Below are 60,948 nucleotides of genomic sequence, written 5' to 3'. Positions count from 1 at the left end.
TAAAAATACCATAGAAATGAATGGAGAGAGGCGATATTTCTCTCTAGCGGACTGTGGTGATCTCTAACTTCACTTTCTGATAAATACACCCCATAGAGAGATGGCCAGTTAGAATATAATATGCTGGTATTACAGGGCTCATTTTCTATTTCAAGGAGCTGTTTTTGGTTGCTAACATGGGTGCACAAACATGTTCATTAGATTCCCTACACAAGGCACCTACACCTGATTATGCTTATTTGTTCATGGGCTGTGCACCAGTACAATGGCTTTACCTTCTATTGTGCATGAGATGAAGGTGCAATGTGCTTAGGTGTGAAGAAATACCTTTTAGAAAGACCTGACTTAGCTGAGCAGTAAGTAAAGGGACCCCTTGGTGCACCCATATGTACTCAATTTTCAGCCAGTATAATGCCATGGAAGCAAAGGGTTTGTCTGCATCATTTGGGGAAAACTTTTACTATGCTGTGAAAAAAGTTACATTTTCAGTAGAAAACATGTTTCATGAGTCCCATGTCCATTAAGCCTGGAGACTGGCATTGAGCAGCATCACTGCACTCAGGTAGGCATCCCAGCATTTAGCTACGCTTTCCCTTCTTGCCATCTGCATACTTTATCCTTCATTGCTGATCTGATCCTCCTAGCGCTGTAATTATGGGACACCAGAGAAAAATGGAAAATGTCAGGGAATACAGGTATGGGACCTGTTATCCAGAATGCTGGAGACCTGATCCGGATAATGGATCTTTCTGTCATTTGGATCTTCATACCTTAAATCTACAAAAAAATCATGCAAACATTAAGGGGCAGATTTATCAAATGTCGAGTTTCAAGCTATTTTCTGTGCACCTAGTCCAAATTCGATTCGAATTTTAAAAAAAATAAAAAATTCTAATATTGAAATTTATCATGTACTGTCGCTTTAAAAATTAAACCTGCCAAATTGCTGTTTTAGCCTACGGGGGACCTCCTAGAACCTATTTGGAGTCAATTAGATAAGTTTTTTTGGGTTGTAAACTTTTAATTGAATTCCATCTGATGTGCTATTCCTTCGATTTGAACAATTCAAATTCGGCCGAATATTAACCTATTTGATCGAAAACGTACCTATTCGACCAAAAAAAACTTCGACTTAATTTCTGTTTGTCTTTTTGAATTCGAAATTCTACGTTTTTTCAATCTGAAATTAGACCCTTGATAAATCTGCCCCTAAGATTTATCAACGGTCGAGGTGACGTTTCGAATCAAACAAAATTCGAATATCGAGCTATTTTTTGTGTACTTTGACTAGGGAATAGTCCAAATTCGATTCGCATTTGAAAAAATTAAAAAAATTTGAATATTGAAATGTATCGTGTACTGTCTCTTTAAAAATCGACTTCGGCCATTCGCCATCTAAAACCTGCCGAATTGCTGTTTTAGCCTATGGAGGACCTCCCAGATCTGGAGTCAATTGGTGGACTTTGAAAAATAGAAGGTTTTTTTGGGAAAAACTTTGAATCGAATTAGATCGAATGCGATATTCCTTCGATTCGTATGATTCTAATTCAGCTGAATACAGACAGACCTATTCGATTGAAAATGGACCTATTCCACCAAAAAAAAACTTCAACTTAATTTCAGTTGGTCTTTTTGAATTCGAAATTTTGAAGTTGATAGTTGATAAATATGCCCCTTAATAACCCCAATAGGCTGGTTTTGCTTCCAATAAGGATTATTCTATCTTAGTTTGGATCAAGTAAAAGGTACTGTTTTATTATTACAGAGAAAAAGTGAAATAATTTTTCAATACTTGGATAAAGTGGGGTCCATGGGAGATGGCCTTCCTCTAATTTTGAGCTTTCTGGATAACGGGTTTTGAAAAAACGGATCCCATACCTATATGATTTGTATGCCAAACAGTAACATCTCTTGGTAGAGCTGTTTTAAAATCCGGCTCCAATCCTCACACCCACCCAACAGCCTACAATCGGTGCATTCACAGAGCAGCCTACTGCATTGCACAATCATGGAGGATAAAGGTGCCCATACCTTGGCAGGGGTCCAAGTAACATCAGTTGATAAATAGGGCGGGAGGGCCCTGCTAACTTAGTAGTATGGGGCCCTGTGATTCACTGATGGCGCCAGTGGATGTGGATGTCCATTAGTGCTGCCTCTGGAATATGTGCAGAGAAAATATATCGTTTCATTTCCCACTGACTAGGACACGTTGTGAGCTATATGTAGGGTTCATGGGAGCTGGCCCAGAAGCCTGTCAAGCAAAGCTAGCAGATCATACCTTCTTTTTCAGGCTTGAATAGTAACCTTCATTACTGCGTGGATTGAAGGGGAAGCAATGACACCTTATTGTGGGGGAAAGTGTGCTTCTGTCCCACCTGAACTGGATTTGGACTAGTTGTCCAACTTTCTACTAGTTGGGACTTTAAAAAACATCCAAATGTTCATAGCAGATGTTCTGTTTTCCTGGCCCAATATTTCAAGTCCTGGGGAGAACACTGATTGGGCTTCACTGGACGGTGGGTGCTGGGTGCATTATGTGATCCCAGGTATGAGAGAGTGTATTTTCATTATTGCTATGATAATTCTATCACCAGTGGCGTAACTAGTCACCGGCGGGCCCTGGTACAGGATAATCATTAGGGCCCCCCTGTCGGGCCCTCCCTATGAATCGCATGCCGAAGTGCTGCTGGTGTGCTGCCCCCCTGTGCCCCGGTGCCCACTGCTGCAGAAGATCTTGGAATGTAAACTACACCCTTGTTGCTATGGTCAGTGGCCATAGCAACATATGATGTATACACATGTTGCATCAGAAAAGTGCTGTTGTCTTGGTTACTGTTTTTCTGATAGTACCACTTAATACACAGCACTATACATTCCCCCAGGCCCATTAACCCTTTACTGGCTAGGGAATTTACAACTATCTGGACACAGACTCACCAGCACCAATTCACTTTGCTTCATGCTATGTATTAATGGGCAGTCTGGCACACAAGGGGTTAACCGCACAGCCGAGAGGAGAAGGCGACACGGTGGTATTTGACTGCACATGACGCGGTTACAGGCTCATGGAGTCTCATGCAGTTTTGCCCCAAGAGGTCCTGCAGCAGATGCGCCTGAGACGCAAGACAGGACAGCAAGGTGCTAATTCCATCCTGGGCAGCACGGGTTAAAGCCAAGTAACAGCCAACTTCCAGGGTGGAGCTGCCATGTTGCCCTTGTGCTGGAGACTCGCGGGGCTTCTCTTCAATCTTGTACCCACCAACCCATAATTAATGCACGCTAGCGCCACCTGTCTACCGAGCCCTGTTGCACAGCCTTCCCTTCGATTCCCAATGCAGAGCACTGGCCACACCTACCGACCAGCTTCTACTGTGCAACCGAGTTTTTCCTATTCCCAAATATTGCGGCCCCGGGTGCAGTCACACCCACTACACCCCTGGTAGTTACGCCACTGTCTATCACCATGCAAATTGGGCTGTATTTGAAATGGCTTGTTGTAAATTAGACTTGGCAGGTGTGCATTGCAAATACATGGCTGCTATTTTTCCAGCCCATCATGTCCACTCTGGACAATTTATTAAATGAAATTTTCAAAATTTTCTCCACATCTCATGCATTAGTCGTAGGGGCAGATTTATCAAGGGTCGAATAGTCAAATCGAATTCGAATTTTCGAGTTTAAAAATTCACACATTCTAATTTTAATCCCCCTATTCAAATGTAAATTCGAATGTGAGATTTATCACACCTTGAAAGATAAGTAAAGTGGTGGTGCTGCCAGGGTTGTATTTAGGTCTCTAGGCATCAGACCTAAACACGCCCCTACGTCAGCGTGCCGTCACTTTCGTGGTCTTACTCGGATCACCTACCTCTCACCGGATTTCCATGGCGGAGGGTGGGGAGGCACAGGCCCGCAGGGGCCTATATATAAATATGGCCCTGGGTGCTGCCCTCTTTCTTCCCTAGACCAGTGCATGTTCTTCCTAAAAGGAGCAGCAGCCCAGGGAAAAGCTACTGGCGTCGAAACATTTGCTCTGTGTTTAAGCGTTACATTTATTTTGCAGGATCCGTGTGGCATGTCACACAAGTTTATCAGCAAATCCTTTAGGACAACAGGTGCATCTCATTCTAAGGGCCGTCTAGCTGATATGAATGAAGGTACCCTAAAATTTCAAATATAACTTTGTCATAAATAGATGTTTTTTTAAGCAGGGTAAAAATTTCAAATACACTGAATCCGAGAGTTTAACAAATCTCAGCTCTCTTTGTGGGATTCACCAAAATCTTCAGCTGACTGAATCAGAACCCATAAAAGAGAATGAATTGTTAAAACCCTGAGGTTTCAGATTTCTTGCCCCCCCCCCTTTTTTCATAACCTTGCCACCAGCCCTAACACTTTCTTCTACAGCACTGCCTATCTTTTTATCTTTTTTCAAGTATCCCCCAGCACCAAATTAAGCTGGGTGTATCATGTGCAGTACAGTAAATTTACTATACATAGATAATACATGGGAAGAACATTAAACATTGCTACAGGGCCAGTGCAAGTTTAATGGAGGTTACCAGTTTGCCACAGAAACCTCTAGTTTGGACAAATTCCATTGTTTTACTTGCTGGCTGACATAAGGATGCCGACACACGCACAGGGGTCGATTTATCAAAGAGTGAAGTTAGAAATCACCACAGTCCGCTAGAGAGAAATATCGCCTCTCTCCATTCATTTCTATGGGATTTTTAAAGACATATTTATCAAACGGTGAAAGTTCACCCTTTGATAAATAAGCCTTTAAAAATACCATAGAAATGAATGGAGAGAGGCGGTATTTCTCTCTAGCGGACTGTGGTGATCTCTAACTTCACTTTCTGATAAATACACCCCATAGAGAGATGGCCAGTTAGAATAAAATATGCTGGTATTACAGGGCTCATTTTCTATTTCAAGGAGCAGTTTTTGGTTGCTAACATGGGTGCACAAACATGTTCATTAGATTCCCTACACAAGGCACCTACACCTGATTATGCTTATTTGTTCATGGGCTGTGCACCAGTACAATGGCTTTACCTTCTATTGTGCATGAGATGAAGGTGCAATGTGCTTAGGTGTGAAGAAATACCTTTTAGAAAGACCTGACTTAGCTGAGCAGTAAGTAAAGGGACTCCTTGGTGCACCCATATGTACTCAATTTTCAGCCAGTATAATGCCATGGAAGCAAAGGGTTCGTCTGCATTATTTGGGGAAAACTTTTACTATGCTGTGAAAAAAGTTGCATTTTCAGTAGAAAACAGTAGTCAGTAGTCCCATGTCCACTAAGCCTGGAGACTGGCATTGAGCAGCATCACTGCACTCAGGTAGGGTTCCCAGGCAGGGCCGGAACTAGGGGTCGGCACAAGAGGCACGTGCCTAGGGCACAAAGCTTGGGGGCGCCAGGAACTTACCTTATATGCAGCCCTACCCCTAGTCCGGCAAGTGTTACCACATTTAAAATTGGGTGCGCTCTGTGACGTCGAAGTGCTTTGCGCACGACCATGCGCGCACGACGTTGCGCACGGTTACGCACAGTTACGTGCGCGTGCCCTCTGTTGCGCGCGGTTACACACAATTACGCATGCGCGTCCTCATTTACGCACAATTACGCACGCGCCCTCGATTATGCACGTGCGTCCTTGGTTACGCACACGAGTTCACGAAGTTGCCAACGGCCAGCTTTGTTGCCTGGGGCAACTGACAGACCTGGCCTGGCACTGATCCCAGGAGAGGAAACACCTGTTGTACTTCCTGGGTCCTGTTATCACTTTGCACCCACATACACAATTGATTTGAACCTAGCTAATAGCAGCTAATATAATGCATTATGGGTTAAAAAAAAGGATTTCCTGCGTACAATGTAGCACTTTGCGAATTGCGATTGGCTTCCTAAATAAGTCTTCTCATAAGACTGGTTCTGCTGTGGTCAATAAATTGCTGTATAATTGTTTAAAAATAAATCATAAATTGGTTTTTGGGTGAGTATTGGTAATTGCAGTCAGTTAATAATGTTTCACTAGTGCTTTGTGATATTGCACTGAGCTTCAGTTTATGACTTGAACCACATTTATTTCAATTCTCCTTTCCTTTACAGGGAATACATTTATCCATGTTAATGACGGTGTGTGGTAATATGGGGCATGTTCTCAGCATTTAGCTACACTTTCCCTTCTTGCCATCTGCATACTTTATCCTTCATTGCTGATCTGATCCTCCTAGCGCTGTAATTATGGGACACCAGAGAAAAATGGAAAATGTCAGGGAATACAGGTATGGGACCTGTTATCCAGAATGCTGGAGACCTGATCCGGATAATGGATCTTTCTGTCATTTGGATCTTCATACCTTAAGTCTACAAAAAAATCCAAGTTTCAAGCTATTTTCATTGTACTTCGACTAGGGAATAGTCCAAATTCGATTCGAATTTGAAAGAAATTAAAAAATTCAAAATTGAAATTTATCATGTACTGTCTCTTTAAAAATTCGACGTCGACCATTCGCCATCTAAAATCTGCCGAATTGCCGTTTTAGCCTATGGGGGACCTCCTAGAACCCATTTGGAGTCAATTGGTGGTAAAAAACTTTGAATTGAATTCGATCTAATGCGCTAATCCTTCGATTTGAACAATCCGAATTCAGCTGAAAACTGACCTATTCGATTGAAAATGGACCTATTACACTGAAAAATAAACTTCAACTTAATTTTGGTTGGTCTTTTGATTTATCAAGGGTCGAATAGTCAAATCGAATTCGAATTTTCGATTCACACATTTGAATTTTAATCCCCCTATTCAAATGTAAATTCGAATGTGAGATTTATCACAACTTGACCATGGAAACAGTCCTAATTATGGGCCTTCCAGTCTGCTCTAGGAGTGCGTGGGAAAGATTGGTAAAATGGTGGTGCTGCCAGGGTTGTATTTAGGTCCGATGCCGCCCTAGGCGCCAGTGTGCACCCCTACGTCATGCACTGATGTTGCGCACCGACATCAGCGCGTCGTCACTTCCGTAGTCTTCCTCAGACCCCCTACCCCTCACCAGATTTCCTATGAAAATCCATGGTGGAGGGTGGAGAGGCACAGGCCCTTGGGGGTCTATATAAAATACGGCCCTGGGTGCTGCCCTCTTTCTTCCCTAGACCAGTGCATGTTCTTCCTAAAAGGAGCACCGGCCCAGGGAAAAGGCTAATATATATTTTGGATCTTTACTATAAACACAAGCTATAGTACCAGTACAGTATAGTATAAATTATTTTCATTATGTAAAATGCCTGTTTGTGTATCAGTATACAATAGAAGCACTAGGAGATACTTTGTACATGATCATTATTGCCCGTTATTTATATAGCTCTGACATATTCTGCAGAGCTTATGATCCACATCAGTCCCTGCCCCAGTGGAGCTTACAATCAAAGCTCCCTATCACATTCACACACTAGGGGGCACATTTACCTAGGGTCGAATATCGAGGGTTAATTAACCCTCGATATTCGACTGTCGAAGTAAAATCCTTCGACTTCGAATATCGAAGTATATTAGTAGTGTACAAGTAGTCTAGTGGGCAAAGTCTGCAGAAAGGGGCAGACTAAGGGAGTGCTTTTATTCATTTTAGCATCACTGCATGCACACTCCAATTGAGTTAGAAAACAGCACAACAATGGATTAAATGCATAAGGGCCCGGGGCACACTTTAAGTGTGTTGTCCATTTTCCTCCACAGGCCTTTTTTCTGGAGACGGAGGAAAGCAGATCTACTTTATATTATGTGAACACCTCCATAGCTCAAATAACAGGCCCAGAGTTGGACTGGTGTGGAGCTACATGGAGTGGATATTAAACTAAAATGTATGCATTTGTGTTTTTGCTCTGATATGCACTCCATGTAACTCCACACAGGCAGACAACGGCCTACCATTGGAGCTATGAGGTGTGTGCATAAGAGTGGATCCACTTTCTTCCACCTCTAGAATAAATGCCTGCGGAAGAAAACAGACAATCCATTTAGTGTAACCTTGGCCTTAGATTATTAGTTAATATTGTTAATGATATTATCATGCTCCAGAACACTAATCTCTACAAGTCACAATAAAGCCAGCAATCCGCCCAATTAGTGTAGTACTATTCCTTCCACTTCTCCTAATTGGTATTGTGAGATTTAAATATATATTACTGATCATCTAGGGCACCTATTGGTCAGAAGAGTGCTGCTTTGATATGTTCTGAATCTGAAAGGCCTGGTAATACAATATGTGTAGGACAGTGATCCCCAACCAGTGGCTCGCGAGCGCCGAGCACCATGTTGCTCACCAACCGCTTTGATGTTGATTCTAGTGGCCTTGAAGCAGGTGATTATTTTAGAATTTTGTGGCATCAAAACCTTGTGTACTGCCAAAAAGAGCCTACTGTAGGCAGCCAGTCCATATAGGGGCTAACCAATAGCCAATCACAGGTCTAATTTGGCATCCCCAGGAACTTTTTGCATGATCATGTTGCTCCCCAACTTTTTTTTACTTTTGAATTTGACTCATGGGTAAAAATCTTTGGGGACCCCTGGTGTAGACTATGCAGTACTACCCCAAGCCTCGCGTTATGGATGGACGTCAAGTGTCTCATGAAGCATGGCTGAAATCCAACCCTAAAACATTGTTTATTTTCACTATGCTATTGATTGAGTTAAACCACTACTTATTGGAATGATTGTACGATCTTGTCTTAATAGTTACTGCTGTTAGCCTAACATGTCCTTTCCTGGCTAATTGATGCACGCTTCAATGCATAGGTGCACACATGGGTGCTGCCACTCTGATTAGTACATGTGATGCCGAGTGCAGTGCCCTAGGGAACACGCAGCAGTACAAACACTGAGGGGCAGATTCATTAAGGGTCGAATTTCGAAGTTAAAAATACTTCGAAATTCGACCCTCGAATTGAAATCCTTCGACTTCGAATATCGAAGTCGAAGGATTTAGCGCTAAACGTTCGTTCGATCGATCGAAGGATTTTTCGATTAAATCCTTCGAATCGAACGATTCGAAGGATTTTAATCCAACGATCGAAGGAAAATCCTTCGATCAAAAAAAGGTTAGCAAACCTATGGGGACCTTCCCCATAGGCTAACATTGACTTCGGTAGGTTTTATCTGCCGAAGTAGATTCCTTCGATTTCGTTCGTATTCGAACGAATTTAACCAATTCGATGGTCGAAGTACCCAAAAAATACTTCGAAATTCGAATTTTTTTCATTCGAATCCTTCACTCGAGCTTAGTGAATCGGCCCCTGAGTGTGGGGATGGAGAGTTGCCATTATTTACATGCATTCAAGACCTAAGGCTGGAGCAGAGAAGCCTTACCCTCATCAAGTGAAGAAGAGTAGTTACCCATGGTTAAGAGATTTAATTGAGGAGAGCTTGATGGGAAAATGAATAGAAAAGTGTCACTTAATAAGGTACATCAGTCATGGCACTCTAAAGAGACACAGAGAGAACAGCATGAAACAAATAAAAACATGGAAAATAAAGGAAATGCAGGATCTGCAGATATTTTCAACTGCAAACCAAACTGTGGGGATTGTCCTACTGGCAGAGGAAAATACAGATGAGACAGATTTGGGGTATGTGAATGGGTACTTGAATCCATCAATCTGTTTAAATGTTTTGAATAGTGGAGCACCATATAAATATAGTTAAAATACACCTACATTTTGTTCAAATATTATGATATAGACTAATAAGAATGTTGACGGCCTGATGTACCAAACCATGTCCATATACACCCCAAACCCCTTCTACTTCACTGTAAGTTGTAAGGACCACAACTGTCACATGGAAGATTTGCTTTGCAAACAACACCAGAATGATCACAGCTCACAAATACCATTACACTGACGTATAGTATGTTTTGTATTTGTTTCACAAGCATGTAAGCCTGTTATCAGGGCCGGCCTTAGGCCAATTGGGCCCAATTGGGCCCCGCACCTCTGGGGGGCCCCGCACCACAGGGCAGCACAGATAATATTTCCCTCAGCACATGATGCTGCCTGGCCTGCCCCCAACTTTGAGAGTCCAGCCCATCCCCAAATCCATAGGTCTAGCCTGCCCCCAACTCTCATAGGCCCAGCTTTCCTCCAACCTTGATAGGCCCTGCCTGCCCCCAATCCAACCAAGCCTGCTCCCAAGCTGAATCGGCCCAGCTCCAAACTAATTGGCCCAGTCCACTCTCCTATTTCCTCCCTCTCTCTCTTACCCTGTGTGCCCCTATTATGTTACCTTGTCTGCCCCTTTCCTTTCTATTTTGTGCCTGTATGCCCTTATTTTCCTAAATACTTGGTGTGTCAGTAGCCAGCAACACTTTGTCTAGGGGCCCCGCCAACATGGTCCCAATTGGGCCCCACATTTGATAGGACCAGCCCTGCCTGTTATGCATTGGTGTCTAGTCTATTATCGAGCAGCGTGTATGAAACAATGAAACTCAACTGACCTGTAGGGAGTGGCCCAAGGGACTAGAGGACTAGAGCAACTGGTATTGCAAATTCCACTCCTGTGCAGAATGGCCCGTGCCTATAGGTTTAATACTATAAGAAATTAAAGAGAAAGTACAACGTACTTATACATTGTGAAAGTAAACACAAATACAAATCAGACCAGTCAGGCTAATTGCTTAGCACAGTTGAAGTACGAATATTTATCTTGCACAGGGACAGGTAACTTTCTTTTATTTACACTGTATATAAAAATTGACACTATACATGTAAGTTATATCTATAAAGAAGTTGCTCATGTGACACTTGCCTGTGTATGCTGGCCCTAGAGTTGTACACTGGCTAAGAGTCATGAGAAAGTAAGTGATCGTAGCCTTCAGGAATATTTATATGTTGGACATATACAGTATCTCTTCTGTCTATAAACGTTCAGTAAAACATCCAGACACTGGTTTTTCTCCCCAGTATTTATCTATCCTTGTGTATTGCCTATTGGGAGCTGCCAAATTATATCTCACCATAATAATAATGGTTGGTCAGATCAAATCTGATCCAGAGATTTCAGAGGAATTAATCCAATGTATTCTGCATTGATTTATGACACACAAAACTCTCCGCTAAGAGAAAACAAATTGCTCAGACTGTGCATTCTGTCTTTATATGAAGTTTGTGCTGCTCTCAGCAGACGTTACAGAAGGGGAGGATAATGTCACTTTATACTGTTCCTGTATAAGTCTGTCCTGACCTTTCTGTAATTCTTTCCTCAGATATTCCACAGACACCTGTCCCTTATGTGTCACACGACAACCCCACAGACCAAGAACTTGTTAATTGGCTGAGGGAACTTGGAGCTACTGACGATGCAGTAAACCAGGTAAAAACGACGTGCGTGATTTTCCCAAGTTCAGTCTTATTGGCAAGCAGCTCTCTTATTTCTTGTTACCATGCATAACAAATAAAGGTATCCATGGAACAGCTGGATAAGACTAGGGGGCAGATTTATTAAGGGTCAAATTGAAAATTTTAATTTTCTAATTTTCTTATTGTCTAAATTGTCAAGTGAATTATTCAAACTTGAATAGAATTTTTTTAAAAAACTCAAATTTGATTTTCGAGATCTGGCCCATTAAGAATTCGATTTAGACTATTCGCCACCTAAAACCTGCCAAGTTCATGTATAAGTCAATGGGAGAGATCCAGAGACCAATTTGATGATGTTTGCAGCCTTCCTGACATTCGAGTTTTTTTCCAGAGAAAAAACGTGATTTGAGTTTGGTCAGATTCAAATCGAATTCAATTCGAGTTTTTGGGTGGATAAAAGTCGTCCGAATTTACATATTCAATTTTTTTTTAACAAATAAACTCACAATCGAATTCCGAGTAAAATCAAACACATGAATTAGAAATTTGACCCTTGATAAATGTGCCTCTAGCTGTCATCTAGAAACTTGTTTATGTATATACTCTAAGATGTGTATGAAGTACAGTGTGTAGTTCATATTAAAGGATGAAATGAAGTCATTAATGATATTTAATTATTTCTCTAACCAATTCTAAATCCCCAGTTTGTGGAAGAAGAATACACCCTGTATAATGTACTGCATGATATCACCAAAGATGATCTGAAATCACTCAGACTCAGGTATGTAGGATGATGACAAGTGAATTCCTTTAGACCAAACACTATATAGTTTGGTTACTTCTTGCCCTTTGCTTCCCAAAGTACAGCTTGTGCCTATGGCTGAATTGTGTGTGGCTAAACTATACAGACACTGACTAATATTTACTGACTAGTTTACATATTGTACTGCAAACATTATACACCAAAATGAGTGTACAGCAGTTTATCTCACTTTATTTGTGCCGCAGGCCTAAGTTCTCCAAAGAACCACAGAATTCCACTAATAATAACAGGGGCTGACAGAAATCAAAGGACAGTGGCTGAAAGAAAAGTCTAATTCAAGACTGCGGGACAAGGTGTTAAAGCCAAATATGAAACATGATTCACTCAGTGAATAGGACAAGCACAAACCTTGGCTATAATCACCCTTTTATACATTCTGTCTCATTATGTTATAATATTATAAGATAATTCTAAGGGCACATATACCAGAAGATTTTGTGCTGTTTCAGACTCCATGTGCTCATTTATTTGGGGCTCCTGCACAGTAACCTCTCCCCATCTGCACTAAACATTCCTCACAATCCCCTAAATCTCAGCTGAAAAGGACGAGTGTTGTTAGACACCTCGTCTGGTCATTTCACTTTCTGATCCTGGTGCTGATCAACAAACAAGAGCTTGAGCACTTGGAACCAGTCTATTCTTTGCTTCCAGTCCCAGTACAAGGGTTCCTGGTCAGAAATTGCAGTTAGAGAACCAGTGACATGAAACGAAGCAGCCACCAACCCTGCTGCCCAGCTCTGCCTTTTCAATTGAAGTAGGGGGAGCAGAACAGTTCTGGGGTGTCTCTTTGGTGCAGTTTAGAGGAGGGGTGACTGTGCTGGGGTCCCATTAAAATTACCAGTAAAGCCAAATGTGACTCCACTCTTTCAAATATATATGTGCCATTAATTATAGGCACATAGTCTGAAAGTATGAGAAGACAACCCTATATTTACTCCTGCCTGACTTATGGCTTCTTTGTCTGTATGACACCACAGTATTTAGGTGCGGCTCTTGTAGGGTATTGGAGCCTATTAATGTCCACAGGTATTTGTACAGGTATGGGATCTATTATCCAGAATGCTCGGGACCTGGGGTTTTCCAGATAAGTGATCTTTCCATAATTTTGATCTTCATACTTTAAGTCTACTAGAAAATCATGTAAACATTAACTAAACCCAATAGGCTGGTTTTGCTTCCAATGAGGATTAATTATATCTTAGTATCAAGTACACGTTACTGTTTTATTATTACAGAGAAAATGGGAAAAAAAAATTTGGATTATTTGATTATTATGGAGTCTATGGGAGACGACCTTTCTGTAATTCTGAGTTTTCTGGATAACGGAAGAGAGCTGAGAATCAAGTCATTGAAGAAATTATATGTGGCAACGTTTGTGTTGAGCTTCATGCCCACAGCTTGTTCCTAACAGGAAAGAGCAACTGAACTATTAATATGTGTCAGTGTAAGAGGAATGTGCAATATCTTACAAAACCCTCACAAACAAATAAACAGATGTGCATCTTGCAATGTAATATTCTTTATTAGACAATTCATACACATAACAACATGGCTCTTTTATATTCTGTTTCTTACTATTTTCATTGACACCCTAATGGCCTCCCAGAGGGCACCTATACCACACAGTCATGTGCTTGTTTTGTACACAAATAACAGTCACGGTCGTTTTTTCCACTGGTGGTTGGGGGGTCACTGAATCCTTTCACAACTTTCAAAGCTAACTGTGCCACTCCATCATTTTCATTTCATTTCTAGGAGTCCCTTGTGCTACACAATAGAGAAAAATCTGGAAATGTGACTTTACTTACACCCCAGGCCGTGCTCCTATCAGCAGAAAACTGCACCAGGCCGGGAATTCTTCCAGTGAGCACCACGGAGTGATCCGCTTTCAGCTTTCTGAGCGGCTGAGCATGTGCAGTAGCGGGAAAAGCCGAACTTTAATGAAGAAGTCGGCTATTTCCTTCTACTGGGCATGTGTCTGCCCTGGGAAATTTGAAGAAAGAAGAAGGAAGATGATCGATCTCGGAATGTCGGATCTCGGAATGTCGAATGTCGGATCTGGAAAGCCGTACAGGCCCGGATTTGTGGAAAGACCACCTAGGCCCGGGCCTAGGGCGGCAGGATTTTAGGGGGGCGGCATGCTGCCCAACCACACCCACATTGGTTCAAAAACACTGGGGATGGAGATACAATAATTTCCCATGCACCAATCCCCATTGCTCCTGTCCCCCTGGAGGGGACAGGGGCGATGAATTGTAGTGGGCCTAGGGGCACCCACTATGTAAATCTGGCCCTGAAGCCGTAACCAAACACAGGAAAGATAACAATCAAGCCGGCGTCAACAATTAATGAAACCAAATGCATCGACTCGCCGTGAATGTGAAAGGTTTCACGTGAAAGAAACATTCCAACTTTTAAATTATTTAACTTTTGTACATCTCTGTATAGAATCTCTTTTCTGTGAAAGTCTTTATATGTGTAGATGTTTTTAAAGTTCTCTTTGCTAAAGTTTTCTTTTCATCAATGTATTGCACAGCTGTAAGCGCAGTCCTGATACACAATTCCACGGATTATTCATGTACTAATGCTTAGTTTTCATTCCCAGCCTCTTTAAAATAATTCATTATAAACTTGTGGCTTGCAACCCACAATGCTGCCGCTCTTCTTGTGTTTCTTCTAAAGGTTTTGGGGGTTCTCGGAGCTGTTATCAGAAGCATTCTCATTGGTTAATTCTTTTGCATCTGAATTGAAATCTTTGGTCGCAGCTTTCTCATTGGTGAATACTGAATTGAAATTTTTGGTCAGAAGCATTCTCATTGGTTAATTCTTTTGCATCTATATGTAAATCTTTGGTCAGCAGCATGGTTGCCAAAAACCAAACAGGAGCCTCAGTGGCCATTTCCCCCCCATACCAAGAATAAATACAGACACACATTTGAAAGAAAAATGACCACAATTTGCTTTATTAAAAAGCCAATAACGTTACACAATATGCCAACTTTTGTTAAAAGGAGCAACAGGCAGGAAAACATAACTTGAAGCAGGAGTCATAAGTTGCCGGGAGTTTCACTGAAGCCATAGGCTACTGGTGGCCCAGTAACCAAACTCACCAGATTGTGGATCTACCATATAAAGACCTGGACATGTTCAAAAACCCCAAGTAAAGCTGTGCCAATAAAATCAAGCCTATACTACAGGAATATAGAACAAATGAAATACAACAAAGATACAAATAGAACAAAAGGTGGGTGGACGGGAGTTGCAATTACTGGACCTCCCAGAGGTAAACAGGTTCAAACCAGTCTGTACTGCACATACCTGTTAGCTTACAACAGCCAATTAGAACATGCCATGTGACCTAACCTAGGGGCAAATTTACTAAAGGGCGAGGTGACATTAGCGAAAATTCGCCAGCGTGAGGTCATTTCGTTACTTCACCGATTTAACAGGCGCTGGCGTAACTTCACTAGCGGAGGAGATAGACTCTAGCGCTACTTCACATTCTTACGCCAGGAGACGAAAGAGCGTTACTTTGCAAATTCACTAAGATGCGCATTTTACTGAATGTTACCTGTTCCGCCAGACTTGCCTTTGCCAGCTCAGACCAGACGAAGTGAAATGGAATGTATAGGGCTTCTTAAAACACTGGTGTCTTTTAGTTTTTCAGGGTTATAGGCCGGGCTTCCCCATACATTTGCTAACATATGGCACATAAACTATACACTGGGCTCATGTGTAGGACAATATAATAACTCTATTTTATTTTATTAAGGTTCCCTGGGCTTGTGTAGTGTAATGTATTTGGTGCAACATATACGTCCATTCTACTTTAAAGGGGAAACCTAGTTGGCGCAAAAACCCTCCCCCCCTCCCATGTGATGCCCACCCTCCCTCCTCCCCCCTGTCCTACCCGTCCCGCTGGGCAAATGCCCCTAACTTGTTACTTACCCTTCTGCGCAGGTCCAGTCCAGGGAGTTCACAGACGACATCTTCCACGCGATCTTCTTCCAACTGATTTTTTTTTTCTGTTTTGCTATTTTTGCTACTTACCTTGAACGATGCAGATTCCATTTGAGTAACCTAATTCATTCTGGAAATGTACATGGCCGCTTCTAACAATCTGCCAGGGGGTGCTAGAAATAAGCTCTCTATAACTAAAGCTTCATATGATTTCTGCCAGATACTGTTACAGGACTCAGAGAAGTTAAAAAATGACAATCATGTTAATTAACAAACTCACATATAAATTGCTTTGAAATTAACCATAATAATATATATATATATATATGTGTGTTATTCCTCTTACACTCTACATATTAACATTGAAACGTCATTTGTTTCTAAGCTTAAACACGTTTACTTTCCAATTCTCTCAGCAGCCTATATATATATATATAATATATATATATATATATATATATTCTTAATGAATCAAATGAAAATTGAGCATAGGAACTGGCCAGATATGGGATGATTTGACGTAGTTGGCCAGCTTAAATATATTGCAATATATGGACAAACAATCCCTGTTTTGTTTAAAGGGTAAGGCATTTTCAGTAGCAGATGCACAAAAGTCTCTGTCTTAAAATATTGAATGGGTTGAGTGCAGAGGAATCTTGTATTTGTCTATATGTATTTTTCTGGTCACACCCTCATTGCCCCCGCCTAAGATTTTAAAAACTAGTGGTGACACAACTTTCCCTTGTTTGTTATAGTTCTACAAGAGCAGTGACCAGCTCTATGTGTAGCTCCCCCCCTCCAACTATAGTCAGGTGATCCCCTGGGTCTAATAAAAGGGCAGCAAGTTGGAGTTTTACTTTGAAAGCAGCTAGTAAGTTGCAGGTAAACTATCGTCCTTTTATAAAATGTATAGAAACCATAGATTCTAATGAATAAATGAAAATTGGAAGGACTGGCCAGATTAGGGATGACCGTAGTTGGCCAGCTTAAATATATTGCAATATATGGACAAACTCCCTGTTTGTTTAAAGGGTAAGGCATCTTCAGTAGCAGGATGCACAAAATGTCTCTGTCTAAATATATTGATAATGGGTTGAGGCAGAGGAATCTTGTATTTTGCTATAGTATTTTGTGGTCACACCTCATTGCACCCCCGCCTATGATTTTAAAACCTAGTGGTGAGCACAACTTTCTCTTGTTTGTTATAGTTCTACAAGAGCAGTGACCAGCTCTATGTTGTAGCTCCCACCCCCTCCAACTATAGTCAGGTGATCCCACTGGTGTCTAATAAAAGGGCAGCCAAGTTTGGGAGTTTTACTTGAAAGCAGCTAGTAAGTGCAGGTAAAACGTATTCGTCCCTTTTATAAAATGTATAATGAAACCATAGAATTTTTAATGAATCAAATGAAAATTGAGCATAGGACTGGCCAGATATGGGATGACTTTGACGTAGTTGGCCAGCTTAAATATATTGCAATATATTGAAAACAATGAAAGCTGACGCACACTGGGATTTATCAAAAATAAAACTTATTTTATTGGATCGAGATATATATATACACAGAATATATACACACAGTATGGCACTGACAGACAGTAACAGACAGTTCTATAGTTTATTAAAGGGATTGAGTGATATTCTGAGACAATTTATAACTGGATTTCATTTTTTATTATTTGTGGGTCTTGGGTTATTTAGCAGATTTCCAGTTTTGCATGTGCAGATCCAGTTGCTACGCTCCAAAGTACCCTAGCAACCATGCATTGCTTTGAATAAGAGACTGGAATATGAATAGGAAAAGTTGCTTAGAATTGAACATTCTAAATAACTAGTTGCAGTGCGTGATTATTATGCCAACACCAGAAATGAGGCCGACTGGACAGCATGTGTACTAAATCATTACACACAAAGAAATCCATTTCAAGGTTCTCATATATTTTCATATCTCTTCTGACCCCATAATTGAACTTGGCTTTATGGCAGGGAATTTCACATTCAGACTAATAGTCAGTATCCCATATAACAAAGCAGGAGCAATAAACCTTGTTTTAAAGGAACAGAATACCTTCTTCTTCAGTGAATTAGGCTTGTGCTGAACATACTTTATGCCTATTGTATTAATCACAAAAAAAATCAGAAATTGTGTAACAATCTTGAATGGCTTTGCAATATTTATTCTGTTTAATGTAGTGACAATATATATATATATATATACAGTATGTTTGGCCCAAAGATATCAAGCCTGCCACCACGTCAAGGTAGACTCTCTGAGCAGGACCCTAACCTACTCTATCCTAATTATTAGATAATATTCTATTTAACTCTGTCAGTTTCTACACTGACCTACACAAACAAATCCCCAAACAATTAAATATTAGAGGAAGGCAAAAAAAAAACCCCATTCTGTGTCCAACATGGATCAGATTGGGAAAAAAAATCCTTCCTCACTCAGGGACTAATCCTCACAGGATAGTCCCAGGTTTAATATTCTCTATCTATCCTATTTTATCTGTCTATGTGTCTTGTCCATCCAGTCTGTCAGTCTGTCTCCTCTGTCCATCCTTCCGTCTGTCTGTCTATACTTGTTTTATGCTGTTCCTCCTATACTGCCCTTACATTTTAATCACTTTAGTACCTCTGTTATTATATTGATGTGAACTTGTGCTTTATGACTCCTACATCCTGCCATCTTATTCTGTTTATAAATCTTTCCTCCCATTTTGGATTTATTACCACAGATGATAAGGTTGAAAAAGTTCAACCCTTCCCTCGTACAAGTATTATAAACAGAGGAAGGCAAAGCCATCTACCTCCAATATGGCTCAGATGGGGAAAATCCTTCCTGGCTCCAATTATGGCAACTGGTATTGCCCATAGATGAAAAATGTAGAAACCTATTTTCAGTCTGGCACCATATCCCCTTGTCATCAGTTTTATGTGTCAGTGTCTGTTTATATTGCCTGCAACTATCCTTTACGAATATAATCTGATTGTATTCATGTATATTCATTAAGTGAGAGCCCTTTAGTTATATCCCTTGGCCAAACATATTAGATGTACCTGATGGAAATTGAGTTGGATCCAAGGAGAGGTGAGATGTAGAACCTGTTATGGACTAAAAGAAAGCAGGAGTTGCTCAATGTTGTGTCCTGAAATATTGATATTAAAGGAGAACCAAATCCATGCTAATAAAAACCCCTACCCCCTTACCCCACATAGACCCCCTCCCCTGCTCCCCCCAGCCTAGGTGGCACCTTTGGTAAATGCCCCTAACTCTTTACTTACCCCTTGGTGCAGATTCAGGGCATCAGAGTTCACAGGCGTCATCTTCTTCTCTTCGGTAAACTATGGGAATAGAGCGTCATAATGGTGCATTCGCAGTTGGAGCAATCTGCTGTTTCGCGACAACTGCGCATGCGACGAAAGTCACAGAATTTACCGTAGCGCCAGAATAAGATCCAAATATTACTGAAGAGAAGAAGATGGCACCTGTGAACTCTCATGCCCTAAATCTGCACCTAGGGGTAAGTAAAGAGTGAGGGCATTTACCAAAGGTAACATCTAGGCCGGGGGAGCAGGGAGAGGGGTCTATGTAGGGTAGGGGTAGGGTTTTTTATTAGCACTGGTTTGGTTCTTTTTTAATTGTGACAGTGGGATGTATGAGATGTGTGGCTGAAGGTGAGGGCCACACTGGATCTAGGGGTAGGCAGAAGCAAGTGCCTGAGGTGCCACAGTTGGATGTGAGACTGAAGAGGGAGCAGATTACTTGCAGAGAGAACTGCCAACAAGTGGTAAGAGTTGTAGCAGGTGAAAGTGAGCAGCAGTGGTGCACACTGAGAGGCAACAGATAAGGGCCAATGTTTTAGGCCAAAAATATATATATATAATATATAAGATAGGGCAAGTCATGAGTGCTAAAGATGGAGGCTAGTGGAGGAGCTGATTGTCTGCTGAGAGCACTCAGGATTGCCAGCAAGTGGAGAGTGGCGGCAGGGAGGAGTAAACAGAGGCGGTGCACAAAGAGCAGGGGAAGGGGGGTCTAAGAACTTAAGAAACTTAACTGATCTCAATTGAACTCTGGGCTCACTCAAAACTAGGGCAAGAAATGGAGACTGTTGGTAAGAGTCAGAGATGGACAAGGGCCAAAGATGGAGGCGTGGTGATAAGGACCAGATCTAGGTCTAATAGACAGGGCCAAAGATGGGTGCCGATGGAGAAAACCAGAGATGGGGCAATCATAGGGACTGATGTTATGGACATGAAATGGAGACCAAAAGATGATGGGCAAGGGCTAGAGGTAGGGGCAATGATGGTGGCTGGCTCTAAGAGGTAAAAATGGCTGTCTGTAGAAATGTACCCATACGAAGCCGTGACAGGTGGTCCTCGGTGCCGGATTTTTCAAATGCTCAGATGTTTTCATCTTCACTGTTCTTCAATGGAGACTGGATAGAATAAAATGACAGGGTTAAATGATGTTAATGGTTGGTAAATATAGCTAAAGAAACCTGACTTTCTTGAAGTGGCTCAGCTCTTCCAACTGTCATTCAGATATGATAACTCCATGCTTTTCTCAGATGAAGAATCGCTGCCCGCCTCTTCCATGAGCATCCTCGGCTGCTTGAAATATTTCTTGTCTAGTGTTAACTGTAGTAAAGAAAACATTTATCTGTTATTATTTTATGCACATTTTTATATTAAAGATCAGTTTAAAGATTTTATCACATTAGATTCAATTCACATGATTTCATATTGCTGAGTATTACACTCAAATATCATATATAGATATTACTGCCAAATGGATTTTATTAGTTCTAATTCCATTACTATATATTTTTGGTTTTGAAAAGTTTTGGGAACCAGTAATATTGTAGTCCAGTTTATTCTTCACTTTATATGCCGGGAGGAACACAGTCTGTACCTGGGCAAAGAGATTGCTGCCTTGCCACACACACACACATATATATATAATACAAATTGGGGAGTTGTTGGTGTTTATCTCTTGCTACCAATCTTCAATTTATTGAGCCCAGTTTTGACAAATATTTGGAGCAAATTACTTAGGGGAATTATATTCTTATTTTTAACTCCAAAAACGTTTCATTATTTTCTGAAAAAAGATTCACAGCAAAATATACTGATACTTTACCCAAGATTACTTTTACACAGTACATGCATTGTCTTTGCATATTGCAGTCAGGTACTTACTTCTGCAGGATAGAGAGGTGGTGGTACTTCCTGGCGTTCCAGCTGCTCCCAGTTGATGGAATTAAAAACTGGATGTGCTCGAATGTTTCCAATAAAGCCAAGACGCTTCTCTGGGTCCTTCTCTAGGAGCTGAAGAAAAAGAATATTTATATATTTACTCATTTCTACTGAAGTGAAGCTCTGTACTTGCTATTACTCAGTGACATACAGTATTTTGTCCAGTGCACAGGACCTCATCCCACCCACTGGCCCAATGCACATGCGCAGGAAGTGTGACATAGTATACGTGGAAGGAAGTGATGTCATATGCATGCACGTTATGTCACTTTCCACCATGCATGGGCTCTGCAGCCCTCTAGGTCCCCCCTTGTGGCCTTGTGGCAGCGGGAAAACTGTTTCAAAATTAATTTTTTTACCATATATGCAGTGTTGGACTGGGACCTTATCTTGGGGGGAAAGTGTGCTTCTGTCCCACCTGAACTGGATTTGGACTAGTTGTCCAACGTTTTCTACTAGTTGGGACTATAAAAACCAGTCCAAATGTTCATAGCAATATTCGTCTTCCTGGACCCAAATTTTCAAAGTCCTGGGAAGAAACACTATTGGGCTTCACTGGGAGCGTGGGCTGGGGCATATGTGATCCCAGTATGAGTGAGAGTGTATTTTCATTTATTGCCTATGATAATTCTATCACCAGTGCGTAATAGTCACCGGCGGCCCTGGTACAGGATAATTCATTGGGCCCCCCTTGTCGGGCCTTCCCTATGAATCGCATGCCGCAAGTGCTGCTGGTGTGCTGCCCGCTGTGCCCCGGCGCCCACTGCTGGCAGAAGATCTTGGATGTAAACTACACCCTTGTGCTATGGTTCATGGCCATAGCAACATATGATGTATACACCATTTGCCATCAGAAAGTGGTTGTTGTCTTGTTACTGTTTTTCTGATAGTACCACTTAAATACACAGCACTATACATTCCCCCAGGCCCAATTAACCCTTACTGCCTAGGCGAATTTACAACTATCTGGACACAGACTCGACCCAAGCACCAATTCCACTTTGCTCATGCCATGTATTAATGGGCAGTCTGGCACACAAGGGTAACCGCAACAGCCGAGAGGAGAAGGCGACACGGGTGGCACTTGACTGCCACATACGCCCGTTAACAGGCTCATGGAAGTTCTCATGCAGTTTGCCCCCAAGAGTCCTGCAGCAGATGCGCCTGAGACGCAAGACAGGACAGCAGGTGCTAATTCCATCCGGGCAGCACGGGATTAAAGCCCAAGAACAGCCAACTTATCCAGGGTGGAGCTGCCATGTGCCCTTGTGTGGAGACTCGCGGGCTCTACTTAACCTTGTACCCACCCAACCCATAATTAACTGCACGCTAAGCGCCACCTGTCTACCGAGCCCTGTGCACAGCCTTCCCTTCGATTCCCATTGCAGACATGGGCCACACCTACCGACAGCTTCTACTGTGCAACGAGTTTTTCCTATCCCAAATATTGCCGGCCCCGGTGCAGTCACACCACATCTATCACCCATGCAAAATTGGCTGTATTTGAAATGGCTTTTTTGTTAAATTAGACTTGGCAGGTGTGCATTGCAAATACATGGCTGCTGTTTTCCAGCCCATCATTTCCACTCTGGACATTTATTAAATGAATTTTCAAAAAATCTTCTCCACATCTTCTCATGCATGAGTCGTAGGGGCAGATTTATCAAGGGTCGATAGTCAAAATCGAATTCGAATTTTCGAGTTTAAAATTCACACCATTCTAATTTTTAATCCCCCTACTTCAAATGTAAATTCGAATGTGAGATTTATCACACCTTGGAAAGAAAGTAAAATGGTGTGCTGCCAGGTTGTATAGGTCTCTAAGCATCAGACCCTAAACACACCCCTCGTCAGTGTGCCGTCACTTCCGTAGTCTTCCTCGATCACCTACCAATGGAATCCATGCGGTAGGGTGGGAGCAACAGGCCCGCAGGGGCCTAATAAGTATAATAAGGCCCGGGGTGCTTGCTCCTTTTTCTTCCTTAGATCAATTAAGGTACGGCTTAACGAACACAGTCTTAATATACGTACTTACCAGCCCCTGCCTCTTGATGCCTATAAACAGATGGCAGCAAAAGAACAGACTAGGTGATAAATTTAAGAAAGAAAACTTTGTTTAGCAAAACATTTTTTTTAGTCACGCCACAGGACCTCACAGGTTCGGATGGAGATACGGAGAAAGTTAGTAATACGAAACCAGGATGTGATATTAAAAATAAATGTTTATTACAACGCGAATGTTATTGATTGGCTACCTGCAGACGACGGTAAACCCTAAAGGGTTAAAATGAGGTGACTTTAGTATGTCCTGCTACTTATGATTTTACATGTATGTTTTATCTTTCCAGATAATCAAGACCAAGCTGTTCCCATGAATCCCCTGCAGGCGTCAGATTTTCCTTTTTGCATTCCCTTCCCTGTAGGGTAGAGAAAAATGAAAAGCAACAAAGTAATTGTCCAGTTATAATTAATATTGGGACATTGTGGCGATGCTTTGCCTGCTATCTTCGTAATAATCCTTACTTGTAAGATTGTTAAGAAACTAGTGCAATAGATACATTTTGTTCTTGTTTTGATTTTTTATGAGGATTTGCTGAAATGATTCTATGTGATTATATGTTTTATGTGAATTTCTGATCTCACTTCACCTTTACTTGTATTCATGCATTTACACGCTTGTATTTATGCGTCCTGTTTTGAAATTTTTGTGACTTTTAAACTGTTTTGCCTTATTTAATTGTGATGTCACATGATTAATTATTCAAATTTTGTAAACTGACCAATCACTGTCATCGTGTGGGTTAAAAGCTTTTCACTGTTTCACTGAATATGCTTGACCAAAGGACCTTCCCCCGAAACGTTGCATACAGTGTGCAAGAATAAATATACGCAAGGGTTTCCCTGCTTGAACATGCTGTAGTGCATTTGCTTTCTTCTTCGTTGTATGAGGAGGTGCCCGATCCTTCCAAAGCAATGAGCACTGGCTTGATCTTTAGAAGGCCGGGTGTGCGACCCATACTTCTCTCTTCTTCCTAGACCAGTGCATGTTCTCCGAAAAAGGAGCACCGCCCAGGGAAAAGCTACTGGCGTCTTAAACATTCGGCTCTGGATTTACAGCGTTACATTATTTTGCAGGAATCCTTGTGGCAGGTTCACACAACTCATTTATCAGCAGATCCTTTAGGACAACAGGTGCATCTCATTCTAAGGCCGTCTAGCTGATATGAATGAAGGTACCTCAAATTTCAAATATAACTTGTCATAAAAATAGATGTTTTTTTAAGCAGGGTAAAAATTTCAAATACAACTGAATCCGAGAGTTTAACAAATCTCAAGCTCTCTTGTGGGATTCACCAAAATTCCTTCAGCTGACTGAATTCAGACCCATAAAAAGATTGAATGTTAAACCCTGAGGTTTACCAGATTTCTTGCCCCCCCTTTTTCATTAACCTTGCCCACCAGCCCTAACACTTTCTTCACAGCACTGCCTGCCCGGTTTTATCTTTTCAAGTATCCCCCAGCACCAATTAAGCTGGGTCATCATGTGCCATACAGTAAATGTACTATACATAGATTAATACATTGGAAGAAATTAAACATTGCTACAGGGCCAGTGCCAAGTTTAATGGAGGTTACCAGTTTGCCACAGAAACCTCTAGTTTTGGACAATTGCCATTGTTTTACCTGCTGGCTGACATAAGATGCAACACACACACAGGGGTAACATTTACAAAGAGTAAGTGAGAAATCATACAGTCCGCTAGAGTGAAATACGCCTCTCTCCATTCATTTCTATGATTTAAAAATTATTTATCAAACGGTGAAAGTTCACCCTTTGATAAATAAGCCTTTAAAAATACCATAGAAATTAATGGAGAAGGGTATGTTCCTCTAGCGGACTGTGGGATCTCTAAACTTCACTTTCTGATAAATACACCCCATAGAGAGGATGCCAGTTAGAAATAAAATATGTGGGTATTACAGGGCTCATTTTCTATTCAAGATGCAGTTTTTTTGGGTTGCAACATGGAGTGCACAAAACATGTTCATTAGATTCCCCTACACAAGGCACCTACACCTGATATGCTTATTTGTTCATGGCTGGGCACCAGTACCAAATTGGCTTTACCTTCTATGTGCATTGAGCATGAAGGTGCCAATGTGCTTTAGGTGTGAAGAAATACCTGTAGAAAAGACCTGACTTAGCTGAGCAGTAAGTAAAGGGACCCCTTGGTGCACCCATATGTACTCAATTTTCAGCCAGTATAATGCCATGGAAGCAAAGGTTCGTCTGCATTATTTGGGGAAAACTTTTTACTATGCTGTGAAAAAAGTTGCATTTTCAGTAGAAAACAGTAGTCAGTAGTCCCATGTCCACTAAGCCTGGAGACTGGCATTGAGGCAGCATCACTGCACTCAGGTAGGAGTTCCCAGGGCAGGGCCGGAACTAGGGGTCGGCACAAGAGGCACGTGCCTAGGGCCACAAAGCTTGGGGCGCCAGGAACTTACCTTATATGCAGCCCTACCCCTAGTCCGGCAAGTGTTACCACATTTAAAATTGGGTGCGCTCTGTGACGTCGAAGTGCTTTGCGCACGACCATGCGCGCACGACGTTGCGCCACGGTTACGCACAGTTACGTGCGCGTGCCCTCTGTTTGCGCGCGTTACACACAATTACGCATGCGCGTCCTCATTACGCACAATTACGCACGCGCCCTCGATTACGCACGTGCGTCCTTGGTTACGCACACAAGTTCACGAAGTTGCCAACGGCCAGCTTTGTTGCCTGGGGCAACTGACAGACTGGCCCGGCACTGATCCCAGGAGAGGAAACACCTGTTGTACTTCCTGGGTCCTGTTATCACTTTGCACCCACATACACAATTGATTTGAACCTAGCTAATAGCAGCTAATATAATGCATTATGGCGTTAAAAAAAGGATTCCTGCGTACAATGTAGCACTTTGCGAATTGCGGCTTGGCTTCCTAAATAAGTCTTCTCATAAGACTGGTTCTGGCTGTGGTCAATAAATTGCTGTATAATTGTTTAAAAATAAATCATAAATTGGTTTTGGGTGAGTATTGGTAATTGCCAGTCAGTTAATAATGTTTCACTAGTGCTTTGTGATATTGCACTGAGCTTCAGTTTATGGACTTGAACCACATTTATTTCAATTCTCCTTTCCTTTACAGGGAATACATTTATCCATGTTAATGACGGTGTGTGGTAATATGGGGCATGTTCTCAGCATTTAGCTACACTTTCCCTTCTTGCCATCTGCATACTTTATCCTTCATTGCTGATCTGATCCTCCTAGCGCTGTAATTATGGGACACCAGAGAAAAATGGAAAATGTCAGGGAATACAGGTATGGGACCTGTTATCCAGAATGCTGGAGACCTGATCCGGATAATGGATCTTTCTGTCATTTGGATCTTCATACCTTAAGTCTACAAAAAAATCCAAGTTTCAAGCTATTTTCATTGTACTTCGACTAGGGAATAGTCCAAATTCGATTCGAATTTGAAAAAAATTAAAAAATTCAAATTGAAATTTATCATGTACTGTGTCTTTAAAAATTCGACGTCGACCATTCGCCATCTAAAATCTGCCGAATTGCCGTTTTAGCCTATGGGGGACCTCCTAGAACCCATTTGGAGTCAATTGGTGGTAAAAACTTTGAATTGAATTCGATCTAATGCGCTAATCCTTCGATTTGAACAATCCGAATTCAGCTGAACACTGACCTATTCGATTGAAAATGGACCTATTACACTGAAAAATAAACTTCAACTTAATTTTGGTTGGTCTTTTGATTTAATCAAGGGTCGAATAGTCAAATCGAATTTCGAATTTTCGATTCACACATTCGAATTTTAATCCCCCTATTCAAAGTGTAAATTCGAATGTGAGATTTATCACAACTTGACCATGGAAACAGTCCTAATTATGGGCCTTCCAGTCTGCTCTAGGAGTGCGTGGGGAAAGATGGTAAAATGGTGTGCTGCCAGGGTTGTATTTAGGTCCGATGCCGCCCTAGGCACCAGTGTGCACCCCTACGTCATGCCACTGATGTTGCGCACCGACATCAGCGCGTCGTCACTTTCCGTAGTCTTCCTCAGACCCCCTACCCCTCACCAGATTTCCTATGAAAATCCATGGTGGAGGGTGGGGAGCACAGGCCCTTGGGGGTCTATATAAATACGGCCCTGGGTGCTGCCCTCTTTCTTCCCTAGACCAGTGCATGTTCTTCCTAAAAGGAGCACCGGCCCAGGGAAAAGGCTAATATATTGTTTGGATCTTTACTGTAAACACAAGCTATAGTACCAGTACAGTATAGTATAAATTATTTTCATTATGTAAAATGCCTGTTTGTGTATCAGTATACAATAGAAGCACTAGAGATACTTTGTACATGATCATTATTGCCCTTTATTTATATAGCTCTGACATATCTGCAGAGCTTATGATCCACATCAGTCCCTGCCCCAGTGGAGCTTACAATCAAAGCTCCCTATCACATTCACACACTAGGGGCACATTTACCTAGGGTCGAATATCGAGGGTTAATTAACCCTCGATATTCGACTGTCGAAGTAAAATCCTTCGTCTTCGAATATCGAAGTATATTAGTAGTGTACAAGTAGTCTAGTGGGCAAAGTCTGCAGAAAGGGGCAGACTAAGGGAGTGCTTTTATTCATTTTAGCATCACTGCATGCACACTCCAATTGAGTTAGAAAACAACACAACAATGGATTAAATGCATAAGGGCCCGGGGGCACACTAAGGGGCAGATTCACTAAGCTCGAGTGAAGGATTCGAATGAAAAAAAATTCGAATTTCGAAGTATTTTTTGGGTACTTCGACCATCGAATTTGTTAAATTCGTTCGAATTCGAATGAAATCACACGATTCGAAGTAAAAAATCGTTCGACTATTCGACCATTCGATAGTCGACAGTACTTTCCATTTAAAAAAAACTTCGACCCCCTACTTCGGCAGATAAACCTACCGAAGTCAATGTTAGCCTTATGGGGAAGGTCCCCATAGGCTTGCCTGTGATTTTTTGATCGAAGGATTTTCCTTCGATCGTTGGATTAAAATCCTTCGAATCGTTCGATTCGAAGGATTAATCGTTCGATCGAAACGAATAATCCTTTGATCGATCGATCGCAGGATTTGCGCAAAATCGTTCGACTTCGATATTCGAAGTCGAATGATTTTAGTTCCCAGTCGAATATCGAGGGTTAATTAACCCTCGATATTCGACTCTTGATGAATCGGCCCCTAAGTGTGTTGTCCAAAATCCTCCACAGGCCTTTTTTCTGGAGACGGAGGAAAGCAGATCTACTATTATGTGAACACCTCCATAGCTCAAATAACAGGCCCAGAGTTGGACTGGTGTGGAGCTACATGTAGTGGATATTAGCACTAAATGTATGCATTTGCGTTTTTGCTCTGATATGCACTCCATGTAACTCCACACAGGCAGACAACGGCCTACCATTGGAGCTATGAGGTGTGTGCATAAGAGTGGATCCACTTTCTTCCACCTCTAGAATAAATGCCTGCGGAAGAAAACAGACAATCCATTTAGTGTAACCTTGGCCTTAGATTATTAGTTACCGTAATATTGTTAATGATATTGTCATGCTCCAGAACACTAATCTCTACAAGTCACAATAAAGCCAGAAATCCGCCCACTTAGTGCAGTACTATTCCTTCCACGTCTCCTAATTGGTATTGTGAGATTTAAATATATATTACTGATCATCTGGGGCACCTATTGGTCGCAAGAGTGCTGCTTTGATATGTTCTGAATCTGAAAGGCCTGGTAATACAATATGTGTAGGACAGTGATCCCCAACCAGTGGCTCGCGACCATGTTGCTCACCAACCGCTTTGATGTTGATTCTAGTGGCCTTGAAGCAGGTGATTATTTTAGAATTTTGTGGCATCAAAACCTTGTGTACTGCCAAAAAGAGCCTACTGTAGGCAGCCAGTCCATATAGGGGCTAACCAATAGCCAATCACAGGTCTAATTTGGCATCCCCAGGAACTTTTTGCATGATCATGTTGCTCCCCAACTTTTTTTTACTTTTGAATTTGACTCATGGGTAAAAATCTTTGGGGACCCCTGGTGTAGACTATGCAGTACTACCCCAAGCCTCGCGTTATGGATGGACGTCAAGTGTCTCATGAAGCATGACTGAAATCCAACCCTAAAACATTGTTTATTTTCACTATGCTATTGATTGAGTTAAACCACTACTTATTGGAATGATTGTACGATCTTGTCTTAATAGTTACTGCTGTTAGCCTAACATGTCCTTTCCTGGCTAATTGATGCACGCTTCAATGTATAGGTGCACACATAGGTGCTGCCACTCTGATTGGTACATGTGATGCCGAGTGCAGTGCCCAAGGGAACACGCAGCAGTACAAACACTGAGTGTGGGGATGGAGAGTTGCCATTATTTACATGCATTCAAGACCTAAGGCTGGAGCAGAGAAGCCTTACCCTCATCAAGTGAAGAAGAGTAGTTACCCATGGTTAAGAGATTTAATTGAGGAGAGCTTGATGGGAAAATGAATAGAAAGTGTCACTTAATAAGGTACATCAGTCATGGCACTCTAAAGAGACACAGAGAGAACAGCATGAAACAAATAAAAACATGGAAAATAAAGGAAACGCAGGATCTGCAGATATTTCAACTGCCAAACCAAACTGTGGGGATTGTCCTACTGGCAGAGGAAAATACAGATGAGACAGATTTGGGGTATGTGAATGGGTACTTGAATCCATCAATCTGTTTAAATGTTTTGAATAGTGGAGCACCATATAAATATAGTTAAAATACACCTACATTTTGTTCAAATATTATGATATAGACTAATAAGAATGTTGACGGCCTGATGTACCAAACCATGTCCATATACACCCCAAACCCCTTCCACTTCACTGTAAGTTGTAAGGACCACAACTGTCAGATGGAAGATTTGCTTTGCAAACAACACCAGAATGATCACAGCTCACAAATACCATTACACTGACGTATAGTATGTTTTGTATTTGTTTCACAAGCATGTAAGCCTGTTATGCATTGGTGTCTAGTCTATTATCGAGCAGCGCGTATGAAACAATGAAACCCAACTGACCTGTAGGGAGTGGCCCAAGGGACTAGAGGACTAGAGCAACTGGTATTGCAAATCCCACTCCTGTGCAGAATGGCCCGTGCCTATAGGTTTAATACTATAGAAATTAAAGAGAAAGTACAAGGTACTTATACATTGTGAAAGTAAACACAAATATAAATACAAATCAGACCAGTCAGGCTAATTGCTTAGCACAGTGAAGTACGAATATTTATCTTGCACAGGGACAGGGTAACTTTCTTTTATTTACACTGTATATAAAAATTGACAATATACATGTAAGTTATATCTATAAAGAAGTTGCTCATGTGACCACTTGCCTGTGTATGGTGGCCCTAGAGTCGTACACTGGCTAAGAGTCATGAGAAAGTAAGTGATCGTAGCCTTCAGGATATTTATATGTTGGACATATACAGTATCTCTTCTGTCTATAAATGTTCAGTAAAACATCCAAGACACTGGTTTTTCTGCCCAGTATTTATCTATCCTTGTGTATTGCCCTATTGGGAGCTGCCAAATTATATCTCACCATAATAATAATGGTTGGTCAGATCAAATCTGATCCAGAGATTTCAGAGGAATAAATCCAATGTATTCTGCATTGATTTATTACACACAAACAACTCTCCGCTAAGAGAAAACAAATTGCTCAGACTGTGCATTCTGTCTTTATATGAAGTTTGTGCTGCTCTCAGCAGACGTTATCAGAAGGGGAGGATAATGTCACTTTATACTGTTCCTGTATAAGTCTGTCCTGACCTTTCTGTAATTCTTTCCTCAGATATTCCACAGACACCTGTCCCTTATGTGTCACACGACAACCCCACAGACCAAGAACTTGTTAATTGGCTGAGGGAACTTGGAGCTACTGACGATGCAGTAAACCAGGTAAAAACGACGTGTGGGATTTTCCCAAGTTCAGTCTTATTGGCAAGCAGCTCTCTTATTTCTTGTTACCATGCATAACAAATAAAGGTATCCATGGAACAAGCTGGATAAGACTAGGGGGGCAGATTATTAAGGGTCAAATTGAAATTTTAATTTTCTAATTTTCTTATTGTCAAATTGTCAAGTGAATTATTCAAACTTGAATAGAATTTTTAAAAAAACTCAAATTTGATTTTCGAGATCTGGCCCATTAAGAATTAGATTTAGACTATTCGCCACCTAAAACCTGCCAAGTTCATGTATAAGTCAATGGGAGAGATCCAGAGACCAATTTGATGATGTTGCAGCCTTCCAGAGAAAAAAATGTGATTTGAGTTTGGTCAGATTCAAATCGAATTCAATTCGAGTTTTTGGGTGGATAAAAGTCGTCCGAATTTACATATTCAATTTTTTTTAACAAATAAACTCACAATCGAATTCCGAGTAAAATCAAACACATGAATTAGAAATTTGACCCTTGATAAATGTGCCTCTAGCTGTCATCTAGAAACTTGTTTATGTATATACTCTAAGATGTGTATGAAGTACAGTGTGTAGTTCATATTAAAGGATGAAATGAAGTCTTTAATGATATTTAATTATTTCTCTAACCAATTCTAAATCCCCAGTTTGTGGAAGAAGAATACACCCTGTATAATGTACTGCATGATATCACCAAAGATGATCTGAAATCACTCAGACTCAGGTATGTAGGATGATGACAAGTGAATTCCTTTAGACCAAACACTATATAGTTTGGTTACTTCTTGCCCTTTGCTTCCCAAAGTACAGCTTGTGGCCTATGGCTGAATTGTGTGTGGCCTAAACATATACAGACACTGACTAATATTTACTTACTAGTTACATTATACAGCAAAAATGAGTGTACAGCAGTTTATCTCACCTTTATTTGTGCCGCAGGCTTATGTTCTCCAAAGAACCACAGAATTCCCACTAATAATAACAGGGCTGACAGAAATCAAAGGACAGTGGCTGAAAGAAAAGTCTAATTCAAGACTGCGGGACAAGGTGTTTAAAGCCAAATATGAAACATGATTCACTCAGTGAATAGGACAAGCACAAACCTTGGCTATAATCACCCTTTTATACATTCTGTCTCATTATGTTATAATTATTATAAGATAATCCTAAGGGCACATATACCAGAAGATTTTGTGCTGTTTCAGACTCCATGTGCTCATTTATTTGGGGCTCCTGCCACAGTAAACCTTCCCCATCTGCACTAAACATTCCTCACAATCCCCTAAATCTCAGCTGAAAAGGACGAGTGTTGTTAGACACCTCGTCTGGTCATTTTCACTTTCTGATCCTGGTGCTGATCAAACAAACAAGAGCTTGAGCACTTGGAACCAGTCTATTCTTTGCTTCCAGTCCCAGTACAAGGTTTCCTGGTCAGAAATTGCAGTTAGAGAACCATGACATAAAACGAAGCAGCCACCAACCCTGCTGCCCAGCTCTGCCTTTTCAATTGAAGTAGGGGGAGCAGGAACAGTTCTAGGGGTGTCTCTTTGGTGCAGTTTAGAGGAGGGGTGACTGTGCTGAGGGCCCCATTAAAATTACCAGTAAAGCAAATGTGACTCCACTCTTCAAATATATATGTGCCATTAATTATAGGCACATAGTCTGAAAGTATGAGAAGACTACCCTATATTTTACTCCTGCCTGACTTATGGCTTCTTTGTCTGTATAGATACAGAAAAATACGGTATCCGCACACACTTTATCATCAAGCAGATGGGGATTAACCAAGTTTATTGTGCCACCAACAAGATCAACGTTTCGGGGGGAGTTGACCCACCTTCATCAGAATAATCACATGTGCAAAAAAACACCTTTTAAACACAAAGCCCCTCTTGTTTACCCAGGATACCACAGTTTGGTGTGTAATTAACCTTAGTGTCCATTTATCTTTTGAGTCCATTATTCACAAAGGTTTCTTTTTTGAAGTGTTAGTCCATGGGGGAAAAAAAACATACTGTTGCGTTACATATCATGTGAAACACAATACCAAAAAAACAATATTAAGTGCATATACTAAATGTCTTTGATGCACTTAATATTGTTTTTTGGTAATTGTGTTTCACATTTGATATGTAACGCAACAGTATGTTTTTTTCCCCCATGGACTAAACACTTTAAAAAAGAAACCTTTGTGAATAATGGACTCAAAAGATAAATGGACCTAAAGGTTAATTACACACCAAACTGTGGTATCCTGGGTAAACAAGTAGGGGCTTTGTGTTTAAAAGTGTTTTTTTGCACATGTGATTAATTCTGATGAAGGGTGGGTAACTCCCCCCGAAACGTTGATCTTGTTGGTGGCCACAATAAACTTGGGTTAATCCCCATCTGCTTGATGATAAAGTGTGTGCGGATCCGTATTTGTCTGTATCTTTGCATAAGGGACCTTGCCTGGTCCACGGAGAAACCAGCACCACTGGAAGCAGAGGAGTAAACAACAGGTTGTGCGGTGGTGAGAATTATTGTATACTTCTTTGTCTGTATGACACCACAGTATTTAGGTGCGCTCTTAGGGTATTGGAGCCTTATTAATGTCCACAGGTATTTGTACAGATATGGGATCTATTATCCAGAATGCTCCGGGACCCTGGGGTTTCCAGATAATTGATCTTTCCATAATTTTGATCTTCATACTAAAGTCTACTAGAAAATCATGTAAACATGAAACTAAACCCAATAGGCTGGTTTTGCTTCCAATGAGGATTAATTATATCTTAGTATCAATACAAGTTACTGTTTATTATACAGAGAAAATGGGAAAAAAATTTTTGGATTATTTGATTATTATGGAGTCTATGGAGACGACCTTTCTGTAATTCGAGTTTTCTGGATAACGGAAGAGAGCTGAGAATCAAGTCATTGAAGAAATTATATGTGGCAACGTTTGTGTTGTGCTTCATGCCCACAGCTTGTTCTAACAGGAAAGAGCAACTGAACTATTAATATGTGTCAGTGTAGGAGGATGTGCAATATCTTACAAAACCTCACAAACAAAAAACAGATGTGCATCTTGCAATGTAATATTCTTTATTAGACAATTCATACACATAACAACATGGCTCTTTTATATTCTGTTTCTTACTATTTTCATTGACACCCTAAGGGCCTCCCAGAGGGCACCTATACCACACAGTCATGTGCTTGTTTGTACACAAATAACAGTCACGGTCGTTTTCCACTGGTGGTTGGGGGTCACTGAATCCTTTCACAACTTTCAAAGCTAACTGTGCCACTCCATCATTTTCATTTCATTTCTAGGAGTCCCTTGTGCTGCACAATAGAGAAAAATCTGGAAATGTGACTTTACTTACACCCAGGCCGGTGCTCCTATCAGCAGAAAACTGCACCAGGCCGGAATTCTTTCCAGTGAGCACCACGGAGTGATCCGCTTTCAGCTTTCTCTGTGCAGTGAGCATGTGCAGTAGCGGGAAAAGCCGAACTTAATGAAGAAGTCGGCTATTTCCTTCTACTGGGCATGTGTTCTGCCCTGGGAAATTTGAAGAAAGAAGAAGGAAGATGATCGATCTGTGGTGCTCGCTGTAAGAACCTCCGGATCGGTGCAGTTTTCTCCTGATAGGAGCACCAGCCTGGGGTGTCAGGTAAGTAATATATAAGCACTTGGGGGCACAACTTTTTGGCACCCCCAATTAAATAGGACTTTATTTCTCCTTTAAAGGATATTGAGACTTTTCAAGTCTGTGTTAGAATGTTTAGCCCCTTCCAAGAAAAAGATTTGACATTCAGAATCAAATTCAAATTAATGACACTGACTTTCAAAGCACTTCATAACTCTGCCCCACCCTACATCTCTTGAACTCATCTCTATTATACTCACCCAAACCGCTTACCACGCTCCTCTACTGACCTGCTACTCAACTCTTCTCTCATTACCTCCTCACATGCCCGCATTTCAAGAACTTTGCAGGGCTGCACCCCTCCTCTGGAACTCTCTCCCACGGTCTGTCTGACTTTCTCCCAACCTTCCTGCTTTCAAGAAATCTCTTAAAACGCACTTCTTCCGAGAAGCTACCCTCACTCTGCTTACTACCAAACGCAACACCACATACAGTACCACATTTCTCACCCACTTAATTCGATCTTGCCCACTCCCACACCTTGTGTATTACTCCCCTCCCTTTAGAGTGTATGCCTATGCATAGGGCCTTTCCTCACCTTTTGTACCTGTATTGATTGTGATGTATGTAACTGCATATTTTCTATGTATATAATTCATGTGATTTAGTTGTATAATCACATTTACTTTTACAGTGCCTACGCAATATGTTGGGCGCTATATAAATACATGTTAATAATAATATCCCATTGTGTGATGTGCTCCTTAACCCCTTCCTTTGCTTTCTTTGCACTTCAGGGGAGGAGAGCTCTGTCGATCTGGAAAGCCGTACAGCCCGGATTTGTGGGAAAGACCACCTAGCCCGGGCCTAGGGCGGCAGGATTTTAGGGGGCGGCATGCTGCCCAACCACACCCACATTGGTTCAAAAACACTGGGGATGCGCTGGAGATACAATAATTTCCCATGCACCCAATCCCCATTGCTCCTGTCCCCCCTGGAGGGGACAGGGGCGATGAATTGTAGTGGGCCTAGGGCACCCACTATGTAAATCCGGCCCTGAAGCCGTAACCAAACACCAGGAAGGTAACAATCAAGCCGGCGTCAACAATTAATGAAACCAAATGCATCGACTCGCCCGTGAATGTGAAAGGTTCACGAGAAAGAAAACATTCCAACTTTTAAATTATTTAACTTTTGTACATCTCTGTATAGAAATCTCTATTTCTGTGAAAGTCTTTATATGTGTAGATGTTTTTAAAGTTCTCTTTGCCAAAGTTTTCTTTTCATCAATGTATGCACAGCTGTAAGCGCAGTCCTGATTACACAATTCCACGGATTATTCATGTACTTAATGCTTAGTTTTCATTTCCAATCTCTTTTAAAATAATTCATTATAAACTTGTGGCTTGCAACCCACAATGCGGCCGCTCTTCTTGTGTTTTCTTCTAAAGGTTTTTGGGGTTCTGGAGCTGTTATCGGTGAATTCTGAATTCTTGTTCTGAAGGCATTCTCATGTTAATTCTTTGCATCTGAATTTGAAATCTTTGGTCGCAGCTTTCTCATGTGAATACTGAATTGAAATTTTTGGTCAGAAGCATTCTCATTGGTTAATTCTTTTGCATCTATATGGTAAATCTTTAGTCAGCAGCATGGTTGTCCAAACACCAAACAGGACCTCCAGTGGCCATTTCCCCCCATACCAAGAATAAATACAGACCACACATTTGAAAGAAAAATGACCACAATTTGCCTTTATAAAAAGCCAATAACGTTACACAATATGCCAACTTTTGTTAAAAGGAGCAAACAGGCAGGAAAACATAACTTGAAGCAGAGTCATAAGCTGCCGGGAGTTTCACTGAAAGCCATAGGCTACTGGCGGCCCAAGAACCAAACTCACCAGATTGTGGAGTCTACCATATAAAGACCGGACATGTTCAAAAAAACCAATCAAAATCAAGCTATAATACAGAATATAGACAAATGAAATACAACAAAGATACAAATAGAACAAAAGGTGAGGTGGACCGGGAGTTTGCACCATACTTGACCTCCCAGAGGTAAACAGCTTCAAACCAGTCTGTACTGCACATACCTGTTAGTTTACAACAGCCAATTAGAACATGCCATGTGACCCAACCTAGGGGCAAAATTACTAAAGGGCGAGGTGACATAAGCGATAATTCCCAGCGTGAGGTCATTTCGTTACTTCACCGATTTAACAGCGCTGGCGTAACTTCACTAGCGGAGGAGATAGACTCTAGCGCTACTTCACACTCTTACGCCAGAACCGAAAGAGCGTTACTTTGCAAATTCACTAAGATGCGCATTTACTGAATGTTAACCGTTCCACCAGACTTGCCTTCGCCAGCTCAGACAGACGAAGTGAAATGGAATGTATAGGGCTTCTTTAAAACACTGGTGTCTTTTAGTTTTTCAGGGTTATAGGCCGGGCTTCCCCATACATTTGCTAACATATGGCACATAAACTATACACTGGGCTCATGTGTAGGACAATATAATACTCTATTTTATTTTATTAAGGTTCCCTGGCGCTGGTAGTGTAATGTATTTGGTGCAAACATATACGTCCATTCTACTTTAAAGGGGAAACCTAGTTGGCGCAAAAAATCCCTCCCCCCCTCCCATGTGTGCCCGACCCCTCCCTCCTCCCCCCTGGCCTACCCGTCCCGCTGGGGCAAATGCCCCTAACTTGTTACTTACCCTTCTGCGCAGGTCCGTTCCAGGGAGTTCGACAGACTACATTCTTCCACGCAATCTCTTCCCAACGATTTTTTTTTTTCTGTTTTGCTTATTTTGCTACTACCTGACGATGCAGATTCCATTTGAGTAAAAACCTAATTCATTTTTTTTTTTTTTTTCCTGGGGAAAAAAGTACATGGCCCGCTTCTAACAATCTGCCAGGGGGTGCTAAGAAAATAAGCTCTCATAACTAAAGCTTCATATGATTTTGCCAGATACTGTTACAGGACTCAGAGAAGTTAAAAATGACCAATCATGTAATTAACAAACTCACATATAAATTGCTGTGAATTAACCATAATTATATATATATATATATATTATATATTATATATATATATATATATTATATATTAATTATTATATATATATAGGTTATTCCCGCTTACCACTCTACATATTAACCATTGAACGTTTCATTGTTCTCTAAGCTTAAACACGTTTTACCTTTCCAATTCTCTTCAGCAGCCTATATACTATACTACCTAATATATACAGTGTTGGAACTGGCCCGCGCGGAATACCGGGAAAAAACCCGGCTGGGCCCCACCCAATGGCCCCCCGCCGGGCCATCTCCCTCCCGACGTCCTTAAAAGAAAAAAAGTTTTTTTACGTGGCCGCGCGCCGCCTTTTACTGAGGTAACGCGCCCATACACGCAGGCGCGCCGAGCAGCGCCTGTCGTGCGAATCGTGATCGGCGCGTTCATAGTAGGGAGGGCAGGGGGGGTCGGAGGGAGCCCTGGACATTGAGTCCGGGGGCCCCGGGCCCCCCAGTCTGACCCTCTATATATATACATATACACAGTATATATACACACAGTATGGCACTGCCAGACAGTAACAGGACATTCTATAGTTTAATTAAAGGGTGAGTGATATCTGAAGACAATTTGGAACTTGATTTCATTTTTTATTATTTGTGGTCTTGGTTATTTAGCAGATTTCCCAGTTTGCATGTTCAGATCCAGTTGCTACGCTCCAAAGTACCCTAGGCAACCATGCATTGCTTTTGAATAAGAGACTGGAATATGAATAGGAAAATGGCTTAGAATTGAACATTCTAAATAACTAGTTGCATGCGTGATTATTATGCCAAAACACCAGAAATGAGGCCGACTGAACAGCATGGGTACTAAATCATTACACACAAAGAAATCCATTTCAAGGTTCTCATATATTTTCATATCTTCTTCTGACCCATAATTGAACTTGCTTTATGGCAGGAATTTCACACTCTAATAGTCAGTATCCCATATAACAAAGCAGAGCAATAACCTTTATTTAAAGGAACAGAATACCTTCTTCTTCACAGTGAATTAGGCTTGTGCTGAACATACTTTATGCCTATTGTATTAATCAAAAAAAATCAGAAATTGTGTACAATCTGAAATGGGCTTTGCATATTTATCTGTTAATAGTGACAATATATATATATACAGTAGTTTGGCCAAAAGATATCAAGCCTGCCACCACGTCAAGGTAGACTCTCTGAGCAGGACCCTAACCTACTCTATCCTAATTATTAGATAATATTCTATTTAACTCTGTCAGTTCTACACTGACCTACACAACAAATCCCCAAACAATAAATATTAGAGGAAGGCAAAAAAAAAAACCCATCTGTGTCCAACATGGATCAGATTGGAAAAAAAATCCTTCCTCACTCAGGGACTAATCCTCCACAGGATAGTCCCAAGGTTAATATTCTCTATCTATCCTATTTACCTGTCTATGTGTCTGTCATCAGTCTGTCAGTCTGTCTCTCTGTCCATCCTTCCGTCTGTCTGTCTATACTTTGTTTTATGCTGTTTTCTCCTATACTGCTCTTACAGTTTAACTCTGTTGTTATTGATGTGACTTGTGCTTTATGAACTCCTACATACTGCCATCTTATTCTGTTTATAAATCTTTCCTCCCATTTGATTTTTACCACAGATGATAAGTTGAAAAAAGTTCAACCCTTCCCTCGTACAAGTATTATAAACAGAGGAAGCAAAAGCCATCTACCTCCAATATGGCTCAGATGGGGAAAATCCTTCCTGCTCCAATATGGCAACTGGTATTGCCCATAGATGAAAAATGTAGAAAAACCTATTTTCAGTCTGGCACCATATCCCTTGTCATCAGTTTTATGTGTTCCAGTGTCTGTTTATATTGCCTGCACTATCCCTACAATATAATCTGATTGTATTCATGTTATTAAGTGAGAGCCTTTAGTTATATCCCTTGGCCAAACATATTAGATGTACCTGATGGAAATTGAGTTGGAATCCAAGGAGAGGTGAGATGTTAGAACCTGTTATGGACTAAAAGAAAGCAGGAGTTGCTCAATGTTTGTCCCTGAAATATTGATATTAAAGGAGAACCAAATCCATGCTAATAAAAACCCCTTACCCCCTTACCCCACATAGACCCCCTCCTGCTCCCCCAGCCTAGGTGGCACCTTTGGTAAATGCCCCTAACTCTTTACTTACCCCCTTGGTGCAGATTCAGGGCATCAGATTCACAGGCGTCATCTTCTTCTCTTCGTAAACTATGGGAATAGAGCGTCATAAATGTGCATTCGCAGTTGGAGCAATCTGCTGTTTCGCGACAACTGCCATGCACGAAAGTCACAGAATTTACCGTAGCGCCAGAATAAGATCCAAATATACTGAAGAGAAGAAGATGGCACTGTGAACTCCTCATGCCCTAAAATCTGCACCTAGGGTAAGTAAAGAGTGAGGGGCATTTACCAAAGGTAAAATCTAGCTGGGGGAGCAGGAGAGGGGTCTATGTAGGGTAGGGGTAGGGTTTTTTATTAGCACTGGTTTGGTTCTTTTTTAATTTGTGACAGTGGATGTATGAGATGTGTGGCTGAGGTGAGGCCACACTGGATCTAGGGTAGGCAGAGCAATGCTCAGGTGCCACAGTTGGATGTGAGACTAAGAGGAGCAGATTACTTGCAGAGAGAACTGCCAACAAGTGGTAAGAGTTTGTAGCAGGTGGAAAGTGAGCAGCAGTGGTGCACACTGAGAGGCAACAGATAAGGGCCAATGTTTTAGGCCAAAAATATATATATATAATATATAAGATAGGGCAAGCCATGAGTGCTAAAGATGGAGGCTAGTGGAGGAGCTGATTGTCTGCTGAGAGCACTCAGGATTGCCAGCAAGTGGAGAGTGGCGCAGGAGGAGTAAACAGAGGCCGGTGCACAAAGAGCAGGGGAAGGGGGGTCTGAGAACTTAAGAAACTTAACTGATCTCACATTGAACTCTGGGCTCACTCAAAACGTAGGGCAAGAAATTGGAGACGTTGGTAAGAGTCAGAGATTGGACAAGAGCCAAATCAGTGGAGGCGTGGGGTGATAAGGACCAGATTCTATCTAATAGACAGGGCCAAAAATGGGTTCCGATGAGAAAACCAGAGATGGGGCAATCATAGGACTGATGTTATGGACATGAAATGGAGGGCAAGGGCCAGAGGTAGAGGCAATGATGTGGCTGGCTCTAGAGGAAAAATCTGTCTGTAGAAACTGTACCATCAACGGAAGCAGTGACAGTGGTTCTGGTGCCGATTTCAAATGCTCAGATGTTTTCATCTTCCACTGTTCTTCAATGGAGACTGTGATAGAATAAAATGACAGGTTTACAATAGGATCGTTACAAGAGCTTGGTAACATATGCTAAAGAAACCTGACTTTCTTAAGTGGCCCCAGCTCTTCCAACTGTTATTCAGATAGGATAACCGTCCAATGCTTTTCCTCATGTGAAGAATCGCTGCCGCCTCTCCATGAGCATCCTCGGCTGCTTGAAAACGTATTTCTGTCTATGTAACTGTAGTAAAGAAAACCATTTATCTGTTATTATTTATGCAATTTTTATATTAAAGATCAGTATTAAAGATTTTATCACATTAGATCAATTCCACCATCGATTTCATATTGCTCTGAAGTATTACACTCAAATATCATATATAGATATACTGCCAAATGGATCTTTATTAGTTTCTTAATTCCATACTAGTATATTTGTTGGTTTGAAAAAAGTTTCGGGAACCAGTAATATTGTAGTCCAGTTTATTCTCACCTTTATCTTATGCCACATACCGTCAGGGCATGGACAAGCAACAGTCTGTACTCCTGGGTAAAACGAGATGCTCTGCCATTGCCACCACACCACACACACACAACACACACCACTATATCAAGTACAAATATGGGAGTTTTTGGTGTTTATCCTTTCTGTCTACCAATCTTCAATTTATGAGCCCGAGTTTTGACCAAATCATTTGGAGGCCAAATTACTAGGGAATTATATTCTTATTTTTAACTCCCCAAAAGATGTTTCATTATTTTAGAAAGAGATTCACAGCAAAGTATACTGATACTTTTACCACCAAAGTCATTACTTTTCTACACTAGTACATGCATTGTCTTGCATATTGCAGTCAGGTAGCACTCTGACTCTGCTAATAGTGGACTAGAAGATTCGGATCGGTACTCGTACCCTGCGCGTTCCCAGACTCGCTCCCCATCGTTGATGGAATTAAAAAACTGAGAATGTGCTTCGGAATGTTCCAAAAAGCCAAGACGCCTTACTCGTGGGTCCTTCTCTAGGCAGCTGCGTAAGCGAAAAAAGAATATTTTACTATATTTAACCTGCACTTCTACTGAATGAAGCTCGTACTTGCTATTACTCAGTGGACATACATATTTTTGTCCAGGCACAGAAACCTCATTCCCACCACTGGCCACATGCAATAATGCGCAGTAATTGTACATCTAGTATACGTGGAAGTGGAAGTGATGGTCATCATGCCATGCACCGCTTTATCGATCACTTTCCACCAACTGCATGAGGCTCTTGCACAGCCCTCTAGGTCCCACCCCTTGTGGCCTCTGTCGATGGCAGCGGTATACAACACTACACACTGTCTTTCAAAATAATTCTTCTTTACCGCCTAATACCTATGCCCAGTGATTGACTGGACACAAGGCCCCACCCAACAAAGCATGAGACCAGGGCCCACACATGAAATTTAACCAGGCGTCCACTTCTTATACTATTAGTCTCCTCCTTCTCGCTCAACCTCCCAATCTTCCTAGTCCTTTATATACAATCACTGGATTAATCTATATCCACATTTAGCCTCTTTGTTCTCATAGAAACTAGGGAATTGGCCATGAATAACGTCAAATGTACGCAGCATGAGGGCCCACTTGACACCTGGGCCCACTCGGACTTTCCTGAACCCTGTGGGACCTGTCCGACACTGCATATATGCACCCAAGGGTCCCCCCTTAAAGCGTTCTGCTTTGCACAGCCCAACGGATGCTTAAATATAAACTATGCCCCTGCCAGTAGGTATCCCCTCATTGTAATGAGCCAGTCAGACTGCATGGCCTATCCCCAAGCCATGAATGTGAGGATCTAGAGCCGCTACTAAACAATAGAGCGCCGCATTATGTACGCAGGAAAATAGATTTATCTCATAGCAAGCACTAGGAACATACTCTTGTTCTCATACCCACCTTGTGCAGAAGTATCTTTATCAGCACCAAGACATTTTCGGGAAAAGGGGCTCATCATGGATAACTGATGAAGGAATGGCATGTGCATGCCGGTTAGGCCATTTACAGATTGACAATTCCTATGCGGTACCACCCAGTCTGCTCCAGGCATCGATAGGCCTCTCCGTTGCTAAAACCTTGGGAAGACAGAGGCAGATTATTTCACCACACTCTATTAAGAATTTCCTGATTATTACTGCCTAAACCTTAATGGGTAATTAAACTAAACCATTTATACAATGGATTCTAGTCAACTTATCACGAGACCATTTTACTGGTAAGTCCACACAGGTGTATGTTTTGGGGCCAGTATTGCCTGCCGCCCCATTAAGCAAATGAAAAAACGCCGGCGCTTATGATCACAGCGTATCCGCTGAATTCGTGTTCATTTCCAAAAGTCTTCGCTCAGAAGGCTTTCGTGAGCTTACTATTTGGAAAACATACCACCGCGTGTTTTCATTATTAAGCCCCGACAGACAGTCAGGGAAGGCGTTTGGGGAGATTGGTGGCTGCAAAAACGAGGTGACTGAGTCGCCTGGTGACAAATCTCCCTAAAACCGCCCTACGTGGTGAGCCTGACCCTACAAACTAAAACGAATGCTACAAAACTCTAAAGTACTATAGCATGCACTGAAGTGCTATGATTACATAAATCAATGTAACAATAGGCAAAAGAGATCAGGTTTTCTAATTCACTTGTGAGCTATAAATTCTATTCAGAGTCAACTCACCTCTAGGCCAATGTATAGCACTGTTCCAGACCTTGGCCTCCAACTTTCTTGCTGGCCAAAACTCCCTTCTACAAGCCACACCAAATGTCAGCGATCTTTATGATGTCCCGCGATCGGGTCAACAGATTTATCCAGTTGGATGTCCCTGCACAGGAAGACATTAAGTTTTAGGAAAATGCTAATGGGTTTTAGGAACAAAGCACAGGTGTAGAAGTTGACACCCCCAGTCCTTGAAGCCACCTACTTAACTCGCTGACTATAAAATCCGTGACCCTCATTTATCAAACACCTCTTCCGCATGAATGACTAAAAATCCAAGATAGTATAGAGCAGAGACACAAATTCCCTTTACATGGTTAGACGAGGATGGATAGAAGAGCAATGATAGTGGGATATACTATAATTTTTAATGTTAACAAGATCAATCATTGACTGGCAATTTGACCCAGGATAGGTTAATAATATTGGGCCCAGATGACAATTGTTGTAACAGCTCCAAACAGCAGAATCCTCATACCTCAATATTTGTATGTCTATTCTTACGAGTTTGTGACATGTCGTGAAGTCATCAACTACAATAAAATTTTAATAATAGTATCACACATGATTAACTTCACTATCTAGGTTTAAACTCCTTGGCCCTTTCATTTCTAAATGAATACAACCATCTGAACTCGATTCTTTCCCCTAATTTCTGTCCTTGTACTGTCCGTGTCTATTTAAAGTCCTCAAAGCCTAAACATGTAGAAGAAGAAATACAATGTGTTACTAGTAAAATATAAATAGCAGAGTATTGGATACAAATTTACCTTTGTACCGATTGGACATCCCTGTTGCGTGGAGGAACTCGAGCCGCATAGGATCTCTGGCTGTCGTAGAACTCTTGCAAAAGAAAAACCTAAACAAAAGTCAGCCAGCTGGCAATTCTCAATTACTGAATCAAATCACTATTTCCTCTGACTATTACTTTTGTAACATCTTTCGTCACCACCCATAAGTGTGCTTCACACACTGGTACTATAACATCCAGACATTAGTTACTAGACCATGCGGTCTCAGAAGCACACTGACCAAATACCCCATGGAGTTTTCTATTTGGTCAGAACTCATAATAAAAAATATTAATTCTATTAAAACATGTGGCTTTGTAGGGAAAGAGATTTCAGGTGGTCGTGCAGCTGCTGTTTATCACCACCCAAGAGCCTCACATGCTCCTTCCAAGCATAAAAACCCCCAAAAATGTGTTTTGCTAGTTAGGTCCTAATACAATTTGATTATGGGTCATTCTCAATGCCCTATCGCAGTGCAAGCTGCCCGACATTAATGACTTCGTTAATCTTGAGAGACATGTCATTCAGACATCATTGAGTCAGAAGGAACCACAGGAGAAAAGGAAAAGTGACTATTCTTCTATGTTGGCCACATCCATTTTTGCAAATTAGAATCTGACCCATTTTAATTCTGTTCCTGTTGAAACTAAAGAAATTAGTGGAATCGTGCTCATCAGTACCATAGTGATCCCCACACTTCCTGTTCTAATACCCACATCAGTGAGTCACTTACTGACCGCCTATTATACGTCCCATCTTCAGTTTATCCCTGTGCGCTTTATGAATTTTCGTCCAACGCCCATCGGTTTCCACACTGGCCACTCAACTCTCACCAATGCTTATGCAGCCCACGCCTTCCGGTAACGGAGATCACAAATGATGGAATAGAAAGTAGAAAACACAAGATTCATTGGATAAACATGGGGTTATTCTTTTTTTTTTTGCAACAATTTCTTGCCGCTATTCTTTACTTTGTTTGAAAGCTGCATGCGCGTGACAAGAAAGGAGTATGGCGCATCAGAAGCCCATTCTTCAATATTCGCACCTCTCGTGGCAATCCGTTGTATATTCTCTGTGCCTCTTGGGTATCACTGTCATTGCTACAGCGTTGCTCCCTTGTGGACAAGTAGTTGCCAAAACGATTACCTGGCCAAACGGTAAGAGAGAAAAGTCTTAAATAGATTAGAGGTCCCTTCTGGACACAGGGCAAACTAAATATTCTGGGTCTCACGATTAATAGTGTTGCTTCTGTGGCAATATAAATTCCAATCTGTTATTTTATAGGCTATGACAAAACTGCAATCACCTTGACATTACAGTGCAAAATTTATAACTCACTACTATCAGCCCTGCCATGGGAACTAGTGGAAGTGCACCGCTGGGACTTCTCTCCTCTTCTGTCAGCCACACCCCCATTGTGGCCGGCCAAGGTTGCCAGTGGAACAACATGCTGGCTTCGAATTCACGCGCCCTGACCCACTGTATTGCGTACACGTGGCACCTTACCCATACTTACTCTATGGCAAATACAACTCTGTTAGCAGGTTGCCATATTATTAGGGCCGAACTTAAAGAAGACGCTTGGGTGAGAGAATATTTGGGCATTGAATGATTTAGAGTGAAAGATTTACAGCCCTTTTGGATTTAACATTTGTACCTTAGGCCCTGTTACAGATAAACAAAACCACTCTTCTAGTGCTCAACAACATATCCAAGAGTAAATAAGCATTTCAACCTTTAAAGGGTGCCTTCACCTTTTAAAGTTGTTATAGAATGGCCAATTCTAACAAACTTCAGATTATTTATTTTTCTTATTGACTTTAATATTATCTCATTTATTTGTCCTTTTTTCTTTCAACGGCTGATCCCATCTAAACAAACAGATTCTCTGTAAGGCTACAAGGTCATTGGTAAAGCTACTTTTAATTCACATCTTTCTATTCAGGCCGCGCTTCTATTATATCACTTATCAAATTCACTGCATGGTTGCGTAGGGTGATGTGAACCTAGCAAATAGGATTGTTATAAAAATTTAAACTGGAGAGATTGGCTGATTTTACAAAGCTAAATAACTCAAAAACTAGTAAGTAAGTAAAAAAATTGAAACTATTGCAAAAAATGATGACTTCTCTACGATATTTACTAAAAAGTAATCACATCAGTTCTGACTCACACCATCCCTTTAATAATTCGCCGCTTCCTTCTTTGCCCATAAAATTTGAAATGATTGAATTTAAGTTCTTCTTAGGCCAGCCAAATAATCTGTCAGAACTGAAGGCTTTGAAAGGTCATTAATAAATGAGGAATTAGTGAGGCAAAAGTAAGAGAAATCTTTGACAGTCCTTTATAACAGACCAAGTACAAGTACTAAATGTGCAGTTTTGCAAGGGAGGCCTGAGGGTACCGGCTTTGAACCAGTGCAGTGATGTCCAATTCAAAGACTGCTGTATAGGCCACAGATATCCATTACAATTAGTGCTAAAGGACACAACCAAAATAGCTATATGATTTTGCACTGGGCTTACATGTTTACTCTATTGCCTTTACATTTAGCCTGTATCAAATATCAATTATAGGAATCATTGGCATTGGTTCCGTTTACCTCGAGTCAATTCCAGATAAAAACAGATAACCTTGATTGGAATGCAATACTTACCGTGCCCAAAACCCCATTGACCCAAGCACGCATGTACTGTACTCTTGGACCCAGTTGAAGGGGCACCTTTTTCTTTCAAGGGCAAGGTCTTTTTTGGATGTTTCTCCTTCTGGAGAAAGAAATTGCAAATAGACATCATTGTCAGCTTGTTGCTATCTGTAGTATAGTGTTTAAAACGGGTAGTTCACCCTGGGCTGTCAGCGGCCCAGGAGGTACAGTAAGTGTGCCCATGAGCCCTAATTCATATACAGTTTCAAAAATATAGTAAAACCAAGTCAACCTCTAGACATTTTGGGGGGCTGAAAAATAATTTCTGTCAGCCCTATAATATCCAGTAGACGACGCCCTAATCATTTAAATACTCAGAGAAGGGAAACAGTTAATGTGAACAAATTTATGCGCATAAATTATTGCCATCCCCAAATTACATTGACCATACAAAAACAAAATCATTTAAAAAACAGTTGATCCCCACACAGCTTATCTCTCTGCCTCCATCTTTCCCTGAACAAAAATAAATCAGTGGATGCACAGTGGAATGCATGGCATCTGATTTTCCCTCTCTCCTTCAAATGAAAGTCAAACCTTGTTCTCCGCCACTGATAGCGAGTATCACAAAGCATGTGGCAGGCAGCAAGTGGAGCCGAGAGGTACATTTAAACTGCAAAGCCTTGACTTCTCTAATGACATTCAGGACTGTCCTGCAGGTGTTTTGTCTGTTCCTATGTGCCATTGAGATGGGTGTTTTGCACTCTATGAATTACTATTACCACAAATGACCCCTGATGTTATTATGACAAGAAGCATGTGCAGAAGTACTTAGCATTCTTTGACCACAGAAAAATCACAATCTCTTGCTTCATTTAATATTCATTCAGAATAGTGTGCCTGAGAAGCTCCTACTGTGAGTACAAATAGGCTCCACATGACATCAACATCCCTCTACCCCTCCCTCATGTATAAGTTGCTCTACTGTAACACAGATACACTTGTCCGTTATTTCTCGTTACACACTGCACCCTGCAGCCGATTTTGTCACAAATGCCTACATGACAAAATATTAGCTGTGTCTCTTTCGCCTTATCAATACCCCATTTATGGCACAGATGTGCAGAGTATATACATTCTGCTTGACCACAAAAAACTGCTACATCCAACTGCTGTATGCCGCGCTCAGCTTTACACTGCCCCTTTGCCGACGACGAACTATCTCAGCCCGCTAGCCTTGAGGCGAGTCTCCAACACCGATGGAGTACAAACATGGCTCCAATGATCATTATCAGTCCCTCCACCCTCTCCTAGCTATAACAAAACTGGCCTACCTGCAGAGACACGTGTGTCCGTTATTCTGTTAGACACTGCTCACCTGCAGACACTATTGCACAAATTGGCTACATGACCTCTCTTTCTATCTTATCATTTACCCCCCAGGTTTTATAAGGGTTGAAATGACAAAGGAAGTCTGTGAAAATATCTAGTGGTAAGCAATCAAATGTCTGCAGACTGTACCATTGGGGAGGCTATTTCAGAGCAAGCAATATGATTGCTCAAACAAATGGTACAATAACAATGTTTGTACAGGTCTATTTTACATTTACCTATGGAATCCACTTTCGTTTTCTCCCAAGACAGTTGTATGGTTTTCCCCAACTACCTGTAAACATTTACAGCTATCACGTCTCTACAAAACCCCCCTCCACATTATGCCAAAATAGCTGTATTCAGAAGAGCTATTATTAGACTGCACAATAAATGCAAATAATTCAATGAATATTGAAAGTATTTTCTGTACTAAACGTTATCTTACCTTCTATTTAGGGTACCCTCCATGCTTAGGGTCTCTTCCTTGGCCTTTTTCTTTTTCTTCTTTTCTGCTTTCTTCTTTTTCTCTTACTTTTCTTTTCTTCTTTCTTCTTTTTTTCTTCTCTTCTCTCATCTTTCTTCTTCCTTTCTTCTTTTTCTTCTCTCTTCTTTCTTCTTTTTCTTCTTCTCTTCTTCTTCTTCTCTTCTTTCTTCTCATTGTCATGATGTTCTGAAAGTGAGTTTTTTGCGTTGATGTCCTTGCTCAGCTCAACGCTCTCTTTTCTCTTCATCTTAATGTTGCTGTTGATCTTCCCATTTGCCACTTTCTTTGCCTTCTTCAGACATTAATTCACCAGCTAAGGGGCTGGTGAATGGGGTCTTCTTCATACTCCTGGTCTTGGAATAAAGCGCCAATCTAAAAGATATTTTACTCCACGGATGAACATATTCGCGATTTCACCCTGAACAAATACCGGCCGAGTAAAGTCGCTCTGCTGCCTGTCTGAGAACAAAAACCCAACTGAATAACTGCCACAGTTGATGTGATCATGCTGACCTCCAGTAACAACTGCCAAAGTTGGCATGTGCACCTGCCTGCAGTCAACAAGTACACAGTTCTGTGCCATTTTAAGTATAACACCATAGGCCATATGAAGCCTGTGTACCAAACAGAGGTAGAAAGATCTAGCCAACTGGAAGCCAGTGTACATGCCAATATGTATAAACAGAGTAAATAATAATAATATTCTTGCTTCCCAATGACAATGAGGAACTAGTAAGGAACATTGATGCCAGGCAAAACGTTAGCCACCCCTGTGAATACAGGGACCCGTTTTAAGTCCAGAAACCATTTAAATATTTATAAGGCCACCATGGCACGCATGCCTAGGTTTTTTCACACACATAACACTTATGGCTACCACTTAGCTGAAGATGTCAAGTTAAATGGATCTATTTTACATAATTGAACTTAATATTTAAACCAACTTATATGTGCCCTCTATAATTAATCGGGTTGGTTCACCTTGAAATCAGGTTCACTTTAAGGCAAGGGGATGGGTAATCAATGATTTAACAAATATATTAATTGATTGTTATTCATTAGTAGACTTTAAAAAGGGATCTTTATCTGAAGAAGGGTGACATTTCCACAAACTAGAATCTGTTTGGAAAAAGACCAACTGAAGAGAGATAGCTCAGGTTTCTGGAGCAATAGTTCTTCTGTGATGAATGCCATACCCATTAAAATGGACTGAAACCTGAAACTAACAACATGACGCAGTAAGCTAGCTGATTTGTATTTGATGCAAAGTATTTGTTCCTCTTGCATCAAGGTGTTCCACTGCGCCATCGCAAATTATAACCTCCACCCCAGTCCCAGGCAAGATGAAGGCCTTGGATGGTAGACTGAGCTAGGTTAACTTGAAGAGTAAGCTTTTATAGAGGACATTTACCTTTGCCTTATCCAGTGCTAGTTACTCAGGTACTTCAGCATACTTGTCACAGATCTCCAATATGTATATTTAGTTAAATAATGTAACCATAAAATAAAAAAAGAATTATAAGTCACCAAAAAGTGCCATGGACCATGTAAAGCATTAGGCTGAATACAGGCCACCATGACATTTTTTATACTACAGAGTGCACAAATGACATCATTGATCCCTGATTCCGAGTATTCGTGCTTTTTGATATAAAGATATACTTTGCATCAAAAGCACTCCTTGCAGTTCTGTAGAGTTCATCTTAGGGGAACCGTGAGCTAACTGCACCTCCATAGGTAGCTAAAGGAACAAACATCAATTAAAGTGGTTTAAATTAAAACCTCATCTATAATTCAGTGCTTGCCCTGCACTGGTAAAAACTTACTGTTTATATAAATAAGCTGATGTTAGCAATGGGGCAGCCATTCAAAGGAGGAAAGGGTGTTACACAGCAACATAGAGCTTTATCTGTATACACTATTTAACCTGGCCAATATAGCCTTTTTTCATATTCCGCCATGCTCCATAGCAGCTTTTTGCCCAAGCAACCACCAGGCCATTAGCAGTAAAGAGTGTGTCTTCCAAAGTCCCCCGTAACCCATCGTTTCTGTTGCTTTACCGGCACATGCTCTCGCGCTGCTTGTCACTTCTGAGCTAAGGACCCACTCACAATATACATTACAATAGAAAGAAATGTCACATATAGGCTGATTAGAAATCAATACAGATAAACTTACTACAATGCCAGCCACCAAGAAACCAGTGCAGCTAGCATCAGAATTTACATTCATATTGAAAAAATTTGGAAACCATCAAATTTTTGGAGTTTTGTTTATTGATTGGCTAGCTTTCAAAGGTAGCAACTTCCTTTAATATATAACAGCCTTATGAAAGAGTAGTATTTAAAGCAGTGACATAAACTTTATTGTTATAACAGAAAAAATGCAATGAAATGCATCAACAAAATTAGACAGGTGCAAAATTTGGGCACCCCAACAGCGATATTAAAATCAATACCGTTTGCAAATGTAACGCCTCTAGATGCCTTCTATAGCCTTTGATTGAGTGGCTGATTCTGGATGGAGTATTAATTGACCATTCATCCATACAAAATCTCTCCAGTTCTTTTGTAAGCTTCTTCTGGCGTGCCTGGAGCTGAACGTGAGAGTCACACGTAAAGGAGCTTCTGCACCCTGGTCTACAAAATCCTGTATTATCTGAAAAAACTGGCTGTAACTACAGAGGCTAAGAGATCCCCCTTGGGAACCCTCTACCCCCAAAGATCAACTCATGGGGCCAAAACAGAGCATAAAAAAGAGCCTCAGAGGCAGCATTGCGCTAGAATATTTTTCCAGAGAGCCACATGGTGAACAAAATCGCCAACCTGCAAATAGCAGTCCCATCCACGGGCATGCAGCCTCTCCCTGAGGCAGCAATCCTAAGAGCCACACTAAAGGGGGCCGAATTCACTAAGCTTGTGGTCGTGATGTTGGAAGGGATTCGAATGAAAAAACTTCGAATTTCGAAGTATTTTTCGTACTTCGACATCGAATTGGTTAAATTCATTCGAATTCGAACGAAATCGAAACGAATCGAACGAAAAAATCGTCGACTATTCGACCATTCGATTAGTCGAAGTACTTCCCCTTTAAAAAATAACTTCGACCCCCTACTTCGGCAGCTAAAAGCTACCGAAGTCAATGGTTAGCCTATGGAAGGTCCCCATAGGCTTGCCTTGATTTTTTTATCGAAGGATTTCCTTCGAGTCGTTGATTAAAATCTTCGAACGTTCGATTCGAAGGATTTAATCCGTTCGACGAATAGAAAAATCCTTCATCGATCGATCGCAGGATATAGCCGCTAAATCCTTCGACTTCGATATCGAAGTCGAAGGATTTCAAATTCGAAGGTCGAATTTCGAAGTATTTTTAACTCGAAATTCGACCCTTTAGTGAATCGGCCCCCTAACTGACCTTCTTATAGAGATTCGTGCATCGAAAAGACTCCTGTCCAGTCTAACCTGTTACAAAACCGAGGAAATTAAAATCGATCTGTCAATAATTAAGCAAGACCTACAGAAGGTGCGGAGAGGATAACTGAGCTTGAATGGAGGGTCAGCTCGATGGCAGGATGTCTGCCACCGCTTCCAAACCAAGTACAGCACCCGATCAGGCATAAGTGCCTGCACCTCAAAAAGCTGATGACCTAGAATATAGGCTCCTCGTAACAATTCTGTGTTCATCGGCTTTCCAGAGAGAGCTTCCCAATGACACCTGAGATCAGGACTAAACAAAAGTCACTTAAGGGTAAGCTCCCCATAACTGCCCACTACCATCACTCCATAGGTCCGAGTTGCCGCTGGGTCAAACTTCTGGACTATAGCCCTGCTGATAAAAACCTTAACCTCAAATGAGTGTGGCTATAAACACTTGCCTTATCCAGATACAAGCCGCTTAATCCTCAAATGGTATATATATAGACGTACCTAACGTAAACTACCCCGATTTTTTCTTTTCCCTTATTTCTCTCCATGTTTTGTCACTTCCCGTGTTTACCAGACCAGAGCATTAGCTCAACCTTTAGTTCCTTATGGGACTAGTTTAAGCACCCACTAAACTATATCAGCCCTGCGTGGCCTGCTGCTTAAATGATGCCCCCGAAACATGTTTGCTTTTGGGGATAATTCTCAAATCAAATTTGGGTCTGGGGCAGAAAGGATGTTCAAAGGCAGTGGCTCTGTTCCAATTGTATGTTTTAATTGGTTACATTCAGGTTAATGACAAATGCAATATGTCATGTACTAACATAATGGAAAGTGAGGGGTAAGAAAAATATTGCAACGCCCATCACAATAGAGATAGGGGCAAAATACTTTAGCAAAAATTCCTTCTCTTGAAACTCGCCCCAGTATTTTGTACAACCATGTTAGACATTTATGTTGGTAGGGATCGAATATGTGTATTTATCAAAATGTGAAAACATAACCAACAAGTGAACGCTGGCCAGAAAATTCTGCAGTGCGAAAGTTTCTTAAGCGAATTTCTCTAGCATTATGGTCGTCCTAGCGAAACTTGTTAACATTGTGTGTTTACATCAATTAGGGTATATTTATCAAAGAGTGAAGTTGAATAGTGAAGTTCCGCCACTCAGAGTGAAATTTCCACTCCTCCACTATTCTCCATATTCAAGTTCCTTCTATGGGATTTTATACGTGTATTTATCAAAAGGGGAAACTTTCACTTCACCCATGAATGAAAATACGCCTTTCAAAATCCCATAGAAACAATGAGAGCTGCGGAATTTCACCTCTAGGTGCGGAACTTCACTCTTTGATAAATGTACCCCCTAAATATCGCAGGTCCATACAAGTTCATTATTGTACAGTATGTATTAGTGATGCTGGTGACATTGCTGGAACATCCTGAAGTGCATTATATTGTAACTGCAAATTTCGCCGGATTGCGCTCTGTTAGACTACTCCATCTGATCCCATGTAAATCACCTCTGAGAAGCGGGTTCGTTTAATAAGTTTGCCTTCATTCATCTCATTGAGTGTGCCATAACATAATGGAGAAGTGCTACACAACCACTCATCACTTTCTGTAGTGTCGGGTGCCGACTGTGTACAGTTATTTGTGCCCAGGTTCAAGTATTCACTCCCAAGCAAATCAGATTCCAGCAAGCACCCGGATACTTGTGAATAACATCTTGTGCTTTACTTTGCTGCCACAAAAATGGTGACATTTCCGGGTGCTAACCAGCCCTCTAAGTCTATACATGTCGAAACATAAAAGCCTTAGAAAAGGTCTATTCTAAGGGAGGGGACACCAACTCAAACACACTCGCCAAATCTAGTGACTCATCCCAAAAAACACGCCTGTGATAATGTAATATTAAATTAAGTGCGCCAGTTCAATATATGTATTGAAATCCGAAATCTTCTCCAATTTACTATTGATTGGAACTGTCCTTCTTAAACCCTCCTGCTCCATAGTCCTTATTCCAGCATATGTGTTCCAAATGATGAAAATTCATATGCCACTCAGTGTCCTTTTGAAAAAGTTTTGAATATATACGATCAACATATTGCAACAATATAATAGATGTTACTTATCCACACATTCTTGAGTGTGCTCTGTTCTGACCAACAATGTATGGCCCAGAACAGTAATTTGAAGAACAACAGTCCAGTTCCCATTCCCAGGTAATGCACGCTGTTGTAAGTGAATTCAATTGGTTTCATTAACCAGTGTGTTGCCATGGCCTACCCTTACATTCAATGGCCTACATCGGTGCTCATACTAGGAGCTGTTACCCACTTTCACATACTATTGGTTCATATCTGTACTCATACAGTTATATTTTTACGACCATGTTTAAGTGCTCCAAGCTCTCTCTCTCTCCTCATGCTCTTTAGCCCTCCCTCCTCAGCCCCTCAGACGTTCAGCCTCGAGATATAAAGCCAGGGCCTGAGAGCTGAAGACCGAGGGTAGGTGAGGCTAAGATTCGAGATAAATATAGACACCAAGGGGAGATTGGAACATGAAGTTTCATGTGGCCAGACGAGCTGTGGCTGCATTCTGCTTCCTTAGGAGTGCGCGGGCCATACAAGAGGAATGGTTTCCTGTAAATAAGAAAGACACTACTCACTCCGCATTCGATTTTGCTCCTCTATGCTGCCTGTGAAGACGCTTCTATGCACCTTATCTTTTATGCTGCGGGTATACTAGACTGGAGCCCACTGACAGAGGCCATAAGTGAGAATTCGTGCCCATTTCTTACTTGAAAGAAAAAATAAATAAAGCAAAGGCAGGAGAGTCTGGGAAATCTCTGTTGCTAGCGATCTTGTTCTCTGTGTCAGATATGCGGCTGTACTAATGGGGCGCTGTCAGAGGTGTTATTGGAAGCATTTTGTAGAAGGATGACGTGAGGTGGAAGCTGGTATACTCTCACGCACGTAAGAGTTGGCTGGATGTGTCTGGAACATGACCATTCTGAGCACCCTGTATTTCATTTACTTTGCTTACTTTTTACTCTGATCTGCTCCCGACTATAGTAAACGGGGTCAGTAAATACCTTTGCTTCTCAGCTCGAGCAAAAACAAATAATACAATCTTTTAATGTATTCTGCTATCTTTCATTAAAAATCCAAATTTCTATATATTGTATATAAGCACTAAGCACCATTCGTTTTGCTTATTATCCTACCCTATTATCGTTCCTGTGTTCTCCCCCCTGTATCAGGAAGCATTTAAATTGCAGAAATGAGCTCTGTATAAACAAAATGCTGCCGTATCAACGGGACTTGCCTGTAGTTTTCCTGTTGAAGCTTCCGATTGATCTTCAATTTCAAGAATCGAGAAAAAGCAGTTGGAAATGACCGGCGAAACATCTTCAAGAGAGAAAAATGCAGGGACAGTCCAGTGTACTTTGTGAAGAAAGTCAGTGTGGATGACTAATGAAAGGACTTCAAGAGAAAAATACAGCAAGTCCAGTTGATTGGACCATTGCTGTATGAGTTTATAACATACGACTTGGATTTATGAGAGCCTTCACAAACACAATTGCTCGCGCTTCCACGCTATCACAGCTGCGAAGTCTGTGTCTTCAGCTCTACAGAGAAAAGGAGGAGTTCATTCTCTAGGCTCTCAGGGGATTTAAGGGGAAACGTCTTTACACTGCTCCTTTTCCCACAACTTTAAGGCTCCACATACACAACAGAGTATAAAACCTGCTCCGCCGATGATATCCATGACATGCGGACTTTCCTATCATGGTGTTAAAAACCTGACGTATGAGGACTGCATTGGTTCGTTATGCTGAATATCGCTCACCTTCAACTATGGGCATATATGGTGGAGAGATATCGCTCATTTGGAGACGTCGGCAACGGAAACAAATAAAAAAAGCTAAATTCGTTATAAAAGCATACTAGACATAGTATGTTTATTAAATGCTCTTTTTTATCGCTAAACGAGAGGTTAACTGGTTTTGAAGCAACATTTCAATGTTGCATTAATACTGTAGCTGAAGGCACTGCGACTGAGGATACCAGCCTGATAGAACCAGATACTTTTTTTTTTCATATGTGCCTTCACATGCTCATGTATTTTATTTTAGTTTGAATTTCATGAACACAGGATTTTATTTAGTAAAAATGAACGAGCCAATAGGTCAGGTCGAGAATACTTTACGAAAGACATACTTAGATCAATGGTAAAATTGGATTTAGTCACAAATTAAAAGTATTATGTCATTTTAAGAATGAAGGGTACCAGATGTCTGTGTTCATTAAAGCGGTGAGATGATTGGAGATTCAGAGCCAGCTGGAGAAAACATAATGCTACTTTTTTTTCTCCTGTTTGCTCTAACAGCCCCCCACTCTAGACATTGAAATTATTAATATGAGGGGGGGGGTTATCTAGTATCTGGCAAGAAAGCCTTTGCGTGTGTTTTCATTCCCTCACCGAATCATGACTGAGAATGGGAAGCGTTCTGTTTTAGTGCTATATGATTTTTAAATTAGAATAAAACTTATGAAACTTATGAATATTTTCTCATTTTTCTTCTTCCATTGGAGAAAATAAAAAGTAAAATAACTGAAATGAGTTTGCCTTTTACTGTTTAATGGATATGTTTGCTTTGCTAATTTACTGCAGTCTTGTGCAACGCATCCTGTTGCAATTAATAAAATATTTCCCAACACTCACGTGATTACACCCATTCACCACTTTTGTCTGGTTTAATATTCGTCTGCTCCCCTGGTAAAAGCTGCTGTGCGTATGTTGCCCGGCGGAGCGGCGGGGTTCAGGAAATAATGGGGGGCAGTGACTGATCCGTTCATGCCTGCAGGCATCCCAAGCTAACTGGCTTCCTAACATTCCGTCTCTGTGTGTTTTAGAGCGTTGACATTTATTTTCAGGAATCCGCTGTGGTCATGTCACACAACTCAAGTTTATCAGCAGATCCTTGAGGACAACAGGTAGCACACTTGCTCATTCTAACGTCATCTACCGGATATGAAATGAAAGGTACCCTCAAAGTCACACCTCAAATAAATAGATGTTTTTTAGCAGGTAGACATTTCAAAATACACGAATCCCAGAGTTTAACAAATCTGCAGCTCTCTTTTGTGGATTCACCAAAATCTTCAGCTTGACTGATATCAGAACGCATAAAAGAGAATGAATTGTTAAAACCCTGGGTTTCAGATTTTTGGCATCCCCCCCCAGTAAGGCTTTTTCATAACCTTGCCACCAAGCCCTAACCAGCTTCACTCGTACAGCACTTGCCTCCCAGGTTTATCTTTTTTCAAGTATCCCCCAGCACCAAACTTAAAGCTGGTGTGATCATGTCAGCCTAGTACCAGTAAGCGGGCAATTTTACTAGAGGGTCGAATATCCGAGGGTTAATTAACCCTCAATATGTCGACTAGGAACTTAAAATCGATTCGACTGCGAATGATCGAAGGTCGAACGCATTTAGCGCCTAATCCTACGAAACTCGATCCGAACGGACTAACGATTTCGAAAGGATTTTTATACCAACGATCGAAGGAATATCCTTCGATCAAAAAAACACAGGCAGCCTATGGGACCTTCCCCACTAGGGCGATAACCATGACTTCGTAGCTTTAGCTGCCAACTAGGGGTCGATAGCTTTTTCTTAAGAACAGTACTTCGGACTACTTCCATGTCATGGTCAATAGTCGAACGATTGTTAGTTACGAATCGTTCGATCGTAGTCGAAGCGAAATAGCCATTCGTATGGTCGAATAGCCCAAAAAACACTTCGAAATTTCGAAGTGTTTTTAATTCGGCTAATCCTTCACTCGAGCTTTGTAAATGTGCCCCTAAGATGTACATACATAGATAATACATGGGAAGAACATTAAACATTGCTAACAAGGCCTGCAAGTTTAATGGAGGTTACCCAGTGCCACAGAAACCTCTAGTTTGGACAAATTCCATTGTTTTGCTGGCTGACATAAAGATTCCGACACACACACGAGGGGTAGATTTATCAAAGATATAGTTAGAAATCATTTACAGTCCGCTAAGAGTGAAATACCACCCTCTCCATTCATTCGTATGGCGATTTTAAAGACATATTATCAAACGGTGAAAGTTCACCCTTGATAAATAAGCCTTAAAAATACCTATAGAAATGCGGAATGGGAGAGGACGATGATTTCTCTCTAGCGGACTTTGGTGATCTCTAACTTCACTGTTTCTGATAAATACACCCATAGAAAGATGCCAGTTAGAATAAAATATGCTGGTATTGCAGGGCTCAATTTCTATTTCAAAGGAGCAGTTTTTGGTGCTAACATTGGTGCACAAACATGTTCCATTTAGATTTCCCCACACAAGGCACCTACACCTATATGCTTATTTGTTCATGCTGTGCACCAGTACAATTGGCGTTTACCTTCTATGTCATGAGATGAAGGTGAATGTGCTTAGGTGGAAGATAAAACCTTTTAGAAAACGCTGACTTAAGCTGACATAAAGTAAAAGGGAACCCCTTGGTGGCACCATATGTAGTAATTTTGCAGCCATATAATGCCATGGAAGCAAGGGTTTGTCTGCATTATTTGGGGAAAAACTTTACTATGCTGTGAAAAAATTAAAAAATCTTTTCAGTAGAAACGAGTTTCATGGTAGTCCCACTGTCCATTACAGCCTGTGAGACTGGCATTGAGCTAGAATCACTGCCACTCGAGGTAGGGATCCCAGCATTTAGCTATCTTTCCCTTTTGCCATCTGTGCTACTTTATTCTTCATTGCTATCTGATCCTCGCTAACGCACGTGTACATGATGGATCACCAGAGAAAAAATGGAAAATGTCAGGAATACAGGTATGGGACCTGTTATCCAGAATCTGAGACCTGATCCGAAAAAATGGATCTTTCTGGTCATTTGGATCTTCATACCTTAAATCTACAAAAAAAATCATGTAAAACATTAAGGGGCAGATTTTAAGGTCGTAGTTTTCAAAGCCATTTTCTGTTACTATCCAAATTCATTCGAATGTAAAAAAACTTAAGAAATTCTATATTGAATTTATCATGTACTGTCTTCTTTAAAAATTAAAACCTGCCAAATGCTGTTTTAGCCAACGGGGACCTCTAGAACCTATTGGAGTCAATTAGATGAGTTGTTTGGGTTATAAAACTTTGAATGAATTCCATCTAATGTGCTGTATTCCTTCGATTTGAACAATTCAAATCATCGGCCGAATATGAACCTATTGATCGAAAAACTGACCTAGTTCGACCCGAAAAAAACTTCTACTTAATTTCGGTTTGTCTTTTTTAATTGAATTTCTACGTTTTTTCACAATTTGAAAGTTAAGACCCTTGATAAACTCTCGCCCTAGAGGAGCAGATTTATCAAAGGCTGAGGTGACGTTTCGAATCAAACAAAAATCAATATCGAGCTGTCGAATCAAACAAAATTCGAATTTCGAGCTATTTTTTGGCAAGCTGTACTTTGCACATAGGCAATAGTCCAAAATTCGAATTTGACATTTGAAAAAAAAAATTAAAAAAAAAAAAATTAAAAAATTTGAATATCTGAAATTTATGGTGTACTGTCTCTTTAAACAAATCGACGTCGCCCATTCGCCATCTCAAAAACCTTGCCGAAATTAGCTTGTTTTAGCCCTATGTGGGACTCCCAGCATCTGGAGTCAATTGGTCGGATTCTGAAAAATATGCGAACGGTTTTTCTTGGAGAAAAGAACTTTGAATAGTATAGATTACGAAGCGATATTCCTTCGATCTTAGATTCGGAATTCACTGAATACCAGACAGACCTATTCAATTGAAAAGATGGACGCATATATCACCCAAAACCAAAAACCTTCAACCTATACATTTTCGTGTTAGTCTCTTTGAATTCGAAATTGAAAGGTATGTAACTTATATTATTATTTATTATTATTATTAACATTATTTATTATAGCGCAACATATGCGTCAAGCGACTGTTTAATAGTTAGATAAAATATGCCCCTTAAT

At 41.0% G+C, this 60,948-nt stretch overlaps 1 protein-coding gene and 2 long non-coding RNA genes across 5 annotated transcripts; 2 read left to right on the top strand and 1 right to left on the bottom strand.

The window, feature by feature from the left end:
* The first annotated feature begins 4,101 nt into the window (after positions 1 to 4,101).
* LOC121399883 lies at positions 4,102 to 12,140 on the top strand. 2 transcript variants are annotated; one of them, XR_005965309.1, is made up of 4 exons: positions 4,102 to 4,157; positions 6,119 to 6,294; positions 11,266 to 11,372; positions 12,064 to 12,140. It is a non-coding gene; the product is annotated as an uncharacterized LOC121399883 (long non-coding RNA). The 2 variants fall into 2 exon arrangements; XR_005965308.1 differs by lacking the exons at positions 4,102 to 4,157; positions 6,119 to 6,294 and having other exon boundaries at positions 11,117 to 11,372.
* A 7,625-nt stretch (positions 12,141 to 19,765) lies between these two features.
* LOC121399635 (protein kinase C theta type-like) lies at positions 19,766 to 21,527 on the bottom strand. Its single transcript, XM_041581178.1, has 2 exons — positions 21,349 to 21,527; positions 19,766 to 20,787 (listed from the first exon to the last, which is right to left on the bottom strand). Exons 1-2 carry the CDS (start codon positions 21,508 to 21,510, stop codon positions 20,668 to 20,670), a joined length of 282 nt encoding a protein of 93 aa, XP_041437112.1. The 5' UTR covers positions 21,511 to 21,527; the 3' UTR covers positions 19,766 to 20,667.
* Positions 21,528 to 24,614: 3,087 nt separating this feature from the next.
* Positions 24,615 to 32,195, top strand: LOC121399634. Of its 2 annotated transcripts, XR_005965230.1 has the most exons (4): positions 24,615 to 24,638; positions 26,599 to 26,774; positions 31,344 to 31,450; positions 32,119 to 32,195. It is a non-coding gene; the product is annotated as an uncharacterized LOC121399634 (long non-coding RNA). The 2 variants fall into 2 exon arrangements; XR_005965229.1 differs by lacking the exons at positions 24,615 to 24,638; positions 26,599 to 26,774 and having other exon boundaries at positions 31,279 to 31,450.
* The last annotated feature ends 28,753 nt before the right edge of the window (positions 32,196 to 60,948 follow it).

Source organism: Xenopus laevis, chromosome 2L (assembly GCF_017654675.1).
Source record: "Xenopus laevis strain J_2021 chromosome 2L, Xenopus_laevis_v10.1, whole genome shotgun sequence".
NCBI classification, from domain to species: Eukaryota; Metazoa; Chordata; class Amphibia; order Anura; family Pipidae; genus Xenopus; species Xenopus laevis.
Note: the sequence above shows the minus strand (reverse complement) of the source record. Positions and strands in the feature narration are given on the sequence as shown.

Excerpts from the sequence above, each read along its gene's own strand:
- LOC121399635 (XM_041581178.1), bottom strand. The coding sequence starts at position 21,510 with ATGAGTAAATATATAAATATTCTTTTTCTTCAGCTCCTAGAGAAGGAC. Across the intron at positions 20,788-21,348 it reads CACCTCTCTATCCTGCAGAA|TTAACACTAGACAAGAAATA; the intron begins GTAAGTACCTGA and ends TCTTTACTACAG.